The 71,442-nt window shown below is 41.0% G+C and overlaps 10 protein-coding genes across 10 annotated transcripts; 6 read left to right on the top strand and 4 right to left on the bottom strand.

The window, feature by feature from the left end:
- Positions 1-27,808: 27,808 nt before the first annotated feature.
- Positions 27,809-28,611, top strand: PAAG_08703 (rheb small monomeric GTPase RhbA; the record flags this gene model as incomplete). Its single annotated transcript, XM_015846596.1, has 3 exons — positions 27,809-27,863; positions 27,952-28,220; positions 28,369-28,611. The coding sequence occupies 3 exons, from the start codon at positions 27,809-27,811 to the stop codon at positions 28,609-28,611; spliced, it is 567 nt and encodes a 188-aa protein (XP_015701393.1).
- Positions 28,612-29,701: 1,090 nt separating this feature from the next.
- Positions 29,702-31,565, top strand: PAAG_08702 (seryl-tRNA synthetase; the record flags this gene model as incomplete). Its single annotated transcript, XM_002789337.2, has 6 exons — positions 29,702-29,849; positions 29,957-30,027; positions 30,092-30,253; positions 30,329-30,844; positions 30,911-31,303; positions 31,389-31,565. The coding sequence occupies 6 exons, from the start codon at positions 29,702-29,704 to the stop codon at positions 31,563-31,565; spliced, it is 1,467 nt and encodes a 488-aa protein (XP_002789383.1).
- A 558-nt stretch (positions 31,566-32,123) lies between these two features.
- On the top strand, positions 32,124-34,108 carry PAAG_08701 (D-3-phosphoglycerate dehydrogenase; the record flags this gene model as incomplete). The annotated part of the gene is made up of 7 exons (XM_002789336.2): positions 32,124-32,428; positions 32,537-32,844; positions 32,923-33,512; positions 33,593-33,635; positions 33,719-33,777; positions 33,857-33,938; positions 34,071-34,108. The coding sequence occupies 7 exons, from the start codon at positions 32,124-32,126 to the stop codon at positions 34,106-34,108; spliced, it is 1,425 nt and encodes a 474-aa protein (XP_002789382.1).
- A 580-nt stretch (positions 34,109-34,688) lies between these two features.
- Positions 34,689-36,714, bottom strand: PAAG_08700 (serine/threonine-protein kinase BUR1; the record flags this gene model as incomplete). The annotated part of the gene is made up of 8 exons (XM_015846595.1): positions 34,689-35,409; positions 35,478-35,672; positions 35,731-35,944; positions 36,001-36,028; positions 36,082-36,236; positions 36,296-36,392; positions 36,445-36,526; positions 36,581-36,714. 8 exons carry the CDS (start codon positions 36,712-36,714, stop codon positions 34,689-34,691), a joined length of 1,626 nt encoding a protein of 541 aa, XP_015701392.1.
- A 1,572-nt stretch (positions 36,715-38,286) lies between these two features.
- On the bottom strand, positions 38,287-43,457 carry PAAG_08698 (hypothetical protein; the record flags this gene model as incomplete). The annotated part of the gene is made up of 21 exons (XM_015846594.1): positions 38,287-38,567; positions 38,650-38,798; positions 38,858-39,008; positions 39,064-39,109; positions 39,162-39,285; positions 39,338-39,570; positions 39,627-39,761; positions 39,815-39,897; positions 39,947-40,279; positions 40,332-40,488; positions 40,546-40,855; positions 40,922-41,032; positions 41,093-41,238; positions 41,290-41,639; positions 41,689-41,820; positions 41,906-41,972; positions 42,026-42,160; positions 42,212-42,565; positions 42,625-43,158; positions 43,245-43,287; positions 43,354-43,457. The coding sequence occupies 21 exons, from the start codon at positions 43,455-43,457 to the stop codon at positions 38,287-38,289; spliced, it is 3,978 nt and encodes a 1,325-aa protein (XP_015701391.1).
- Positions 43,458-44,472: 1,015 nt separating this feature from the next.
- On the top strand, positions 44,473-46,064 carry PAAG_12620 (hypothetical protein; the record flags this gene model as incomplete). The annotated part of the gene is made up of 5 exons (XM_015848088.1): positions 44,473-44,519; positions 44,621-44,700; positions 44,802-45,521; positions 45,601-45,935; positions 46,014-46,064. 5 exons carry the CDS (start codon positions 44,473-44,475, stop codon positions 46,062-46,064), a joined length of 1,233 nt encoding a protein of 410 aa, XP_015702296.1.
- A 1,254-nt stretch (positions 46,065-47,318) lies between these two features.
- PAAG_12619 (hypothetical protein) lies at positions 47,319-52,449 on the top strand (the record flags this gene model as incomplete). Its single annotated transcript, XM_002789332.2, has 7 exons — positions 47,319-47,453; positions 47,552-47,684; positions 47,752-47,941; positions 48,000-51,858; positions 51,917-51,990; positions 52,052-52,266; positions 52,334-52,449. 7 exons carry the CDS (start codon positions 47,319-47,321, stop codon positions 52,447-52,449), a joined length of 4,722 nt encoding a protein of 1,573 aa, XP_002789378.2.
- A 977-nt stretch (positions 52,450-53,426) lies between these two features.
- Positions 53,427-54,622, top strand: PAAG_08696 (hypothetical protein; the record flags this gene model as incomplete). Its single annotated transcript, XM_015846593.1, has 6 exons — positions 53,427-53,591; positions 53,764-53,837; positions 53,992-54,136; positions 54,245-54,281; positions 54,376-54,437; positions 54,554-54,622. The coding sequence occupies 6 exons, from the start codon at positions 53,427-53,429 to the stop codon at positions 54,620-54,622; spliced, it is 552 nt and encodes a 183-aa protein (XP_015701390.1).
- Positions 54,623-54,696: 74 nt separating this feature from the next.
- On the bottom strand, positions 54,697-55,452 carry PAAG_08695 (POS9-activating factor FAP7; the record flags this gene model as incomplete). Its single annotated transcript, XM_015846592.1, has 3 exons — positions 54,697-54,898; positions 55,026-55,155; positions 55,263-55,452. 3 exons carry the CDS (start codon positions 55,450-55,452, stop codon positions 54,697-54,699), a joined length of 522 nt encoding a protein of 173 aa, XP_015701389.1.
- A 691-nt stretch (positions 55,453-56,143) lies between these two features.
- Positions 56,144-58,093, bottom strand: PAAG_08694 (hypothetical protein; the record flags this gene model as incomplete). Its single annotated transcript, XM_015846591.1, has 5 exons — positions 56,144-56,529; positions 56,596-56,747; positions 56,812-56,843; positions 56,917-57,384; positions 57,452-58,093. 5 exons carry the CDS (start codon positions 58,091-58,093, stop codon positions 56,144-56,146), a joined length of 1,680 nt encoding a protein of 559 aa, XP_015701388.1.
- Positions 58,094-71,442: the final 13,349 nt, after the last annotated feature.

The raw sequence follows: 71,442 nt of genomic DNA, 5'->3' as shown, positions 1-71,442 counted from the left end.
CAAATATATATGCATTCTGAGACTGAGGATTTGATAGTCTTTAGAACACACTATAAAATCTATAAATACAAGATTATACTCTTTGATCTAAGCAATGATTCAATGATCTTTCAGCACTTTATGAATACTATCTTCTTCAACTACTTGAATTAGTTCATAACTGGTTTCATAGATAATCTACTAATCTACAGTAAAATTTTAAAAGAACACAAGTGTGAAAATACTAATGTAGATGAACTAAGTGTTAAAAGGAAGCGTGAGAAGCTTTATAACTAAGATTGTAAAAGGGTACATATATAGATGCTGCGAGCACTATAGAGGAAAGAGGACAATGATAAATAAAATATATATATAGAAATGAATAGTAGCTAATCACTGAATCTATTAAAAAAACTTTAAAAATTCAGAGTATTTATATATATGAATGAGTAGCAATAGATTTTATCTTTAATCTTTTATAAAATAGAGAATTAGCAATACAGTGATCTGAATTTTTATGAAGTGCTGATTCTATCCTCTAGAAAATACTAATACTAGAGAACTGATTTTTAAGAAGTTCTAATTTATACTGATTCTGAATGCTGAATTTTGAAATAATACTGATTCTTTAAAAGGTACTGATTCTAAAGTACTTTGATAAATAGTACGAAGATAAATGCTTTAGTAAGTGAGTGTGGTAAGTAGTGTGAGAACTTAGAGAATCTGATATTAAAGTGTTTTAATAAATAGTATAGTAAGCAGTATGAAGATAAAGAGTTAGTATATAGAGCCTTGATATTACATAGAGTTTCTCTTTCAATTTTACTTTCTAATTTAATATCAGTTTAAGTATCAGAATATACTAGCAGATATACTGAGTTAGTCAAAGATTTAGAAAAATAGTAAAAGTACTCAGATACAACTATTTCTCAAGTTATAAAGATTGAATTCAAAGATTATCAAAGGATTTATTGAGGTCTAGACTCTAGATGTGAGTTTATATATTATTAATAAAATTAAGACAAAAAATATAAAGGCAGAATCACTAAGATTATAATGTAAAAAAGTACAACAGAGAGAACAACACTGAGAGTTAATGAATAAACTTTTATATTTTAAAGAGTGCTTAGTGATATCAATTGAAAAAGATTTTACTCTTCAGATATATCTTCTATAGAAGATTTATAAGTAATCATCAACAGTATATTTTGAGAAAGAAAAGCTATACTTACTAGTAAAGACAAAATACTACTGAAATAACTGAATCAAGAATGTCAATTAATATATAAACAATTTTTTAGTATATTGATAAATAAAAATCTTCTGTGATAAAACTTCAAAGCTATTGTAATTACTATTAATTCTTAGCAGAGTCTGACAGCACATTTCAATAAACTTTATGAATAACTCTATAATCAAAAAAGGCTATGATATGATATTGATAATTATTTATTGACTAAGCAAAAAGTCTATATATATTTTTATTACAAGAGAAATAAATATTAACGAACTAATGAAACTGTTCTTAAAGCACTACTATAAATATTATAAAATATTAAATTCAATTGTATCAGACTATGAATTACAATTCATCTCAGACTTCTAAAATAAGTTTATCAAATGATTGAGAGTTAAACTAAAAGTTTTATCAGCTCATTATATATAAATAAATAATCAGACTAAAATTGTTAATCAATATCTAATAATTAAACTTTATTTATATCTAAACTATTATCAGAACAACTGAGATAAATAATTGTCAATGATGAATTATGCATTTAAAGTTCTAATGAATGAATTAATTAAGATGACACTCTTTCCAACTGCTTATAAATATAAATCTTAAATATTTTTTAGTTGAAAGTCACTGTTAAGAATATTATTTTGAGAAAAGAAGCTGAAATAAGAAGATATCTAGTAGAATATTATTCAAATAAAGAAAATATAAAAGCTGGCAGCTGATAATATAAAAAATATACAAGAAATCATAAAACTACAGATTAATAAATACTGTTAAAAGTTAAACTTTGAAATAGAAGATAAGATTTTTCTATTACTCAAGAACTATAGAATTCAACATCTCAGCAAAAAGCTTATAAAGCAAAATAAAGACTTTTTTGAGATTATTGAGAAAGTTAACAATAGCTATAGACTAAGACTATCAAACAGCATGAAAATCTACTCAATATTCTCTTTTAATAAACTATAGAAAGTTTCAAATAATTCTCTATCAGAATAATTAAATGAGACATCAGAATCAGTTAATATATAAAAAAAATGAGTAAGAAGTTGAGAACATTTTAGCAAGCTACATCTCCTGTGAGAAGCTTCAATACTAAGTAAAATGACTAGAGTTTGATGAAGATTTAACATGGTATTTAGTATAAAATTTAAGAAAATTATTATATCTGATTTAAGAATTTTATATTGTAAATTCAATGAAAGTAAAGCTTTTGAAATAATTATATAAGTAATTGAAAACTTGAGAAAAGAATAACTATTTAGCAGATGAAGTGAATAATAATCTATCAGTATAAAAGTATATCTAGACTTCAAGAAAAGATAATATAATAATATAAAATAGATCAAAATGATCAGTTATTGCATAGATTGAGATAATTAAAAATTATAACTATCTAGACAACAGCATAGCAGTCAACCTCACAATTACCTCATATATAAATAACATATAAATGTGAAAAATAGCACTAAAGAAAAGAGCTATATAAATAAAGCCTTTCTCAAACTTATCTTTTAGAAATCATCTTAGTATTTACTCAAATAGTTTATTTAGCTAGCAATTAAACATCTGTTTATCTACATCTAAATTGAAGTTGTGACAAGATTAACTTCACTGATATATCTATGACAGCAGATGTATAGTATGAATTTGCTTCTGAGAGAAATACTAAATTAAAGAATAAGTTTATAACTATAATATATCATTAAAAACTTGAATCATTTCAATATATTATATCAAACACAAGGTCAGATTTAACATTTACTGTGAATTATATATCAAGATTCAACTCACATCTGAATAAGAACTGCTGAGCAACTCTGAAGCACATTTTTCACTATATAAAGAAGATGAAAACTCTGAAGATAGTTTACAAAAATAAGAAAAATGATAGAAATCTGTAATTAATTACTTATTATAATTCAACTTGAGCAGACGAAGACTTTCAATATAAATCAACATCTAACTATATCATTATGATTAATGAATTCACAATTTCATGATGCTCATAACATCAAACATCAACTGCAAAATTGATAACAGAAGTAGAATATATCATTGCTAGTGTTAGGCTCAGCGCCAGGGCTAGGTTTATCTTCATCACGTGACCACGCCCCCACATGTAACTAGCGGATTGGCCATGATCTGATCATGTGATCACATGAGCTGTTTATAATCAGAGCAGACCCTGATACTTCTTTTTTTCATCAATTTTAGTATTTCATTATATAGCAGTTAGCAATGCAGAGAGATTCTATTTCAGACAGCTCACATTCACTTTCTAACAGCTAGTGAGACTGTGTGTGAGTTTATTTAATAATAACATACTGTAAAATATAGATCTGATAAAAGAAAAGTTAAAGATTTGCATAATATTGTAAATAAATAATAAAGATGTTATCAATCTAACAAAGAAGAAGTTCTTGATAAAAAAATTCTATTATATAAAGATTTATTATCATATATTTCATGATTTAGTTGAGAAAGAAGAGATGAAGCTTTTATATATAAATTTTAAAGTAAATAAAGTAGATAAATTTATAAAGTTTTTATCAAAGCTGACTTATAATAAATTTGTGAAGAAAATAGAATTGATAAAGATCTGATCTTATTGATGAGAATGATTGATTTTTACATTATTTTGAAATCTTTAAAAAGATGTAAAGAGAATATAAATTAAAAAATTAATTATATATTTTTTTTATAAAGTTACTATATAAATACATAACAGAGTTTTTTCTAATAAAAAAACTAGCATTTAATTCCTGTATTTAATTTTTTAATGTGGATTTGAGAGGATTCAGCAGCTAGAAAATAGATATAGACTCACTGTGATATGAGAGAGTGTTGAAGAATTTTCCAGCTACTTAAGATCATGTACATATATACATTTATTAGTGTAGCTAGCTCGCTTAGAGTCTCATAATACAACAAGATTGATAACAGTTCTCTTAAAATAATATAATCAATAAGTGAGTGAATCATATAAATAAGTGAATCACTTCTCACTCTTTATACAATGAGAAATGCTCTGTATTAAAAATAGTAATTATACAAAAAAATAAAACCTCTACTCAGGAAGAAAGACTTTTTTTAATCATTCAAGCACTTAAAAATGATCAAACTTCAAGTATATAAGCTGCAGCAAAGCTATATAAAGTCTCTTATGCAACTTTAACTCATCACATATATGATCATATGACACATATTGACATATTTTTAAAGAATTAGAAATTTAATTTTATAGAGAAAAAATCTTTTATTCAATGAATTCTGATCATGAATAAATAAAATCAGTCTTTCTGAGTTGCAGCTATATGAAAAATGATTAATCTTTTTCTTGTCAGTTGAAAATCTAACTCCTCATTCATAGTGAGTAAATGCTGAGTATAAAACTTTATCAAGTATTATGATAAGTTGAAATCTAAGTTCTCATACAAGTATGATCATCAGTGGGCTCTATATGAAGATTTTGAGATTATTCATAACTGGTTTAGACTTATATAAAATACTATTATGAAGTATGAGATTCTGAAAGATGATATCTACAACTTTAATAAGATAAAGTTTTAGATAAATGTAATTGAAATTGTCAGAATAATAACTGAATCTGAAAGAGCTGAGAATCTTAAGCTTATATAGTCTGAAGATCAGAAATTAGTAACTATTATTACTGAAGTTAATGCAACTGACTAAGTCTTGCATACAATAATTATTCTTAAAGAAAAGATGTATCAATTTTGCTGATATAATATAAAAGAGCTATCATATTACTGAGTGATTGAAGTCAGTGAGAATGACTGAATCACTGATCAGCTAAGCTTGTACTGACTGAAAGAGATGTTCAATAAGAAAACTCTACTCTGTATAAAGAGCAAATATCAACTATTGATTTTAGACTAATACTGAAGTCATGTCTCAACTGAATTTGATCAATTTTGCACTGAGAATTAGATTATTGTTCTCTATATACTATCATATTCCTCTCATCTTCTTCAGCTATTGAATGTTAGCTACTTTTCATTCCTGAAAACTATATATGAATAGTAGATAGAAAATCAAATACAGTTTAAGATCAATCATATTGACAAGAAAAAGTTTCTGAGTCGTTATTTTGCAACTCAGATACAGGTTCTAACTAAGAGTAATATCAAGAGTAGCTTTAAAGCTGCTGAGCTAGTTCTATATATTCTGAGCAGATTTTCTCACAGCTTAATATCATAATATATATTCTTACTCTCTCAGAGATCTTTCACAGCTCTCAGGCCTTCTGAGTGATAATTACATCACATAATATACATCAATTGAAGCAGCAAGCTGAGAAAGTTAAAAAATATATCAAGTATTATATATAAAGCTTACTCAGTTTAATCAATCATACTCTAAGTTAGCTAGTCAAAGAATATCAAATGACAATACACAGTGCTGCTATTCTAGTAGGTGAAAACAGAGAGTTAAGAGCTCAAAATATTAAATAAAAGAAAAAGTAAGAAAGAAATCATATATATATAGCTCAAAAGAGTGCTTTGGGAGTTGAAGAAGACTTGAATTGCATATAAAAAGGCAATAAATGAAAGCAGAGAATGATTGAAACTGCTGAGTTATAATTATAAAAATATGCAGCATCATAGTATAATATCTGTAGAATTATTGAGCATACTGCTCATATATGCTCTAAGTGTATAGAAAATAATTTATAATGTAATTTGCTAGTTTTTTTTATAGTTGAAGCTTTGAAGATATTTTTATTATATAGAAAGTGAGAAATAGTTCACTCACTTATATAATTTACTTGCTTATTGATTAATGTAATCAATAAGTGAGTCAGTCACATAAGCAAGTTGGTCACTTTTCATCTCATCTCAGAACAATATCTTCATCATCAAAAATATCAATCACATAAAGAAATAAAGTTCTTACTCAGAAAAGAAGACTTTTTTTAGTCATTCAAGTATTTAAAAATAGTCAAATTTCAAGTGTATGAGCTGCAGTAAAGCTGTATGATATTTTATATTTCACTCTAGATAATTAGATATATGATTATATAATATATATTAATACTTTCTCAAAGAATCAGAAACTTAGTCTTATAAAAGAAGAATTTATTATTCAATAAATTCTAATTATAAATGAATGAGATTAGTCTCTCTGAGTTACAACTGTATGAGAAATGATCAATCTTCTTCTTATCAGCTGAGAATTCAATCTCTCACTTACAGTAAGTAAATGCTGAGTATAAAACTTTATTAAGCATCATGATGAGCTGAAATTCAAGTTTTTACATAAGTATAATCATCAGCAGATCTTATATAAGAATTCTAAGATTATTTATAAGTAATTTAAAGTTGTATGAAATACTATTACAAAGTATAAAATTCTGAAAAATGATATCTACAACTTTGATGAGACTGAGTTTCAGATAAGTGTAATTGAGACTATCAAAATAATAACTGAATCTGAAAAAGTTGAGAATCTCAAGTTTGTACAGTCTGAAAATTAAGAATGAGTGACTGTTATTGCTGAAGTCAATGCAACTGACTGAGTCTTGCATATAATGATTATTCTTAAAGAAAAGATGCATCAATTCTGCTGATATAAGACAGAAGAACTATCATATAACTGAGTGATTGAAGTTAGTGAGAATGACTGAATCACTGATCAGCTAAGCTTATACTGACTGAAATAGATGTTTAACAAGAAGACTCTACTTTGTATAAAGAGCAGATATTAACTGTTAATTATAAACTGACATTGAAATCATATTTCAGCTGAATTTGATCAATTTTGTACTGAGAATCAGATCATTGTCCTCTACATGCTGTTATATTTCTTTCATCTTCTTCAGTCATTGAATATTAGCTGCTTTTCACCTTTGAAAACTGTATACAGACAGCAAATGAAAAATCAAATGTGATTTAAGATCAATCATATTAACAAAAAAGAGTTTTTAAATCTCTATTCTATAGCTTAGATGCAAGTCCTGACTGAGAGCATCATCAAAAGCAGGTTTAAAGCTGCTGAGCTGGTTCTGTACAATTCTGAGCAGATTCTCTCACAGCTTAATATCATGATATATACTCTTATTTTTTCAAAGACCTCTTACAGCTCTCAAGCCTCCTGGGCTATAGTCACATCATATAATATACATCAATTGAAGCAGCAGGCTGAGAAAGTTAAAGAATATATCAAGCATCATATGCAAAGCTCACCTAGTCTAACCAATCATGCTCTAAGTCAGTTAGTCAAAAAGTGTCAAATGACAATGTACAGTGCTGCTATTCTAGCAGCTGAAAACAGAAAGTTAAGAGCTGCAAATGCCAAACAAAAGAAGAAGTGAGAAAGAGGCTGTATGTATGTAGCTCAAGAGAGTGCTTTGAGAATTGAAGAAGACTTGAATCATATACAAAGAGTCAATGAATGAGAGCAGGAAGTAATTGATACTATTGAGTCATGATCACAAAAATGTACAGCACCACAGTGTAGTGTATGTGGAATTATTGAGCATACTGCCTGTACATGCTCTAAGCATATAGGAAATAATTTATAATGTAATTTGCTAGTTTTTCTTTATAGTTGAGACTTTGAAGGCATTTTTGTTGTACAGTGGGGAGGAAAGTGGCCAACTCACTTATGTGGCTGACTTGCTTATCAATTACATTACATTAAGTGCTTTAGTCACACACACACACACATACGGCAACATCATTAACAACTCTCTGATCGTTATACAAAAACATCTTAATCAATCCTGATCACATCCCTATAAGCTCTCTCCCATCCCCTCAGGCAGCAAGCCTGATGGCGTGCCGACACAGCGCTGCCAGCGCGCCCAGCCCCCCAACACCACCAAACGCGTCCCGAGCCTTGACGTGCATCTGCTCCCCCATACGCCGTCCACCCAAGAGACCCCATCTCCTCACCCCAATCGCCCGCCGCACATGTGAACTGAATGACATGGAGTCTCCAAGCTCCCCTACACCAGCAGGCAGCTCAAAGAGCAGAAATGTCGCACCAATTCACCTCAACCTACGTGGCCCGATGGCTAGCGATCTCCTAGCCGCCCACGAGGCTGAGGCACAGAAATCCCATGCAGAAGCACTAGCGGCTGCAAATATGCTTGATCAGATTGAAGAAGACCTAGATGTCATGAAGGCAAAAGGCCTATCAAGGGCACTGGCCCTTGGAGCCGCTGTGAAGGCGTTAGTCAAGGACTGGTACAATGGAAGTCTAGAAACAGCTAAGCAGTCCACCACAATCAAGCCTGCTGGCTCCACTGGTGCAAATGATGCAAGAGCTCCTACCTACGCAAAGACAGCTGCAGACAGCACCAATGTAACAAAAACACCAGCAACCATACTGCAGAAACCCCTGCTTAGGAATAACCCCAGAGAAGGAAAAACACCATGAATCCTCGCGCGCCTGCCTTCAGATCATCTAGCTCGCAAAGCAAGCCCAATTGCTACTCTTAGAAAGCTGAAGGCTGAACTCCCAGGGCCTTTGGCAGCAGCCATCACAGCAGTTCAAGCCATCCCCACAGGCATTGCCATCATTCCTAGAAGCTTGCAAGACATGGAGGCCCTGCTAGCCCAAAAGAATGTTTTAGCAGCCACCCTCACCAATACTCAGATAGAGAAGGAAGAACATTGGATCACCTGCCTGATTCCTGGGCTGCCCATGGAGATTAGTGACTATGGTGGTGGAACTCTGCATCTCTCAGCAGAATCCATGACAGAAGAATTCACACTCCAAACCAGAATCAAGCCTGTCCAGAGTCACTGAGCAAAAATACACCCTGGAAACCCAACAGCCACTCTTATATTACACTTTTCGCAAGAGACAGCAGTAAACCTGCCATCAAAAGTGGAACTATATGGATATCAAAGACCAGTGATCAGAAAGGCACCTAAGGTCAAAATACAACAATGCAGCAAATGCTGAGGATTTCATCAAGAGAGATACTGCCTCCGCGTCCCTCGCTGCAAAAAATGCAGTTCTAAGAATCATGTGAAAGGAAATCCATCCTGTCATAAGGAGAATGAAGCATGTGGATGCCCCAATTGCTGCACTAACTGTCTTGGACCACATGCCGCGGATGATCCATCCTGCCCCGCCAGACCAGGGATAAAGAATGGGACTGTTCAAAGGCACTCAAGAAACCAGCTGAGGAATATCCGCAATGCACAGAGTAAGGCATACTTGGCCAAGGCAAGTAACAGCAAATGCGGTGGTTGAGGGCCATCAGCAGACCTGAGGTTGAATGATTCTACTGAGCGTAGATCTAACCTCACACCAACATCAAACACAGCACCAAGCACAGCATTGAGCACAGCATCAGGCACAGCATTAGGCATGGCGCCCAACCCAACATCTAATGCAACACCCAACACGTCATCTCACGCAACAACACCCTCCTTTCAGCTACTCAATGAAGAAGAACTCTAGATCTCCGCAATTCCTGCAGATTATGCAAGTCAACATAGGAAAAGGGGGCCCAGCACACGAGACGGCCCTCAATCTAGCGTTTGAAAGAAAGACTGACATCCTTCTCATACAGGAACCCTGGATTCACAGGAACTTAAGCCAACGCATCTCCAAAAAGCATCCAGCATTCAACTGCTTTGCCCCAATTGAAAAGTGGGACAGGAAGCCACGGGTCCTCACCTATGTGCGTAAACACCCACAAATCCATGCTCATGCAGTCCCAGGCCCCTGGGCAGAAAACTGGGACATTCACATGCTGCACATACAGGCCTGGGGTCTACAGCTTCAGACAGTCAACATATACAATGCACCCCCAGGCGCAGAGGATCCTGGACAAGGTGTGGGCTGTCTTCTCTCCTGGTCTGTCCCAGCACTCCCGTTGCTCCTTGCTGGCGACCTCAATATCAAGCACCCCGTGTGGCAACCAGGAGTGCCTCCAAGCATGTGGGCGGAACCATTCCTGCAATGGACCATGAATTTCAACTTTACTCTCACCATGGACCCAGACACTCCCACACGTGGGCATAACATGATAGACCTGGCCTGGGCCACCCTGGAATTAGTTATCAAAGGAGTGGACACACAGGTGGACAGATCCCTTTACACTTCCTCTGACCACCAGACTCTTCTCACCAAAATCAGCCTTCCACAGGGCGCAAGGCCTGACAGGCCAACCCATTTTTTCCGTCTTGACACCATGAATGAGAAGGTCTTTAACCAGACGCTGGAGGCCTATAAGCCAAAACTAGACAAACTATGTGATTTCCCAGAGTACTCCAATACAGATCAGCTGGATGCCCTGGCTAAAGGTATCACAGATGCACTAATAGCCTCCCTGGAAAGTTCCACCAAGAAGAGCACCGGGCAAGGCACAGGTCAGCCATGGTGGAATGAGGACTGCCAGAAAGCAGTGACAACACTACATCGTGCACAGCACCTAGGCTCTAGTTTTTTACGAGAAGCAAAAAGCAACGTAGCCAGGACCACCAGGAAAGCCAAGAGAGAATACTGGCGAGGCAAGATAGCAGAGGCCTCAGTGGGGAAAGATATCTTTAAGATGATCAAATGGGCCCATTCAACTGGCTCCTTTCATTCCCCCCCTCTTGTAGATGAAGAGACTGGGTGAACGCGAACAACCCCTAGAGAGAAAAGAGACCTTCTGCAACGGGTGCTCTTACAGAAGGCTGCAAGCAGAGAGGATATCCCAATTAGCTGGTCCAACCCACCATCTGTCAAATTACCTTTTCCTGTTGCCTCAGCACATGAGATACAAAGTTCTCTGCTGAACACGGGTAATACCACTCCAGGAACTGATGGAGTGCCAACAGAGGTGCTACGAAAGGCATGGCCACATATTAAGGTATCAGTGGAAAGGCTGTTCAGAGCCTGCCTTAGGGTTGGCTGGCACCCAACCTCCTTTCAAGATGCCACACTGGTTGTGCTGCCTAAGGTCAACAGAGATCCAACACTCCCGCGATCCTACAGGCTTATAGCCCTTCTCTCAACGTTGGGGAAGGGACTGGAACGCCTGGTAGCCCGTAGGCTGGCCTGGACAGCTATACAAGAGAAGATTGTCCACCCCCAGCATTTTGGAGCCCTCCCTGGGCGGGCTGCCTCAGACCTAGTGGCAGTGATGGTTCATGATATAGAGGAAGCCTGGGCCCATGGAAAAGTAGTCTCTCTTCTTACTCTGGACATCAAGGGTGCTTTTGATGCTGTACTCAGAGGAAGGATGCTGCGGAGATTGCAAGAACAAGGCTGGCCACCAAATTTAATTAGATGGGTGGAAAGCTTCATGACAGGACGCACAGGCAGGATCAGATTGGATGGACTCCTGGGAGAGCTCTTTGATATCCCAGCAGGGCTTCCACAAGGCTCGCCAGTCTCACCTATTCTATTCATGCTGTTTATTCAGCCTCTGTTCTTTCTAGGAACTATACAAAGAAGACGTGCACGCTTAGGCTACGCAGATGATCTAGGACTGCTTAGTGCTGGAACCACTCTTGAAGGGAATGTTGTTACTCTCCAGGAGGATTTCAAGTTGCTAAATGATTGGGCCAGCAAAGAAGGGCTGACATTTGATTTTGCCAAAACTGAGATAGCACACTTCACATGGCGCAGAACCCTTTCAAACCCCTCAATTGACCTTGAAACAACATCTGGCACTCACTCTATTACAGCAAAGGCAGTGAAAAGCTCCATAAGATATCTAGGAATCTGGCTAGATAGAAAACTGAGCTTCAAGAAACACATGGAGACCATGGCGGCTAAGGCACGACAGGTGTCTAATGGCATACAAGCACTAAGCAACACAGCAAGAGGCGCCCCAGTACAACTGCTTAGACAATCCATTCAGGCCTGTGTGCTCTCTGTGCTCTGCTATGGAGCAGAGGCCTGGTGGCCTGGAGCCACACGAATGGAGAAGGGAAAGGAAATCTCCAATTGAATGGATTGCCTAGTCAGAAAGCTAGATCTAGCCCTTAGAGATGCTTTGCGAGGGGCACTGCCAGTCTACAAGACCACACCCATTTCAGCTCTACACCGTGAGCTAGGAATCATGTCAATGAAAGAGACACTAGACAACCGGCGTGCTGTATTTGCAGTAAGAATCAAAAAGCTTGACAAGAGGCACCCACTAGTGAGACACTCTAATAAAGTAGCTACCACCAAACCCTATACCACACGTCTGTCTAGAGTGTCCAGTCATGCTGGTGGGATAGAAGCATATGACCCTCTACTCACGCCCCCTTGGATGAGATTTCCCAGGAAAGAAGATCTGCAGATTGGGTATGTGGCAGGCCGCACAAAGGAACAGGCAGCACAAGACTTTAAGAGCTGGCTACAACAACGCAATCCCCTGGATCTGGTGGTCTTTACCGATGGTTCACAGATAGAGCACCCTCAGCGTGTGACTGGTGCAGGATGGGCTATATGCTGGGGTAGCAAACACTGTCTAATCTCCACAGGAAACCTGCCAATGGATAAAGCAGAGGTCTTTGACGCAGAGGCAATGGCAGCCCTGCAGGGCCTAAAGGAAGTCACCACCTTGCCTCAGGCGAAGTTTGCCAGCAACGTCTACATTTGCCTAGACAATTTGGAGGTAGCACAAGCCCTTGGATTCGTGCCAAACACCTCTAGCCAGCAGGTCTTCGCGCAGTTTCTGAAAGCCATAAAGGCCTGGCAGAGCAGGGATAGGCTCCCATTGGCCACCCAGAGCAGGGTGGTCATTAGATGGGTCCCAGGCCACGCAGGCGTGGCTGGTAATGAAAAGGCAGATCTTGAAGCCAAAGCAGCCGCAGCGCAGGCAGCAAGTGCAAGCATGGTACCTCAACCTGACAGCATAGGCACTCTAGCTTATATAAAGCAACACACTATGGAACAAACCACACAGGCCTTTGAGAACTACTGGGCCAAAAATCAGCCCAAATGCTATATGGAGCTGGAGATCCCACTAAAGAGAGCCTCAACAGAGGTAAAACTTTCACACTTCACATTAGGAAAGCTCTATGCCGCCCGATCAGGTCATGGAGACTTTGCAGCCTACCACAGCCACCTTAAGCATGAAGATGCAGAGTGCTACTGCCGGTGTGGACATAGCAAAACTCCAGAACATTTCTACTATTGCACTCTTGCAAGAAAAGCAGCAAAGCAGCGCCGGCCTATCTACAATCTCCGCGAGACACTGGCAACCTCGCGTGGGGCCCTAGAATTCAATAACTGGCTAAGAGAAACAGCCTTCTATCAGAATATCTGTCCAATGCGCTGTCACGCACCTCCAGATCAGATCCCACAGACCATTCTCTCCTCTGTCTTGCCCCCATCTTCCTCACCACCTCCTCCTCCTTTCTCTCTTTTCTCTTCTTTCTTTCCTTTCTTGTCTTCCTTCCTATCCACCTCCTCTACCTCCCTCCCACAAATCTAAAACCTCTCAAAACCTCTGCTCTATGGCAACTGACCCATGGGCTCTGCCAGTGCAGCAATACACAACCCATTTTGCCTCATTTGTAAGATAGCTACTAGATAGGTAGTCGCCTACAGGCGTAGCTCTACCCGCCCTATAGTTTGACGCGGACTCTACTAGATCACGTGCCCTTAAGGCACGTGGACTAACCGGGCGTTAAATAAAAACACACACACACACACACACACACACACACACACACAACACGATCGTTATACAAAAACATCTTAATCAATCCTGATCACATCCCTATAAGCTCTCTCCCATCCCCTCAGGCAGCAAGCCTGATGGCGTGCCGACGCAGCGCCGCCAGCGCGCCCAGCCCCCCAACACCACCGAACGCGTCCCGAGCCTTGACGCGCATCTGCTCCCCCATACGCCGTCCACCCAAGAGACCCCATCTCCTCACCCCAATCGCCCGCCGCACATGTGAACTGAATGACATGGAGTCTCCAAGCTCCCCTACACCAGCAGGCAGCTCAAATAGCAGAAATGTCGCACCAATTCACCTCAACCTACGTGGCCCGATGGCTAGCGATCTCCTAGCCGCCCACGAGGCTGAGGCACAGAAATCCCATGCAGAAGCACTAGCGGCTGCAAATATGCTTGATCGGATTGAAGAAGACCTAGATGTCATGAAGGCAAAAGGCCTATCAAGGGCACTGGCCCTTGGAGCCGCTGTGAAGGCGTTAGTCAAGGACTGGTACAATGGAAGTCTAGAAACAGCTAAGCAGTCCACCACAATCAAGCCTGCTGGCTCCACTGGTGCAAATGATGCAAGAGCTCCTACCTACGCAAAGACAGCTGCAGACAGCACCAATGTAACAAAAACACCAGCAACCATACTGCAGAAACCCCTGCTTAGGAATAACCCCAGAGAAGGAAAAACACCACGAATCCTCGCGCGCCTGCCTTCAGATCATCTAGCTCGCAAAGCAAGCCCAATTGCTACTCTTAGAAAGCTGAAGGCGGAACTCCCAGGGCCTTTGGCAGCAGCCATCACAGCAGTTCAAGCCATCCCCACAGGCATTGCCATCATTCCTAGAAGCTTGCAAGACATGGAGGCCCTGCTAGCCCAAAAGAATGTTTTAGCAGCCACCCTCACCAATACTCAGATAGAGAAGGAAGAACATTGGATCACCTGCCTGATTCCTGGGCTGCCCATGGAGATTAGTGACTATGGTGGTGGAACTCTGCGTCTCTCAGCAGAATCCATGACAGAAGAATTCACACTCCAAACCAGAATCAAGCCTGTCCAGAGTCGCTGGGCAAAAATACACCCTGGAAACCCAACAGCCACTCTTATATTACACTTTTCACAAGAGACAGCAGTAAACCTGCCATCAAAAGTGGAACTATATGGATACCAAAGACCAGTGATCAGAAAGGCACCTAAGGTCAAAATACAACAATGCAGCAAATGCTGGGGATTTCATCAAGAGAGATACTGCCTCCGCGTCCCTCACTGCAAAAAATGCAGTTCTAAGAATCATGTGAAAGGAAATCCATCCTGTCATAAGGAGAATGAAGCATGTGGATGCCCCAATCGCTGCACTAACTGTCTTGGACCACATGCCGCGGATGATCCATCCTGCCCCGCCAGACCAGGGATAAAGAATGGGACTGTTCAAAGGCACTCAAGAAACCAGCTGAGGGATATCCGCAATGCACAGAGTAAGGCATACTTGGCCAAGGCAAGTAACAGCAAATGCGGTGGTCGAGGGCCATCAGCAGACCTGAGGTTGAATGATTCTACTGAGCGTAGATCTAACCTCACACCAACATCAAACACAGCACCAAGCACAGCATTGAGCACAGCATCAGGCACAGCATTAGGCATGGCGCCCAACCCAACATCTAATGCAACACCCAACACGTCATCTCACGCAACAACACCCTCCTTTCAGCTACTCAATGAAGAAGAACTCTAGATCTCCGCAATTCCTGCAGATTATGCAAGTCAACGTAGGAAAAGGGGGCCCAGCACACGAGACGGCCCTCAATCTAGTGTTTGAAAGAAAGACTGACATCCTTCTCATACAGGAACCCTGGATTCACAGGAACTTAAGCCAACGCATCTCCAAAAAGCATCCAGCATTCAACTGCTTTGCCCCAATTGAAAAGTGGGACAGGAAGCCACGGGTCCTCACCTATGTGCGTAAACACCCACAAATCCATGCTCATGCAGTCCCAGGCCCCTGGGCAGAAAACTGGGACATTCACATGCTGCACATACAGGCCTGGGGTCTACAGCTTCAGACAGTCAACATATACAATGCACCCCCAGGCGCAGAGGATCCTGGACAAGGTGTGGGCTGTCTTCTCTCCTGGTCTGTCCCAGCACTCCCGTTGCTCCTTGCTGGCGACCTCAATATCAAGCACCCCGTGTGGCAACCAGGAGTGCCTCCAAGCATGTGGGCGGAACCATTCCTGCAATGGACCATGAATTTCAACTTTACTCTCACCATGGACCCAGACACTCCCACACGTGGGCATAACATGATAGACCTGGCCTGGGCCACCCCGGAATTAGTTATCAAAGGAGTGGACACACAGGTGGACAGATCCCTTTACACTTCCTCTGACCACCAGACTCTTCTCACCAAAATCAGCCTTCCACAGGGCGCAAGGCCTGACAGGCCAACCCATTTTTTCCGTCTCGACACCATGAATGAGAAGGTCTTTAACCAGACGCTGGAGGCCTATAAGCCAAAACTAGACAAACTATGTGATATCCCAGAGTACCCCAATACAGATCAGCTGGATGCCCTGGCTAAAGGTATCACAGATGCACTAATAGCTTCCCTGGAAAGTTCCACCAAGAAGAGCACCGGGCAAGGCACAGGTCAGCCATGGTGGAATGAGGACTGCCAGAAAGCAGTGACAACACTACATCGTGCACAGCGCCTAGGCTCTAGTTTTTTACGAGAAGCAAAAAGCAACGTAGCCAGGACCACCAGGAAAGCCAAGAGAGAATACTGGCGAGGCAAGATAGCAGAGGCCTCAGTGGGGAAAGATATCTTTAAGATGATCAAATGGGCCCATTCAACTGGCTCCTTTCATTCCCCCCCTCTTGTAGATGAAGAGACTGGGCGAACGCGAACAACCCCTAGAGAGAAAAGAGACCTTCTGCAACGGGTGCTCTTACAGAAGGCTGCAAGCAGAGAGGATATCCCAATTAGCTGGTCCAACCCACCATCTGTCAAATTACCTTTTCCTGTTGCCTCAGCACATGAGATACAAAGTTCTCTGCTGAACACGGGTAATACCACTCCAGGAACTGATGGAGTGCCAACAGAGGTGCTACGAAAGGCATGGCCACATATTAAGGTATCAGTGGAAAGGCTGTTCAGAGCCTGCCTTAGGGTTGGCTGGCACCCAACCTCCTTTCGAGATGCCACACTGGTTGTGCTGCCTAAGGTCAACAGAGATCCAACACTCCCGCGATCCTACAGGCTTATAGCCCTTCTCTCAACGTTGGGGAAGGGACTGGAACGCCTGGTAGCCCGTAGGCTGGCCTGGACAGCTATACAAGAGAAGATTGTCCACCCCCAGCATTTTGGAGCCCTCCCTGGGCGGGCTGCCTCAGACCTAGTGGCAGCGATGGTTCATGATATAGAGGAAGCCTGGGCCCATGGAAAAGTAGTCTCTCTTCTTACTCTGGACATCAAGGGTGCTTTTGATGCTGTACTCAGAGGAAGGATGCTGCGGAGATTGCAAGAACAAGGCTGGCCACCAAATTTAATTAGATGGGTGGAAAGCTTCATGACAGGACGCACAGGCAGGATCAGATTGGATGGACTCCTGGGAGAGCTCTTTGATATCCCAGCAGGGCTTCCACAAGGCTCGCCAGTCTCACCTATTCTACTCATGCTGTTTATTCAGCCTCTGTTCTTTCTAGGAACTATACAAAGAAGACGTGCACGCTTAGGCTACGCAGATGATCTAGGACTGCTTAGTGCTGGAACCACTCTTGAAGGGAATGTTGTTACTCTCCAGGAGGATTTCAAGTTGCTAAATGATTGGGCCAGCAAAGAAGGGCTGACATTTGATTTTGCCAAAACTGAGATAGCACACTTCACACAGCGCAGAACCCTTTCAAACCCCTCAATCAACCTTGAAACAACATCTGGCACTCACTCTATTACAGCAAAGGCAGTGAAAAGCTCCATAAGATATCTAGGAATCTGGCTAGATAGAAAACTGAGCTTCAAGAAACACGTGGAGACCATGGCGGCTAAGGCACGACAGGTGTCTAATGGCATACGAGCACTAAGCAACACAGCAAGAGGCGCCCCAGTACAACTGCTTAGACAATCCATTCAGGCCTGTGTGCTCTCTGTGCTCTGCTATGGAGCAGAGGCCTGGTGGCCTGGAGCCACATGAATGGAGAAGGGAAAGGAAATCTCCAATCAAATGGATTGCCTAGTCAGAAAGCTAGATCTAGCCCTTAGAGATGCTTTGCGAGGGGCACTGCCAGTCTACAAGACCACACCCATTTCAGCTCTACACCGTGAGCTAGGAATCATGCCAATGAAAGAGACACTAGACAACCGGCGTGCTGTATTTGCAGTAAGAATCAAAAAGCTTGACAAGAGGCACCCGCTAGTGAGACGCTCTAATAAAGTAGCTACCACCAAACCCTATACCACACGTCTGTCTAGAGCGTCCAGTCATGCTGGTGGGATAGAAGCATATGACCCTCTACTCACGCCCCCTTGGATGAGATTTCCCAGGAAAGAAGATCTGCAGATTGGGTATGTGGCAGGCCGCACAAAGGAACAGGCAGCACAAGACTTTAAGAGCTGGCTACAACAACGCAATCCCCTGGATCTGGTGGTCTTTACCGATGGTTCACAGATAGAGCACCCTCAGCGTGCGACTGGTGCAGGATGGGCTATATGCTGGGGTAGCGAACACCGTCTAATCTCCACAGGAAACCTGCCAATGGATAAAGCAGAGGTCTTTGACGCAGAGGCAATGGCAGCCCTGCAGGGCCTAAAGGAAGCCACCACCTCACCTCAGGCGAAGTTTGCCAGCAACGTCTACATTTGCCTAGACAATTTGGAGGTAGCACGAGCCCTTGGATCCGTGCCAAACACCTCTAGCCAGCAGGTCTTCGCGCAGTTTCTGAAAGCCATAAAGGCCTGGCAGAGCAGGGATAGGCTCCCATTGGCCACCCAGAGCAGGGTGGTCATTAGATGGGTCCCAGGCCACGCAGGCGTGGCTGGTAATGAAAAGGCAGATCTTGAAGCCAAAGCAGCCGCAGCGCAGGCAGCAAGTGCAAGCATGGTACCTCAACCTGACAGCATAGGCACTCTAGCTTATATAAAGCGACACACTATGGAACAAACCACACGGGCCTTTGAGAACTACTGGGCCAAAAATCAGCCCAAACGCTATATGGAGCTGGAGATCCCACTAAAGAGAGCCTCAACAGAGGTAAAACTTTCACGCTTCACATTAGGAAAGCTCTATGCCGCCCGATCAGGTCATGGAGACTTTGCAGCCTACCACAGCCACCTTAAGCATGAAGATGCAGAGTGCTACTGCCGGTGTGGACATAGCAAAACTCCAGAACATTTCTACTATTGCACTCTTGCAAGAAAAGCAGCAAAGCGGCGCCGGCCTATCTACAATCTCCACGAGACACTGGCAACCTCGCGTGGGGCCCTAGAATTCAATAACTGGCTAAGAGAAACAGCCTTCTATCAGAATATCTGTCCAATGCGCCATCGCGCACCTCCAGATCAGATCCCACAGACCATTCTCTCCTCTGTCTTGCCCCCATCTTCCTCACCACCTCCTCCTCCTTCCTCTCTTTCCTCTCCTTTCTTTCCTTCCTTGCCTTCCTTCCTATCCGCCTCCCCTACCTCCCTCCCACAAACCTAAAACCTCTCAAAACCTCTGCTCTATGGCAACCGACCCATGGGCTCTGCCGGTGCAGCAATACGCAACCCATTTTTGCCTCATTTGTAAGATAGCTACTAGATAGGTAGTCGCCTACGGGCGTAGCTCTACCCGCCCTATAGTTCGACGCGGACTCTACTAGATCACGTGCCCTTAAGGCACGTGGACTAACCGGGCGTTAAATAAAAACACACACACACACACACACACACACACAGTGCTTTAGTAAGCAGTGTGGTAAGCAGTGTGAGATAAGCAGTGTGAGAGCAAGAAGCTAGTATAGAGAGTCTTGACATCACATTAGTAGTATATGCAATAAGATTGATATTAGTTCTTTTAAACATTTAGATATTAATTTATTACAACTTTTATTATTTTTATAACAATTTTTTTTATTAATAAAATTATATATTTTTATTATGTATTTTTTTCTTTTTTTAATAATTTAATTTATTTTTATATATAGTTATTAATTATTAATTATATTATATTTTATCAAATTTAAAATTTATATCTGAACTACTTAAAATTTAAAAAATATATTTAATTTAAAATATCTAAAAATCAATAAATAGTAAAATTAAGAACAATATTAAAATAATTGTAAGAAAACTCTTATAATTTGAATTAACTACAAATCAACATTAATATAAATATTAAAGAGCAGATCAAAAAATATAAACTAAGTGAAAAATAATTAATATTTTAAGTTCTTGTAATGAGACGGCGCTGAGACAGGGAGTCAACAGTGTCGTCGCGTAGGATTGGTTGATGGGAAGCCGGATGGGTAGGCTTAACTAGCTAAGGGAGCAGATGAGCTTATGTCTTAGGACTGAAGGAGAATCTAAATGATCAAGAATACTGATAAGTAGATAGAGGATTGTATGCGTCTTCAATAATCTGATATATTAAGAACGAATCGCTCGACCCGACTACTAAAGAATCAGTTGAGCCTTAACAACATGTCTTATCGCGTATCGCGAAGAGATTCCTGAACCCCAATCTGCCGCTGGGGCACCTTATACCCAGCTGGTAGAGACTAAACCTCCTATACCCAGCAGGCGTCATATACCCATCCGGCTTCCCATCAACCAATCCTACGCGACGACACTGTTGACTCTCTGTCTCAGCGCCGTCTCGTTACAGTTCTGAGAAAAAGAACATCTGATCTATAACTGCTCACACAAGTAAGCTATTAAGATAAATGAGTTGAAAGTCAATCAGACAAAACAATAATCAAAAAAAGATCTGATTTTGAGAGAAGTCTTCATCTTAGACAAGAGAGTTGTCAGGCCTATCCGCCTTCTTACGTAATCCGCACTGTATATAACTTCCGCGTAGCTAGTGATCACCTCATAATCAATCAAGCAATCTATCCTTGACAGGTTATGAGACCCATTTTGCGCAAATAACTGCCAATTCAGGGAATTCTTGCCAAATATAGTGTATATTAATCACTGCTTGCTTCATTCAATATAATATTGTCTTATTTTATGTCAATTGATTGATTTGATACACTCTTATATTATTATTTTTTCTGTGTTCAATCTGTTCACTTAGTGAGTAAAAGAAAAATCTGCAACTTGCTAATTTTTCAGCAACTGATCACACAAGAACATGTCAATCTGCTCAATCAAGCTTATAGGCAAGAATCTCACTGAATAAGATTACTCCATTAGAAAGAAGATTAATATGACATAGTGAAATGTATGATGACTCACTCACAGTTATGATCAAGTCAATCCAGTCAATCTGATCAATCTGAAAATGACCAGAAGGCCCTGAGCTCACTGACCCCCTCAGGGGCATTCAGAAGTTTCAATATTGGACTTTCTGAAACACTCAATCAGCAAGCCAGGCTGATTACAGCTCCTATCATGATGAGGTCAGTCCACCTACATCATGTTGAATATGTCAACCTGACTTCTTCAGAAGATAAGGTGAAGATGTCTGCAGTGATTTCTAATTCATCATCAACAACTGACTCTGAAGAATTGCAACTGAGGAGATTGAATCTTGAACATCAAAAGATTGATTTAGAACTTCAAAAAGAGAGGCATAAAGAATTGCAGTTTCAACTTCAATTGAAGAGACTTCATGCTCAGAATGACAGGGCTGCAATGCCTGCAAATCTGCCAGTGAGTTGAATGTCAGCATGAAATTCAAACTTGAGGTCCTGAATGCAATATAATCTCTATGACTCAGATAGCTGTGTTAGCAAGGTGATCAGCCAGTTCAAACAGGATACTAAATATGTTATCAAGTCAAACACTCTGGTCAGATTTTTGAATTACTTCTCCTGGTATGTGAATATGAAGACCAAGCTAATTGATGCTCAATGCTGAGTTATATTGGAGGACAAGCAAGTCAAAAGCTCTGATGAGAATTTCAAATGAGCTTCTTTTTGAGAGATCAAAAATCACTGACTTTACACATTCATTTTGAATGCATTGGCAGCCAGCATTAGGCTCTGTTTTAATAAGTATGATGAGGGCAGGATCACTTATTCTCTTTGACATATAGTTGAGGAGAAGTTCTTCATCTCAAGAACACAGCTCTGCAAGGAAGCAGTCCTGGCATTTACATCAATGAATGATGTTCAAGTCACTGACATACACATATTTTTCAATAAGTTCAATGATATTACTATGAAATTGAAAATACTTGATATCTTACTGTCAAATAACATGGTATTCCACATGTTCTATTCTGCACTTCTCAATATATGATGAAACTATATGCAAAAGAAAATTGAGGAGGTACAAGAGTTCAAATCAAAGTCTGTCATGTTGAATGTTCATTCAATCATGAAGGAAATATGCTCTTGATTGAATCTCTCCAAATAGATCAAGAAGTCTGCTCAGGCAGCTAATTCTTCAGTCAATGTGACTCAGGCTGAAAACACAGCTGCAGGTTTCAATAATAGCAGCAACATTCAAAATAATTCAGCCTGTGAGAGCTGACCCAGGGAACATAAAGACTATTGAATGAATGAATATTCAAAGTCTGACCTTCTAATCTGCCTGAAATGCAAGCATCATCATGGCAGACTCTGCTGAGCAGCTAATCTGAATAGCACTTCTGAAGAATGAAGGACCACCAACACAGTGAGAATAGAGAAATATAACAATAAGAAGAGTAGTGGGAGCAAGAAGACCTCATCAACTGCAAATGACAGCTCTGAGATGTTTCAAATGACAAATCTAGTGCAGGTCATTGAGGTGTCTGCATACTCTGCTGAATCAATCATCAACTCACTCACCATATGAGATAGTGAGGCTGAATGTCATATTGTATGTGATTGATCATGATTTTTCCAAATAACAGAGATTAGCAGCCCTACAATTCAAGTGGCTAATAAAACTACATTGAAGATTCAAGGAATCAGAGTCACCTCCATCCTAGTCAGAGAAAGATTAATCAAATTTGACCACATCTATTTGATGTCAGGCTTATCTGCCAATCTCATATCTGCTGGCCTATTGAAGTGCCAGGGCTATATTCACCATGATCTGCAGGTGAACATCAGAAATTACTTTGAGATAATAGCATCTACAGAAAACAACATCTTCTACACAATTTTGAATTCTAATAATATATACATTCTATCTAACACCTTTTCTATGTTCAGAGGTATTATGAATGATCTGAAGCTTGGACCACTGGCATACTTGACAGTCCTGAAGCCCAGGGCAATTTCAACAGATTATGATCTGAATGCTGTATCACTGAGTCTTTTCAATCACAATGACATGGAGCAGCTGATTAACCTGAAGGATTCAGATACTGATACCTTCATTTTGTCCTCATCAACCTGCTTACCTGCCATTATGCTGAAGCAGCTATCAATTGATGAGTGGCACTGACAATTGAGTCATATTGATGAGGAGAATCTAAATAAAATATCACAGGAGCCTCATTTCAGAATTGCTATCATCAGCTCAAAGAAGCTCTCATTCTGCACCACATGCATTAAAGTCAAGCATAAATATGCAAGTTATAAAAATGCTCCCCTGCACCATATCACCTGCAAAGGTCTTAAGATCTGGGTGGACCTATTCAGGGGTGGAGAAATGCTTGATAATGAAGAAGATATACCATTCTATGCAGATAAGAAGCTTGTGATGATGATCACTGATGATGCCACACAAATGTGATGAATCTTCCTATTGGAGCACTGCAATAAGGCTCTAAAATATATATGAATCTTCAATCAATTTATGAAGAATCTGCTCAATTATAGTGTTGTGATTATTCACTCTGACTGTGATGAGTTGAATTCAAATGCAGTAGCTGTCTATATGATGAGTGAGAGTATTAAATGAGAATCAACCCTGTCTCATACTCTGCAGCAAGATGGTGTGTCTGAACATTCTATTGGTCTGATTATTGAAAAAGTCTGAATATTATTAATAGATTCATCTGCCTCTTCTCAGATGTGAGATGAGGCAGTAATTACAGTGACTGAAATGCTTAATCTTATGTCAACATCAGTCAAGCTCTATAATGATGTAGAGGATCTGGATCCAAAGTCAATTACCTCATATGAAGCTTGACTCAGGGCCCTGTCCTTCACATATAAAATTCACTGATGAGGGTGCAAGGCTTATTTAAAAATAGTGCTCAAGCTGAATATGAAGATGGCCTCACAATCACAGAAGCTTATATTTACAGACTATGATGGTTTTACTAATTATAGATTAGTTGATTCTTCTAATAGTCATCTTTACATATCAAAAGACATAATATTTCAAGAAGATCTTCATTTGATGAATTCTTTGACTCTGTCTGAGCAAGATGTCAAGAATCTGTTTTCCACTGCTCACATGACTGTGATTGCAATCCTCTCCACTCAACATGATTTATCAACAGATGATTTCATGGTGAATGAGAAGTCTCTACTTGTCCCCTCAGTATTTCTACACTTTACAAATAATTGATGGATAGACTATGAAATTACTGTGTGAATTTCAACATTTTTGATGCAGAACACTACTGCTCTCTCAGAGTCCACTTTAGAGATGAAGAATTCTTCAATGCTCACTGAGAATATTACTTCAGTGAAGAAGACCTCAGTGAGAGATTTCACTGACAATTTGACTGACATCTCTACAGATTCTGAGATCACTGACTTGTCAGTTCTGAAGAATCTCACTCAGACTCAAGCATCTGCAGATTGGAAATATTACTTTCATGACTGTGTTAAGAAGATTAACTGTCTCAAGCAGATTGATGCATAGCAGCTAGTTGAAAGAATCTCAGATATGATGATTCTACATGATCAATGAGTGTTTGACAAAAAGATTAATAATGCAGATAGAATTGATTAATATAAGATCTGCTGAGTAGTCTGCAGCAATTATCAAGAAAAGAATGTCAACTATTCAAAGACATTCACATCAGTTGTATCAGCTTTCATCTCTCAAGCACTTATGACAATCTCAGTATTCTGAGAATAACATGTTCTGCAGATCAACATGATTACAGCATTCTTAAATGCCTGGCTTCTCATCAATGAATGTATATATATGCATCAACTCACTGGGTTCTGTGAGGGATGTGGCAATCTGGTATGCAAATTGATGCAGAGACTATATGATCTGAAGCAAGCAGCACTATTATGATATGAGAAGCTGTGAAAAATACTATTGAAAACAGGCTTTCACATCAGTTCTCATGACATCAGTTTTTTCATAAATGACATCTGCAAGGTCTATATAATCATCTACATGGATGATGTTCACCTATATGGTCTGAATATATTGGATATTGAGTGGACAAAAGCCCAGATCACCACTAATTATGAGATCAAGAATGTGAGTGATTTGAACTGATATTTGAGTATGAAAATTGATCAGAATGCTGAATCATTATCACTGTCTCAGCTACTGTTCATAAAGAACCTGCTTGAGAAATTCTCAATGAATGACTGCCACCCAACATCTTCCTTTATGGAGGAGAATGTTGATTTCATGAGTGATAATGAAGAATCAATTACTTATACAGTGGAATTTACATTATATTTCTATCAATCAGAGGTTGACTCTCTGCAATATCTTGCTGTTAACACACACTCTGATATAAGCTTTGCTGCTGACTTCCTAGAGAGATTCAGCTCCTACTCTATCTCAAAGAATTGAGCAGCATTCAAGCAAATTCTTAGATATCTACAAGACACACCCAACATAGATGTGTCCTACTGAAAAGATATGAATATAGAACCTGTGGTATTCACTGATGCTGATTGAGTGAATCATGATCTGAGTTCTCACTCCATCATCAGATATATCATTTATATGGCAGAGGGTCCTGTTGCTTGGCAAAGCAGCAAGCAGACAAACATTTTGAAATCATCTACTGAGACTGAATATATCACATTCTTAAAGACTGTCTATGAGCTTGTCTGCCTCTGGGAATTGCTGGAGGATGCCAGCTTCATGCTATCTCAGCTCAATAATCTTGATAATAATGATGATCTAATCAAATCATCAGTCAATAAGCTGGTATATATGATTTGAGCAGATAATAAATCAGTGATTGAACTGATCAAAAGTGAGGCTATTCCACACTGTTCTAAGTATATAGAGATTCACTTCCATACTCTTCAGAATCTTGTCTGCAAGAATAAGATCTCAATTGATTACATCTCATCTGCTGAAAATGCAGCAGACAGACTGATCAAGCTGCTTGAAGTGACTAGATACACCCTATGACAGCAGATATTAGAAGACATGATAAGCAGATGGAAATGATTATATGAAGAAAATGACTGATTTTTCAACAATATGGGTTTTCCAGTCAAATTATGCACTGATACCTAGCTACAGGCTATTTTTTGTATGTAATCTCACATACAGTTACATTGATGAGTGGGGGTGTCAGGCCTATCCACCTTCTTATGTAATCCACACTGTATATAACTTCCGCGTAGCTAGCGATCGCCTCATAATCAATCAAGCAATCTATCCTTGACAAGAGTTATATTGAAATCATTGAATTTGAGCAAGTTAGTAAGAGAAAAGCTTTTTGTTGTATATATCAAGATAGCATTCAATGAATATGCTCTTTCTTTACAATTTTTAGTTGACTCTGAAGTAAATGAATATAGTTTTATTTCAGATTTACAAGATAGTCAAATTCCAGTTAGTTTATCTAGATAAGTATCATAGTTATCAACTACAAACATCTCAAATGAAGGAGAATAATAATAATAATAATAATAATAATAATAATATTTTTTTTGATTTATATGCAGCAATGTCCAATTGTATGTCAGAATTTGAGATAAAAGCATTTTTAACCAAAAAAATGTGAAGAAATGATACCCTGAAGATTGTTGAGTTGAAATATTTGATGGTATTCGAAGAGAATCCGCCGTTCGGTGGTGGATTATGTTAAAGCTACTGCTTTGAAGATTAAAAAATCAAGCTAAGTCAGAAATCTAAGTTGAAAAAGGCTGTATAATAGAATGGCAAGCCTGCTAGAATTCATGGAATTATTTCCTCCTTTGAGAAGGGAGTCAAAATTCCCAGGTGGGGGGGGGGCCACAAGATCGGATGTCATCTCGATGTCTTCCTCTGGCAGGGAACAACGGGAGAGTTCTGTGGCAACTCCGGAGGCAAGGAGAGGTACTTACTGTGCATACTCTGTGCATATTGTAAGGTATGTACTTATTATTACATTTACGTACATGCACGTACTATGCTCCTAGAACCCAGGTACCAAGCAATAGGTACCTCCTGTGTACACCCATAGTGTTGATACATCCTAGGTACCTGCACTTCTCGTATAGTTAATCATTCTCCGCAATTAAAAGTAAAAAGCTCACACTTTGGAAAGCTTCGTCACACTCTTGCTCTCTATATATCTCTCACGCACTCACATACACACACACATACACTTACACACTCTCTTTCCTCTATCATTTTACACTCCAGGTTTCAATCCATGGTTAAATATTATTCCTTTGCCGTTAGTGTCTGCACTGTACGTTCTTGTAACCAGTTCAACGCCCAATCTTTGTGCAGCTGAAGGTCATCATATCCTGTTTCTGCGCGGTTAACTCAACAACCAATTCATCCTCCATTGGGTCAACCATTTCAGGATTTCTGATTCTTCACCCCTCCCTCTTCTATCCTATCCCACCAATCTTTCCCCAGTCGCTCTCCTTTTGGTTGTAAACGCTGCTATAAATACCCGAACCAAAAACAAATCCATTCTGGCAGATCGCGACGAACATGCCACCACCCCCGAAGCAACGGAAGATTGCCATTGTCGGCAGCAGATCAGTGGGTATGTACACAGATAAATTGCCAGCTTGGTTCAAAAACACATTTGTTTTCTTGCATGTGTTAACTTTTGTGGCCCGGTGTGTTAACAGGAAAATCCTCCCTTACTGTCCGGTTCGTCGATGGCGTGTTCGTCGAGAGCTATTACCCCACGATCGAGAATACATTCAGCAGCACCATCAAATACAAGGGCCAGGATTTCGCTACGGAGATCGTGGACACTGCTGGCCAAGACGAATACAGCATCCTGAATTCGAAGCATTTTATTGGCATTCATGGCTATATCATTGTTTACTCAGTCGCGTCGCGCCCTTCCTTCGACATGGTTAAAGTAATTCGGGACAAAATCCTTAACCATCTGGTAATTGTTGCAAAATCTCTCTCTCTCTCTCTTTTTCTTTTTTTTTTTTTTTTTTTTTTTTTTTTTTTTTTTTTGAAATATATATACTCTCTATATATGGTTCTGGCTGTTCAATTCAAATGCTAACTCATCAACGATTATGCCACAGGGAGCGGACTGGGTACCTCTAGTGATTGTCGGAAACAAAAGCGATCTCAGACCAGACGTGCGACAGGTTACCGAAGAAGAAGGAAAGAAACTAGGAGAGGAATTTAACTGTGCCTGGACCGAGGCAAGCGCCCGGCTAGATGAAAACGTCTCCAAAGCTTTTGATCTGATGATTGCTGAAGTCGAGAAGTCGCAGAACCCGACCGAACCTGACCGGGGGAACAGTAAATGCACCATTATGTAACAACATTAGAGACCAGTCATGAGATAATGCCTTTTTAAAGTTGCTTTTCTTGTTAATATTTTTTTTTTGACCCTTTTCATTTTCTTTTTCAGTTTCCTTTACAGTTTCATTTGTTTGTATAGCCAACACAGGTTACAATGGCTAGGATGACGGGTTTGTCCAAGTGAGAGAGGCTCTCAGGATTCCAGGGTCCCTGGAATGTGTGACATTCTGGAACGTATTCCCATGACTTCCATCGTTTCTTTTTCTTATTCTTCTTTGCTTTTTTGGGGATTTTAGTGTTTTTTGGAGTCGGCCTCCACCGTATTACTCGCTCAAGATTACATGTTTCAGGGATCGGAATTTTTGCTGTTATTCTTATGGTTATAATTCGAGAAATCGACGAACCGAAGCTTTCATGTCGGTGTATTTTATGCCTGGTCTTCCCTATAATATTCGTCTTTTCTTTTTTCTATTTCATTTTTTTAATTTATTTTTATTTATTTATTGCGAGTACGGCAGCATGGACGACTGTTCCTATTGAGGCGCACCAAATGAATTATTTTCGAATTTAAAACAAATTGCATTTCCAGCTTCTAGTCAATCAGTGCATTTGTAATGGGCATTCACAGACACATTTGTTAGAAAGCAAAGCCTTAACCATTCTCCACACGTTATAGCTTCTGCTCTCTCTCTCTCTCTCTCTCTATCCTTCTTTTTTATCTCCCCCCTTCTAGCATAGATATCTGGGCACATTGCAGAGAAATGTGCAACTGTTGGTAGATCAACTCCAACTCTGTGCACGGGCCAGGCGCCTAATTTTATATAAAACTATACACGCCCCACTTTCTTTGCCCCTCTATTTTTTTTTTTTTTTGGCGACAAACATGCTACCAAAATTCCCTTTATTATAGCCAACATACCATTGATCCATATCAAATCCCTACAGCCCCTGGCAATCCTGCCCCCGCGTCCGCTACCACCAGTTCGTAAGATCTCTTTCCTCAGGGAACCATCCAGTGGACTCCAGACCCAGTCGTGGAAAACTTCCTTGAACGTTACTCGGTTACAATAGCGACTAAGAACATCCGGTTTCCAAAACTTAGTCGCCATGCTTGACATCGCGGACTTTGTCCATGGACCTACCCCTGAGAAGATCGCAGAGAGCCAGGAGCGGTTAAGGGAGAATCAGCGACGTCGTGGTGCCTCGGTGGAGGCTGTAGACGAGGTTGTTGCCCTGTTCAAAATTGCTCGTGAAAGTAAGGCTGAATTAACTCTCTACCACTTTAATCTACTTTACGCCTTTATTATTTATTATATATTTCTGCATTGAACTTGCAGCTTACGTTTTGCTTCCTTATAATAGCGCGCTATGAGGTTACTCAGATAGGCGAAAAGATCAATAAGGTCCAAAAGGAGATTGGGAAAAAGAAGAAGGTTGGCTCTCTTCTTCCACCCAGAGATACCGTACCGGTACTAACAATTATCGTGTTTTGTCCAGAACAAAGAAGATGCATCTGATCTGATTGCGGAAAAGGTGGAGCTCGAGAAACAGAAGAAGGACGCTGATGCATTGGCTACGGAGAAAGAATTGTTAAGAGACCAAAAGCTCAGGACTATCGGAAATTATGTCCACGAAGATGTTCCTACCAGCCAGAACGAGGTTGATAGTCCTATGTTTTTTTTTCTCTTGCTGTCTGAAACTAATACACTAACAAGCAATGGATTTTTCGATTAGGACGACAACGCAATTCTCTCGTCATGGGCGCCAGAAGGGTTCAAAGAAGAGAAGCCGGCCTTCTGCCTTTCACACGACGACATCCTTCATCGCCTGGATGGCCTTGACCAAAAACGCGGCACCAAGATTTTTGGGCATCGAGGGTATTGTCTCATCAACTATGGCCTTCTCTTGAATCTTGCGCTGGTAAATTACGGGCTGGAGTTTCTGTTCAAGAAGAAGTACACCCTCAACCAGCCGCCTTACTTTATGCTGAAGCAGTTTATGGCAAAGACAGCTCAGCTTGAGCAGTTCGATGAGGAGCTATACAAGGTCACGGAGAATGAAGACAAGGCATCGGAGAGATATCTGATTGCAACTTCTGAACAGCCTCTGTCTGCTTTACATAGCGGAGAGTGGCTTCATGATACCGATCTTCCAATCAAATATGCTGGTTATAGCACTTGCTACAGAAAGGAGGCCGGCTCTCACGGCAAAGAGGTAATGGGGATTTTCCGTGTGCATCAATTTGAAAAGGTGAGTTTCGACAACTTTTGCATGAAGACTTCCTGGGATGTTAGGCTGACACTACCGTGTATATAGATAGAACAATTTGTGATAACCAAACCTGAGGATTCTTGGGATGCCTTCAAAGATATGATGAAGAATTCAGAGGAATTTTACCAATCTCTCGGTCTACCATATCGAGTTGTTGATATTGTTTCTGGTGCGCTGAATAATGCCGCGTCAAGGAAGAATGACTTGGAAGCATGGTTTCCCTCCCAGGGCACATACAAGGAGTTAGTCTCGTGCTCGAACTGCACTGACTACCAATCCCGAGCATTGGAGATACGATATCGAGCAAAGAAGGATTCCGCCGATGAGAAGGACTGCAGCGACGAGAATAAGAAGACTTACGTTCACGCATTAAACGCTACCCTGTGTGCCACAGAGCGCACGTTGTGCTGTCTCTTGGAAAACTATCAAACGGAAACGGTGAGTTTGCAGAGGGCTGCTCCATTACTACCTATCTCAAAAACATAGCCACTAACTTAGATCCCATTTTTCTCCTTTTGTATAGGGTATCATTGTTCCCGAAGTCCTGCGGAAGTATATCCCGGGTCAGCCCACAGAAATTCTGTATACTAAGGATCTGGTTGAGAAATCCAGCGCGGATAAGTCCAAGTCGAAAAACAAACAGAATCCTGAGCCGAAGAATGGTTGTGTCATCCAGGAGATGCAGAACTTGAAGGTATAAGGGAAAGGGCGGGGACTATGTGTACTGGGCAGATATTGCATCGTACTCTCTGTTCGTAGGACGGAGCAACTGACTTCAGTTTCAGCATTTTATATAGAATCTCATTTCATGTTTCCGCTACGTCTAAACGAGATAGATAGATACCACTGAAGTACTGGAAAGCAATGGCTTGGAATGAATGAACATAAAAAAGTGTTGTGTCAAATAAAAATGACTTAAAATATACAATCTTTAACCTCAGCAGATGAGCCTTTGTTCATCTCCATCTATAATAAGCAAATACCATTAGACATTGGCAATTTATTTACTTGGAACTAGTCATCACATTAGAAATAAAATATCTCCAAGTTCCAAGCGGCGAGTCAGACTGGCAACTCTTATTTATCTTGGTGGGCGCATAGTTATTTTTTAACTATTTACCATCCTCGCCTCTGAACCTTAATATGAATAACTAACGTTAAAACTAACGAACACTTTTATTCTGAATCGCTTCTCATTTCTTCCAGGTTGAAAGGTGAACTAATTGTAAGAATATCTCCCATTCCAATTCTATTGACTATGGCGTCCGCCGCAAGAGATATCAGAAACAACCAGGAAAGGTTCGCTCGATATGTTTCTCGCAGTTTGAGCTTTTCTACCTCCCCCACCGCAATTTTCCACTCCCCGCCATCGAGTCACGGCATGGCGCAAGCGGCAAATGCAGCAGCCCTTAAACCACTAAAGCCGTTCGCATCAGGTGACATTAAAATATTACTGCTGGAAAACGTAAATCAGACGGGAAGAGATATTCTGTCAAAACAGGGCTATCAGGTTGAGTTTCTAAAGTCTTCGTTACCAGAGGATGAACTGATTGAGAAGATTCGGTTTGTTTACTGTCACTCCCTTCTTCTTCTACCTCCAGAGATAAAAGAGAAAAGAAAGAAAGAAAGAAAGGAAAACAAACAAGGGCTAATCCAAACCTCTTCTAAAAGGGAGGTACATGTCATTGGCATACGATCAAAGACCAAGCTGACTGCACGGGTGCTCAAAGAGGCTCGCAATCTCATTGTCATCGGCTGCTTCTGTATCGGAACCAACCAAGTTGATCTCCAATATGCTGCTACCCATGGCATAGCTGTTTTCAATTCACCCTTCAGCAACTCACGCAGTGTTGCGGAGTTGGTCATCAGTGAGATCATTGCGCTGGCTCGTCAACTATGCGATAGGTCAAGCGAAATGCACAATGGGATGTGGAATAAAGTGAGCAGTAAATGCTGGGAGGTGCGGGGGAAGACACTTGGTGAGTTGACAGGAGAATGACGTGCCCTGTCGTAGGTAAAAGGCAACAGCTTATATATATACATTATTCCATGTTTAGGAATCGTGGGCTACGGCCACATTGGATCCCAGTTGTCCGTACTAGCAGACGCAATGGGTATGAATGTGATCTACTACGACGTTATCAATCTGATGGCGATGGGAACGGCGCGTCAAGTTCCCACCTTGGATGACCTTCTCAAAGAGGCCGACTTTGTCAGCTTACACGTCCCAGAACTCCCTGAGACCAAGAATATGATCGGTCCGGAACAGCTGAGCCAGATGAAGCGAGGAAGCTATCTTATTAACGCCAGCCGCGGAACCGTCGTTGACATCCCTGCCTTGATCCATAAAATGCGAACTGGAGTAATTGCTGGAGCTGCTCTTGATGTCTATCCCAACGAACCAGCGGGTAACGGCGACTATTTCAACAATGATCTCAATCAATGGAGCATGGACTTGAGGAGCTTGAGGAACTTGATTCTGACGCCACATATAGGCGGGAGCACTGAGGAAGCACAGAGCGCGATTGGCATTGAGGTTGCTGAGGCGCTCGTGCGCTATGTAAATGAAGGTGTGACTGTAGGGGCTGTCAATATGCCTGAGGTGAATCTGCGGTCGTTGACGATTGAAGAGCCCAATCACGGACGAGTGAGTCAATGCTCCTCCTATTTTTCCATTTTTACTTTTGAAATCTGTTATCAGATAACTAACTTATATGTGCGAATTAGGTCATCTTCATCCATCAGAATATTCCTGGCGTGCTCCGGAAGGGTAAATCAAAGCTTCCCTCTTCCCTCGTAGCCCCATCTGAAGACCTCTCCTTCCGGCTCTCTCTTTGCTAACAATCACTGTAGTGAACGAAATCCTTGGCGATCACAATGTTGATAAACAGATGACAGATAGTCGCGGCGATGTAAGCAAACATATTCCTCTACAACTAGACGTTGTGGCAATTGATGCATTTGGAACTCGGGGCTAACAGAACGGGATAGGTTGCATATCTGATGGCAGATATCAGCGACGTTAGTACCAGTGATATTAAGGATCTGTACGAAAAGCTCGAGAGTTTGCCATGTATGACTCAAAAAATCCCCCTCTCTCCTTGGTGTTGATATTATGAAGGACGAGACTAGACTGACAATTATTATAAATGCGTAGCTCGAATCATGACACGAATCTTATATTAACTAAAAAATTTCGATTTAGCACGTACACATACTTGTATACTTAACAAAGTTTACTAGGGGATGTGAATTACCCGGACGGCAAACGTGCCACATACATCTGGATATATCTAAATATTATAATTTTTTAAACTTCTGTACGTCTCTCAACAGCCAATGTTCATGTTTTTCGCGTTGGAAACGGGGATTTAGAAAACTTGGGGCCAGCGCAAATGTTCATATACATGTAGCAGAGCATGAAAAGCAACTTGGATGAGTCGTTCCTTAAATGTCTTTATCTACCTCTTTTATCTTTCAGTAATGCCATTGAATTGTTCACTTGGTAATTAGTACACATAATGAATGGGAGAACGATATGTTATTTTGCAAATTTATTGATATACCCTTTCTCCTCATTTTACAAGCCCAAACTCCAATGAAAACATAAGTGATGTAAATCGGTACCAATGGAAACGCAGAGCTCTCTTAAAAACGACGTCCATGCCATTGCAGTGTGTTTCCACCGAGACTCGAGAACAGGAACTCGAGAACTTAAAGGGACAATGGAGAGAACAAGAGTGCTGACGAATCGTCATTGTTGTGCCGCCCATTGATGACCATAGAGATCATTGCCGGTGGTCACAGTAAGGATTGGTCTCCCTTACCGGGTCCTATCGCGAAATTCCTGACTACGACTTCGCCTCCTCGAACGATCCCGAACATAATCTCGCATTTCCACAGTATCTCTTCGTCCATCATCGCGGCCCCTGCCGCGGTCAGAATGCCCATTGTAATCTGGAACATACGAGTCCAAGCCACCTTCCCTGCGAGGTAGATGGCCGTCTCGTCTGGATTCGGGACGACTGTCTCCGCGCCACCCTTGCCCGCCGGCCCATGGTTGATGTGAAGCCACAGGTGGTTTGGGAGGTAGCGTTGAATCCCTTTGCCAAGCTTGGAGGTGTCCACGAGGTTCATCTGACACCTGTCTTTTGTGGCCCTGTGCGACGTCATTGACGCGACTGTCAAAGGGTCGCCGACTAGCCCCAGAAACCCCATTTGCAGGAGGGCCACGGGCTGCGCCGGGTATTCGACTAGATTTTTGATCGGAGGCCTGTCTAGGTCCTGATCCCGAGGACCATTCACCATTGGGTCCCATCCCAACTGACCCTCCAGCGGGTGCAGGAGGTAATGCAGCTTTTTGCCCACGAAATTTCCGCCTGTCTAACTCGTGAGAGTCTTCAAACACGGGTATTTCGCCAGGACGGGCTGGTAATGGAGGATTGCGAAAGAAGGGATGCTGAAGAGCGTCGATTGCATTGATCCTTTTTCGCCAATCTAGTTTAAGAAGCTCGTTTAGAAGAGAGATAACTCCCGGTCCTTGTCTGTGGGACATATTAGAATCACTAGCATCCGAATTTTATTGAGGGAAATATAAATTTTCGAAACGAACTCTTTGAAAACAGTGGCAAGAGTGCCGTGTTTGTTGCCGAAGGATTTCACACCATCACAACCAGGTAATGAACTCCAACCCGGCATATTTTCTTCCGTTGGGGAACCGACAAGACTAAAGATGAGATGAGCCTGATTTATGTCACTGCTACCTGCAAGGATTGGCTTCCCCTTAAACATTTCACCAAAAACACAGCTGGGTGAGAAATTAGCATCCGTGAAGAACTGTCTCCGTTAAATAAAAGGACCCTTACCCAACACCCCACATATCAATTGCCGTAGTATACTTCCGAAGCTGAAGTAGAAGTTCCGGTGGTCTATACCATCGAGTTACAACTAACGTTGTGTAATCTCTCATAGCTTCTCCGCCTCCTTTGCCTGGCTGTGGAGGAGGTTCATCGTATGGCCTAGCAAGGCCGAAGTCTGCAATTTGGAGGATCCCTTTATTGTTGATAAGGAGATTCGCCGCTATTTGCACTGTTAGCTTGTGGCGTATCGACCAGCGGGGAAATCCTTAATCTAACCTTTCATATCACGATGCAGGATTTTATTCTAAACAATCAGTTACTTAAGGAATACAAGGCATGATCACAGAGTAAATGTACTTCATGTAAATACCGTAAACCTTCAAGGAGCTGTAGCATATAGCACTTGATCTGGGGCTCGGTGAAGTGGACGCTGGGGTTTTCTAACAGGCCGGAAAGGTCGTGTTCCATATATGGAGTGACCATGTACATGCTAGGCTTTTTCCTTCCCTCCCCTTTTCAAATTGTGAGCATGGCTCTGGCGAAAGAACAGGAGACGAAAACGAAAACCAACCTCGAGGGCGTTCGACAGCCATTTCCTGAAGCCGAAGAATATTAGGATGAGACAGCATCTTCAGAAGTTTGATTTCTCGCAACGCTGTTATGGGAAACTAGCGAAGGTGCGTTAGAAGAAGACCCCAGTCTCCAGTGCAATTAACTTACCCCATCCTTCTCATTATGCATTAATATCTTTTTCAGGGCAACTATGGCGCCGGATTTTTTGGAGCGTGCTTTGTACACCTCTCTGAATGCGCATATTAGATTCCCTTCGTCAAAAGATCCGTCATATCTGACATACCCGAATGTGCCTTCTCCCAGTTTCCCCAGAAAATCAAACTCCCGAATACTCAAACAACCGTGAAAACGAGGATTCCCGCAGTTGTCGCGTTCCAGAGGAACTCTAGATTGAGGTGAGGAGTTGGGAATGACCATATTGTCATAACAAAGTCCTATGAAGGACTTGGAGTTTGTATTTTATTTAACTCTCCCGGTAGGAGCAACTCTCATTTGAGCTCTCCTAGACAGCGGCAACAGAACAACAGGGGCCCCTCTATGGCTTCAGATCGTCTATGGGGTGGTCAGGTGTAGTATGAGCGGACATTGGATCTCGACGATTGGGGGGCATCCAGGATGCAGATGGGTTTCAACAACGAAAGGCAGGTATTTCAGGGTTCCGCAAAGCGCAGCTCGAAGCTTCCGAAGTTGTTATAAAAGTTCTCTGGTATCGATATAGGGGAGCGGGTATTGGGCTCGATTCAACTCCGGAGTGTATATAGGGTTGGGTTGTCTGATATCAAAAGTATTTATCCTTTAATTTCTGCCAGCTCAGAAGGTCCATAAACAATGTTCTGGTGATATACAGTATAAAAGAAGTCTCTGATTGCCACACCGAGATTGTTGAACAGCAACAGTAGCGTTGAGAAGTGAATCAAACTGCGGCGCAAAACGCGACGAATGTGACAGAGGAAGTGAGAGCAAAATACGCTAGACCCGAAGTGGAAGAAAGTTGAATAGTTAACTATCATGTGATCTCAATCAATTACATTAATCACATCGTCTTTGGACTCGTTCAATCCGCGGCAGTAGAGAATAGAAGGATAATCAGCCAATTGCTTGTTCCAACCGTGTCCCTCATAGTCCTTTGAAGGTATGCTTCCTTGGAATTGATGCTGCTTTCACATCTCACTGACTCGTATATCCGGGAAGAAAGCTATTGGATTCCTCCAGCCATGCCTTCCAATCACCCCATTAAGCTCCCACCAGTTCGGCCGCTCTACCGGTTTGCCGCAACTTCTCTTGGGGCTAGCATGTGGTTCTTCGTACGTTGAATGTACCAAATCCAAATGCGGATCCCCAAATACATGGTTGTCATTTTCTGACCTGTCTCATCTGGGATGTTATAGTTGATGTATCGCGCTAAGAAAGACGGTCCTGCGCTGCTTGGTTGGAAGCATCCTTGGGAGCATTGAATAGACGTTTCGATTACGATATACCGTGGAGCAACAGGAAGGGGGAATTGACAACAACCTGGAGCCCTAGTCGGATGGAGTCCCGCGGTGTTTAGCTCTTTAGAACCAAACGCAAGAAATGTGTTTTTCAGGGGAGATACTGCAGTGCGATATATCGAGCTATACACTTCAAACGGAAAGAAAGGAGTTGAGAATTCCATTTTACCGGATGCTATAGGTAGCATGTATTTGGAGTTATAAGTATCTGTATCATATTGCTCTATTCCCCATGACATGGCCTCATTTGTATTCAGTATAACACGCTTGCACGGCAATTAAAATACATTACTTTAAGGCCTTGCCTCAGGAAAGGTATTCGGTCATATAAATTGGAATCGGTGTAAGCGCCTATCCATGGTGGTCCTTTTCACTAAGGAAAGTTCGTATACATAACGCTCTATATTCTAGAAATGTACGATGTCTCCCTCAAGAAAACAGTACCAAGAATACGCCAAAAGAGTGCATAGATATATAGCAAGACCATATCCCGATACCACTATGTTTCCTCAAGCAAAACTTTATACCGTCGCCGTTGCTTCGCCTGATCTGGACGAAACCAGCAGTGAATATATCCAACAAGACGGGCCAGCCTAGGGAAAAGTTGCCGTTCCCCGACCCATGCGATAGCAAATCCAACAAGCGCAATGGCCAGGATCCAAACTTTGAACCAAGTAGACATCTCCGTGAGCTGCATGAAATTGAACAGCCATTTGGCTGGTTCGAAAAGCATATACGCAGAGAAAAGAAACGTTACGATGATGGTAACAACAAAAGGAACTGCACAATTGATCAGCTTCTGGTAAATTTCATTCGTTATAGTCAAACCGAAACACAATCAAGGACAGGAATATTGACGAACCATTCGAAGTCATCGGCTGCCTAAAGGGGAGCCCCACGCTGAGTATAGGCCCGGAAAATATATACTCGAAGCATGATAAAACGAAAAGCGCTGTGTTTTGGGAGTTTGCCACGTTGGTGCCGTTAGAGTTTCGTGTCGGGGGTATATACCTGAAGCAAGAGAAACGTCGTTAGGTTCTGGATTCGGAAGTCTAGATGAAAATTCTTACCAGTCCTGTAGCTGTACCGTTTCAAACGCAACGGCCTGTACTACAATGCAAATACCAATCTGACCAAGAAGCGGAACTAGCACTTTACGGCAAACTAGATTCGATGTCGGTGCTTTGCGGCCAAGGGTTGGGCTCGGTCCGGTCCAACCCACTAAACAGAGGTTAATGAGGCTTCTACAATAGGGCCCGTGGCAGGTAGATCTCACTGAATATTGCAATCGGTAATATCAAGAGAAGATCAATGAATAAGAACTATTACCGGTTAGCAATGGCAAGCCAAATATGGCGTCTGGTTTTAAGTCACCTGGAAGTCTCCCAAATTCGATGCAGATGCATACAGGAAGCTCACAGAGGTAAATTGTATAGCGGAATATAAGCTCATAAATTTGAAGCAGCAGAAGCTCGTGACCAACGCCGCTCTTCCTTCTCTACGCTGCATCAGTACAGAATTTGACATCGGCGGCGCAATGAACAACTTACTTAATAACTTTCGGAACGCAGGATATATCAAACACTCGACTAGTGAAGGGGGCTGCCACTGATGCCTCTGCCTCAGAAAGAGAAATACCGACATCCGCAGCCTTCAGAGCTCCACAGTCATTTGCCCCATCACCGCAAAACCCGCAACAGTAATCTAGAGACTGGAGTTTTTCGACTAGCTCATGCTTCTCATCAGGTGACATGCGGGCGAAGACTTGGCCATGAACAAGCATCTGGTTGAAATGCGTCAGACTAGGGTTCTTTCTTCGTTCGCAGTGAGGGAACGTACTTTATTTAGGACTTCCACAGATCCATAATCAACAATCCATCGAAATACATCACCACTAACTGCTATGGAGTATTTGGGTCGTTCGTAATATCGGTAAGGTATTGATAGGTCGTTTCCATCGAGAGTCGAAAGTGGCTATTGAGTTGGTTAAGACGATGAGTTGCCACTAGATACACAAATCGACATACCGTCAGAGTGTTTTCGTCTAGGTGATAGGAAGCATCTTCCGTGCTCTCCCAGCTCAGGCGGGCACCCGGATCAAAAGAATTGCCTGTAAAATAGTAAGCATCAAACCGGAACGTATCATAGAGTTTACTTACCTGCGACAAAACGGGGTATAAAGCATGGGCCGGAGGCATCTATAATACCACATTCGCGGGCAACACTGACACCCGTCAAAATATTATCTCCGGTACACATGATACTACGGATATGTGCTTGATTTAGATCGGCAATGACATTTTTGGTGGTAGGTTTCAGTTTGTTCTCGAAGATAATGAACCCCGTAAATTCGAGATATGACTCGGCCTCCGGTCGAGTCAACTTTTGGACTTTCATCCAACTCAGTTTCTTGATATATTTCGTTGCACAGGCAATCACGCGGAAACCTCGGTGGGTGTAAAAGCTAAGCAGATCTTCGAAATCGGGAGGCACTACAGACAATATTAACATGGAAACGGGGTTTAATTGCATTAATATACTAACAGCTTTCGGGGAGGCATATATCCTTCATGCATTCTGGTGCCCCTTTCACGAAAATATAGGCACCGGTATCCCCAAACCGTCGAGCTATAACACTTGATCGGCGAAGTTGAGAGACAAATTCGAATAACCGAAGAACGCCAAGTTCGAAAGGTTTACCCTATCAGATAGATCGTTAGTCCAACCTATGATTAAAATATTCCAGATATACACTTACATCTGGTTCATTCTCATTATCGTCGAGAGAAAACCCAGCTGGCGGTCTGGCGATGGATGGAGAAATATAATCACGTTCCGAGTCGAAATCTGTAGCATTATGGTTCCCCTCTTCAAACGACCACCCAGTAAACTGGAACATTTTCACATCTAAGGGGTCTCCAATCAGCTCTCCATTTACTATGCGTAAAGAGTGACACGTCGCCATCGTATAGAGGATCTCTTTGTGCGCACGGAAGTCCGCCGTAGGATCCCTTTCATACGACCGGCGAGGAATGATAACTGATTGTTTCGGAAGTAGGTCACTGAATCTAGTAGGCCAAGTAAAGTCAGTTGGCCTCACCAGATGAATTACGTGTGCTGGGAAATTTATCTACCTTAAGTCTGGTTGGCGTATTACCCGGACCCCTAAGACATCAAGGCCGTCCTCTGTTAGAGTCCCGGTCTTATCAAAACAAACAACGTTGAGCTTCCCACCAGCATTAACCCTAGAGACGTTTTTAGCATGTATTAATTATTCGAACTACTGACATAATTTAATAGCATACCTTTGAGGGCTAATGCAAAATATTTGCTGCTTTTTGAGTCTAGAAAGAGCAAAATTTGTTCCGATTGATAAAGTAGCAGGCAGCGCAGGTGGAACAACAATGGTGATAAGGTCCAGAGCACGAATAATAATGGTATGCCACGGAAGCTAGCCTAATAGTTAGACCAAAACTTTCTAATCAAGGATGTGATCACATACCCCCAATCGAACAAAATTTATAAATGATGCGACAAATCCAAAAGTAGCAATAATTCCCATAACTAATATATATCGGAAAGAATCTCGGTAAAATTTAAAGCCAGATGGCTTCGGGAAAAGCATTGAGCGAACAAGGGCACCCTTAGTTGTATTAAACCCAGTTCGTATAACCATTGCCAGCGCGACAGCTTCGTCGCCTTGAGGGTCCTGTGGGCGTCTAGCTCTTATTATCCTCGTTCCGCAGAAAAGAGAATGTTTTGCCACACTAGGTTGAACAGATGGCGCACTTATGTCCAGTGCAGCAAGAGCTTCATTTGTAGCAGGAGTTTTTGCAACGGGGACGGATTCGCCTAGTTTGGTTAGGAGGATACTTTTCAGAAGAGTTCAGGGATTACCAACCTGTCAACATGCTCTCATTAACGATGCAGTCTCCCGATAGAAGGAGGCAATCGCATGGAACCTGAGTAAGGGACGGGTCGGAGACCTCATACACATCCCCTGGAACCAACTCACGAGACCGAATTGATCTCCCTATTCAGAATGGTCAGTCATATTGAGGTTGAAGATTAGGCATATAAACAGAGATATATTGAGTCGTAGGAAAAGAAAGTCTTACAAAACCCGCTCCTTAATACCCGGATATCACATTCGAAGTGAGCGATTTCGCTTAGACGACGCATTGTCTGATATGTAAAGTTAGATCAAACCCTTGAATTGTATATAGAGAGAAATATACCGATCTAGTCTCTATAGTGGTTGCAGTAATACTGAAGACCGAGATAAGAAAAATGCAGATGGCATAATAATAATATTCATCCAAAAACCAGAGAATCAAGCTGGCAATTTGAAAAATGTAAAATGGATGGAAGGCCTACAAAGAAAAATTAGCAGGTGAAGGGATCGTCATATCAGATGAACGCACCTCGTCAACTGTGATTTGCGGAATGCTTTTCTGTTTGATTTCTATAATGTTTGATCCAAATACTTGTTCTCTAAAATCCCGCTCCTCCGCCGCCAATCCAGCTCGCAAAGCTTTAATGTTTGTCCAAGTTGGATCCTTCCAGCCGGTGCACTGTAGGAATTGGTCCTCAGTAATATGGTAGTAAAATCGAATATAGCGATAATCCAAGAATCGTAGATATGGAAGCACCGGGTCATATTCATCACCAAACGCAGGAGAGTCGACTTCCTTGCTTGGGGCACCGAAGACTGTTGATAAAGGACGGCTATATGGTTGACTTGTGACCTCATGGATCATGAATTGTCCCCATTGATCCTGCCTCGTTTCAGTACCGGAAAACTAATATAATTATCATAATCCAAAATTGACCTTACCTCAACTGCAGTCCATTGACATTGACATAATGGCACTGGTGTGCCGATTAGTCTCACGCGCCATCGAGGAAGCCACCGAAAGAGCAGATACCCTAGCCCACATGATAGTATACAAATAGCCATGTACGTAATATAGCCGGAAACACTGGTGTTGAATCCTGCAATGACCGCAGTCAGGTCTTCAGTAGCGATATATATTTTCTGGCAAGTTGTTTGACCAAGCTGTGACCGCCTCATAGAAGCCTTGGACGAGTTAGATCGGTGAAGCAATGGCGCATCGAAAGAATCTCGCGGGTGAGAATCCATTGAACGACGAGTTGGACTTTGTAGGGCCTCTACATCACCCTCATACTCCTCCTCATAGCCGTTAGGTTCATCATCTTCGTCTTCAACGGCATCGGTAACCGCCCACTCTGGCGCTTCTGGGCTTTCATGGAAGTAAGTGAAGCTGTGTTGCGAGTCACGTCGAGATTGGCGGGGGACAAAGGAGGCAACGCTGGAGGGAATGCTTTCCGAAACAGGCCCAGCATAGATCTGTCCATACGTTAAAATAGGTTCTCTCCGTGTCTCTCACAGTAGTCTTTTCAGATCCGGGACAGCTTGCAGGTGAGACTACTCACCTCGTCATGGGCCATTTCAACATCCGAAATTATACTCGCGCTCCTAATAAAACAAACAACCAGTCAAATGCAACCATACTTTAACGCTGGCAATATATAAGGGAGTTACCTGCTTCTCATGGAGCGCCGTCGATATATGGTTGGAGATACAGTAGGTGGCTCATGGTCCCCTCCCGTATCTCCTCCGTTCAACGACATTCTCGGTCTCGCCATGGTAAAGCGCGAGACGCATTAACTATTTAGCCAAAGAGTAGCGCAACGTCATTATGGTAGGCACATTTTCGGGGATGTGCCGTAGATATAGTGTGATGATATTACAAATTAAGAACGTAGGTTTCGGGAGCAGTAAATTTGTAATTGTATAGTAGTAGAATAGAATGCCAGTTCGGCAGTGTGTATGTTGGCTGAATGTTAGCCGAACTTCAAGCTCAATGTCAAGCTCCTGTGGCTTTTTTGCTTTTTGCGAGGGAGCTTATCATCATGTGATTCCCGATAACGACCCCTTGAGGCCCGTTTTGGATTGACAGAGAATGGAGGTTGTTCTTTTCTGTCCGGATTGAATGAACTACTCTGGAGTACCGAGTTCCGAGTAACAGCAACAGTTTTACGATGCAGTATTATTATTGTATTCAAGTGTTCCACAATCACCTGGTTACTTTGTGCAAGCAGTGAGGGAAGAGGGAAGTGATGCATGAAGTATTGGTATGCACACGAAGCCTGTATTGCGATAAATACACCGCACCCAATATGATGTAAACTATTATAAATAGATTACAGCCCCATGTATACTCCGTGTTGTTATATCCAATATAGTTATATTAAATGGAATTATATTGCGTGTATTCGTTTCAAACAAAAAGGAAAAGACAAAGAGAAATGCCCGTTTCTCTCTCCTCTTCTGCTGACTGAGCAAATAACGCCTCTGCGCCAAGACCCCTCAACCAAAACCCGCGCTAAGCCTCCTTGGTGAGTCAACTACTTCCGTTAACATTTTCAAGAAAAAAATCAGTGCCAATATCAACCACGAACCATCAACCCGCCAACTTCATCACTTCTTCTCTCCCATCTCCCATCTCCCATCTCCTCTCTTCTCCCTCCGCATCTCATTGTCACTCACTCTGTTTCTCACTCACTCACTCACACTCCCCTTATCTCTCCCTCTCTGTGTTCACCTTCAGATTTCACGTCCCACTTCTCTTTTTATCTGTCACCTATCCTGCAAGGAAAGATGGCGGAGCCTATCAGAAACAAGAAAGTGGACTTTCCCACAGCTCCGTAAGTCGTGTATCCTGCTCTTGGTTTTTTGGCACCTCTTTTTTTAAATGTGCATTTCAAGGAAATTTTTTTTCTGATTTGCTATCCTTGTTCGTCAACAGCACTCCCCAAAATACCCCGGCCAACAATGCACCCATCTCTTCCCACGCTCAACAGCCAGGTGTCGCCAGCATTAAAGAAGGTGCGTTTTTTGGTTTCTCTTTTTCTTTTTCTTTTCTTCTTTGTTTTCCTTCCTGAATGTAGTGTTTGCTGGGACAGCCAACTGACATGAAATATGTTTAGAGGACCTCGACCGTGCAGCAGCTGCATCGATATTTGCGCAAAACCCAAAACTGGTGTCAATGATTCAGGGAAAGTTGGGCTCTTTAGTCGGTCGATCGTCCGGTTATGTCGAGTCCCTCCCTGCTTCAATTCGCCGTCGCGTGGCAGGCCTGAAAGGCATCCAGAAGGAACATTCGAAACTTGAGGCAGAATTCCAACAAAAGGTTCTTGAGCTAGAAAAGGAATACTTCTCCAAGTTTGAGCCTCTATACAGCAAGCGTGCAACAATTGTTAACGGGAAAATTGAACCCACTGAAGACGAAGTAAAGGCTGGTAAACGAGCTGATGAAGACGACGATGAGGAAACCAAGGCTGAAGAGGAACCCAAAACGGATGATGGTGAAACCTTGGTTGCTGCTGGTATTCCCGAGTTTTGGTTATCCGCTATGAAGAACCATATCTCTCTCTCTGAGATGATCACTGACAGAGATGAGGAGGCTCTCAAGTATTTGACGGACATCCGCATGGAGTATCTTGAGCGCCCAGGATTTCGCCTGGTTTTCGAGTTCGCCGAAAACGAGTTCTTCACAAACACAACCATCAGCAAGACCTATTACTACCAGGAAGAAAGTGGGTACGGTGGTGATTTCATCTATGATCACGCTGATGGAGATGAGATTGAATGGAAGGAAGGCAAAGACCTCACTGTTAGATATGAGAGCAAAAAGCAGCGAAATAAGAGTAAGGAACCTCTATCATCATAAGAAATCTATGATATTATTGTTGCGTCCTAATGATCTTTTTTTGTTTGTCAATATAGGCACCAAGCAGACCCGTATAGTGAAGGTTAAGGTTCCCACCGATTCATTCTTCAACTTCTTTTCCCCGCCAAACCCACCGACCCAGGAAAACGATGATGTAGCGTCCGACATAGAGGAACGGTTGGAGCTGGACTATCAACTCGGTGAAGATATCAAAGAAAAGCTTATTCCCCGAGCAGTTGACTGGTTCACCGGGGAGGCACTTCAGTTTGAGGAGTTCGATGAGGATCTGGATATGGATGACTTCGATGATGATGATGATGAGGACGACGATGATGACGATGACGATGATCGGAAGTCGGATGGGGCTTTGGATGTTGAGACTGATGAAGAGGTAAGACGATCCAAGAGTTTGTTCTCATTTAATATCCCACCCGTCAAGCGTTCTAGCTAAGCTAACCTCGATTAACAGGATGATGGATCGAAGCCCAAGAAAGAGGCTGCCGAATGCAAGCAGAGCTAGACAAGGTTTTGTTTGTCTCCAAGGGTGGATCCTAAATGCTTCTGATGTCTTTATCCCTTTCACTTCTTTTATCCCCGCTTCTATTTTCCATTTAATCGACACGCGTTCTAAGTCCTTTTATGCTACTTCGATACGGTCATGTGAATTTTCTCTGTTTGAGTTGTTCCTCTACACGTTAAGATCCAAATTAATATTCCACATCTACAAAACGGATGTCCACTTTCCCATGCATTTGCCCTTTTTGATTATATTTTTTCCTATGTCGCTGTTGTTCTTCGGTATATCGGAGGAGAGGTTGGGCGGGAGAGGGATATGAAGCTTGCGTTCATTGACTGCAGTCCATACCACCTTGTATTACTCACTGACCATAACACCCCTTCTTTACTATCGTGCTCTGTTTAGAGGGTCATGGACATTATTTATGTCCAAATCAAAAGCTACAGTTTAAAGAATTTTCTGTTCCTGTTTTCTTACTATGTTAATGTTTCTAGAATATTCTGAAGAAGAAATAACCACGGAACCGAGGGTTTGCAAAGTAAACAGATATAGCTGTAATTACCTCTCTTCTCTGTTTGATGTTATACTCCTCCGTACGAAGTAGAAAAAGCAGCATCTTTTTGAAACACCTAACTTGACAATTAATGGATGAAACAACCCAGGCAGGGCTCGCAGGGCTGAGGGGTGCGATCACGTGGCGCTCATTACCATAGGTCGTCCCTACGGCCCTACCTCCACGGGAGTGGATTCTCTCAGCCGTTAAAATGAACCACATTTATTCATTTCTAGCCTGGAGTTTGACCTAGCTTAGGTACCACTCACAGAACGGTCACTGTTCAGGGGCTCAAGTTCACTACCTAGACGGCCTAGCATATTAGCCAGGTAATGCTGACCTGGTATGCCACCTCACTGGCAAAATATTCTTGCCTTCTGGCTGGTAGTTTTTTGATTCTCCGGCTTTTTCTCCCACAACAAACACCCTTTTTGGCCCTGCCTCAACGGAACGGTATGCAACTTTATTGCTGTGCACTGTACAGTGTCTGCTAGTCCTCCCTTCTCCCTTCGCACGGGCGAATCCTTTTCGTTTCCTTCTTTTACTTGCTTGATGTTTTGGTCTGTCGATGCAGGAACCTCAGATTGTCCAATCCTAATTATCCGTAACCGTGGACGTCTCGACTCTCAGCAAGTTCAGCTGTCCCGGTACAAATATACTTTTGACGTGTTTTAACAATTACTTTTCGTGTTGAAGTTGCAAGTATGGTGCACATTTTTGACGTCGGAACCCGGGCGTGGCAACCTGACCCGACAGAGGGATGGGTGGGCTCTGAGGTCGTGGAGAAGTTAGTGGATGGAGACAAAGTGACTCTCGTCTTTTCCTTAGATAATGGAGAGGTTAGCATTCCCCTCCTTGTTTCCAATGGGCTTCTGAATGTATTTTTCCCCTGTGGTATAGGGATACAGCTGACAGCTATAACCTCCCCAAAAAACAGACCAAAACGGTCGAGACTACGGAGGCAGAATTACAACTGGACAACAATGGATCGCTTCCACCCCTTATGAATCCGTCAATGCTGGAGGCAAGCGAAGACCTCACTAACCTGTCCCATTTAAACGAACCGGCTGGTACGTCCCTGCCACGATATATCCTTGTTGGGAAGATTGCTCTTCCTCTAATAGACTATTCCTATAGTTCTGCAAGCTATCAAGCTCCGGTACTACCAGAAAGAAATCTACACATATAGTGGCATCGTGCTTATTGCAACAAATCCGTTCGCTCGTGTTGATTCTCTCTATGTTCCGCAGATGGTTCAGATATACGCAGGTAAACAAAGGGCTACACAAGCTCCCCATCTTTTTGCTATTGCTGAAGAAGCATTTTCGTAAGTAGACTATCCGTCGGTCCTTAACGTTCTCATTTTCTAACGTCGAACATCATAGGGATATGTTGAGAGACTCCCAAAACCAAACAATTGTTGTCTCTGGAGAATCTGGAGCAGGAAAAACTGTGAGTGCGAAATATATCATGAGATATTTTGCCACGAGAGGAACCCCCAATCAATCGGGATCGTACAATGCTGGAAGGGCGGATTCAATTAGCGAGACGGAAGAACAGATTTTGGCAACAAATCCGGTTATGGAAGCCTTTGGAAATGCGAAGACCACTCGTAACGATAATTCTTCACGATTTGGAAAATATATTGAGATTATGTTTGACGAGAAGACAAATATTATCGGCGCGAAAATAAGAACATATCTCCTCGAGCGCTCAAGACTTGTTTTTCAGCCTCTGAAAGAGAGAAATTATCATATTTTCTATCAGCTTGTTGCCGGAGCCTCTGAGCCGGAACGACAGGAGTTGGGCCTCTTGCCTATCGAGGAATTCGAATATCTGAACCAAGGAGGAGCTCCTGTGATCGATGGAGTTGATGATAAAACCGAACTCGATGCCACGAGGAAATCGCTAGCGACGATTGGTGTTACGGAGGAGACCCAGGCTGATATATTCCGGGTTCTGGCCGCGCTTCTGCACCTGGGAAATGTCAAGATTGTTGCTACTCGTACTGAATCTTCCCTTTCTTCCACTGAACCGTCCCTTGTGCGGGCGTGTGAGATGTTGGGAATTCAGGCAAGCGAGTTCGCCAAATGGATTGTGAAAAAACAACTCATCACGCGCGGCGAGAAAATAACATCGAATCTTACACAGCAGCAGGCTATAGTCGTTCGGGACTCAGTTTCGAAATTCATCTACTCAAGCTTATTCGACTGGCTAGTCGAAACCATAAACCGCGGGTTGGCAACAGAAGATGTCTTAAATAGAGTTAAATCCTTTATCGGAGTTCTGGATATTTACGGCTTCGAACATTTCGCCAAAAACTCTTTCGAGCAATTTTGTATCAATTATGCGAACGAGAAGCTACAGCAAGAATTTAATCAGCATGTGTTCAAACTTGAACAGGAAGAGTATGTCAGGGAACAAATTGATTGGAAATTTATTGATTTCTCAGATAATCAACCATGCATCGATCTAATTGAGGGAAAACTTGGAGTTTTGTCACTCCTGGATGAAGAATCTCGATTACCAATGGGCTCTGATGAACAATTCGTCACAAAACTGCATCATCACTTTGGTGCAAATAAACAAAAGTTTTACAAGAAGCCTCGATTTGGAAAATCTGCTTTCACCGTGTGCCATTATGCCGTTGACGTTACGTATGAATCTGATGGTTTTATTGAGAAGAACAGGGACACTGTTCCTGATGAGCACATGGAAATTCTCCGTAAGTCTTCCAACGGCTTTGTGAAGGCTGTGCTCGAAGCTGCCTCTGCCGTTCGCGAAAAGGACTCGGCGGCCGTGTCCTCTCGCCAAGTTGCAGCACCAGGTCGGAAGATCGGTGTTGCAGTCAACCGCAAACCCACTCTTGGTGGCATTTTCAAGTCCTCGTTGATAGAGCTTATGAACACCATAAACTCGACTGATGTTCATTACATTCGGTGTATTAAACCGAATGAAGGCAAGGAAGCGTGGAAATTTGAAGGACCCATGGTTCTTAGCCAGCTGAGAGCCTGTGGTGTCTTGGAGACTGTTAGGATAAGCTGCGCCGGCTATCCTACACGATGGACATACGAAGAGTTTGCTCTGCGGTACTATATGCTCTGCCATTCATCACAGTGGACATCGGAGATACGCGATATGGCCCACGCCATTTTACGAAAAGCCCTTGGTGACGTCAGCCATCAGAAGCAGGATAAGTATCAGCTTGGGTTGACGAAAATCTTTTTCCGAGCTGGAATGCTTGCATTTCTTGAGAATCTCCGCACATCACGATTGAACGAGTGTGCGACCATGATCCAGAAAAACCTCAAGTGCAAGTACTATCGTCGCAAATACCTCGGGGCTCGGGAGTCTATCCTTACCACACAAAGCGTCATCAGGGGGTTTTTGGCCCGGCAACATGCAGAGGAAATTCGTCGCATCAAAGCTTCTACAACTATTCAAAGAGTGTGGCGTGGCCAACAGGAGCGGAAGAAATATGTCAGTATACGGAAAAATGTTATTCTTTTCGAGTCTATCGCCAAAGGTTACCTTTGTCGACGTAATATTATGGATACCATCCTTGGCAATGCAGCCAAAACTATCCAACGTGCATTCCGGTCCTGGCGTTCGATTCGTGCATGGAGGCAATACCGCAAGAAAATTATCATTATTCAGAATCTTTACAGAGGTAGAAAGGCGCGGAGTCAATACAAGAAGCTACGTGAGGAAGCAAGGGATCTTAAACAGATTTCCTATAAATTGGAAAACAAAGTTGTGGAACTCACTCAATCCCTGGGAACACTCAAGCGCGAGAACAAAGTTCTTACAACACAGCTCGAGAACTATGAGAGTCAAGTCAAGTCCTGGAGGAGCCGACACAACGCACTGGAAGCTCGAACCCGCGAATTGCAAGCCGAGGCGAACCAAGCGGGTATTTCAGCTGCACAGTTGACTGCATTGGAAGAGGAAATGGCTAAATTGCAACAAAATCATTCGGAGGCATTGGCAACCGTGAAGCGACTCCAGGAAGAAGAAAAGGCGGCGCGTGAATCTCTCAAATCGGCGATTTCCGAGCTCGAGAAATTGAGACAAGCCAATGAGGACCACGAACTCGATAAGGACTCCCTCCGCCAGCAAATATCTGAACTCCAGGATGAATTAGAGCTTGCTAAGAGATCCGTCCCTGTCAATGGAGTTAATGGCGACCTTCAAAACGGAACTGGCTCTCAGCCTCTTGTTAGTGGGCTGATCAACCTGGTTTCGTCTAAGAAACCTAAACCGAAGAGACGCAGTGCTGGGGCTGAAAGGATCGACACCGATCGCTTAAGTGGTGCCTATAATCCACGACCGGTATCGATGGCCGTGCCAAGTGGAAGCCGTGCGCGCTCCAATCTGTCCGGCTCCAAATTTTCTCCAGGAGTTGATTCTATCGAAATGGAATTGGAGAGGCTGTTGTCTGAAGAAGATGCACTCAACGACGAAGTTACGATTGGTCTAATCCGGAACTTGAAAATTCCTCTTCCAGGTTCTACGCCACCACCAACAGAGAAAGAGGTCCTTTTCCCATCATACCTAATTAACCTTGTGACATCCGAGATGTGGAATAACGGCTTTGTGAAGGAATCCGAAAGGTTCCTTGCTAACGTGATGCAATCCATTCAACAAGATGTTATGCAACATGAAGGTGAAGATGCAATTAACCCTGGTGCGTTCTGGCTTTCCAACGTGCACGAGATGCTATCGTTCGTCTTCCTGGCCGAGGATTGGTACGAGGCGCAGAAAACGGACAACTACGAGTACGATCGTCTTTTGGAAATCGTGAAACATGATCTAGAAAGCTTGGAATTTAACATCTATCACACTTGGATGAAAGTCTTGAAACAAAAGCTTTTCAAGATGGTTGTCCCAGCTATCATCGAGTCTCAATCACTTCCAGGGTTTGTGACTAACGAAACTAACCGCTTCCTTGGAAAACTCCTCCCATCTAACCCCCCGGCTTACAGCATGGACAATCTCTTGAGCCTTCTCAACAGCGTCTATAAGGCGATGAAAGGGTATTATCTCGAGGACACTATCATTCTGCAAACCGTCAATGAGCTTCTTCGTCTTGTCGGTGTCACTGCATTCAACGATCTGCTGATGAGAAGAAATTTCCTGTCATGGAAGCGTGGCCTGCAAATCAATTACAATATCACTAGGATTGAGGAATGGTGTAAGAGCCATGATATGCCGGAAGGTACTCTGCAACTTGAGCACCTCATGGTAAGTTAACATTGTCGCATCTCTAGCAAATGCTGCTCATTTACTGATATCTCTTTAGCAAGCTACGAAACTACTTCAACTTAAGAAAGCTACTCTCAACGATATCGAGATTATCCAGGATATCTGCTGGATGTGAGCAATCATCCTCCACCAAAGTTCATCAGACCTCAACTTCTAATTTAATTCCATTTAGGCTCTCCCCAAACCAAATACAGAAACTCCTCAACCAGTATCTGGTTGCTGATTACGAACAGCCCATTAATGGCGAAATCATGAAAGCGGTTGCCTCTCGCGTTACAGAAAAGAGCGATGTCCTGCTCCTAACAGCAGTTGACATGGATGATAGCGGTCCTTACGAAATTGCTGAGCCACGTCAAATCACAGCTCTAGAAACCTACACGCCATCATGTGAGTGACAAATATAACTCCAGAAGACATGTACCAGTAATATAGACCTTGACTAACCGTATGGTAGGGTTGCAAACACCTCGTTTGAAACGACTCGCGGAGATCGTGTCCACGCAAGCCATGGCACAGCAAGAGAAGTTTGAGATGGGGGAACAGTCTGAGGCTATCGATGTGTCTGCATAAAGCTCTCACTTTACCATGCTGTGCCCGCCATTAGCTTTTTCTTTTAAAACTAAAGGAGTTTCTCTACTATTGCCACTTTTCTATTCATCTTCCCCTCTCAGTTGGCCCCCTATGTCTCCTATAGACTCTTGTGGGGAGCGTCCGTAAAACTGCCTAGATTGGTTGGCTTTGCTGCCCCCTGTTAACACCCACCTCCTTGCCAAACTGGAACCGCCTGTATCGCCGTTTTTTTATATCTTCTTTTTCGTTTAAGAACTTGTCTATATCCCAATTTCTTTAATTTTGTGAGCTTGTCTCCTTTTTTCCCTTTTTGTCTCTTATTTGATGTATTGATGTTGGCCTTCCCTGTTACCTACCAACCTACAGCAGCTTCTTTATAAGATTTGTTTTTTGCACTGGTTCCCTTCATATTAATTTCTATCGGCTTCTTTTTCTGCTAAAATTCTTTGATGCATTGTAAGACTAGCTTTTCAGGTGGTTTCTTTCGGCGGGGGGAATCTCGGGAGCGCAACAAAAATATAATCGACGAGACTCCGGTCCGCTATTTTCTCATTCTCATCAAATAGTTATCCTCCATATTTTGTCTGGTGGGGGTTTTCTGTCACTGTCAAAAGTTCGATGGATATGTATGTATCATTAGTTGAAATGGAATTTAGTCCTGGTAAGAGTGTTTCAAATCCCCGTCTAAGACTCCGTAATCCTCATTTACATTGAAAGGATGACTGTCATCCGTATACATCGGAATCTTGGCGCTATTTTCTGATATGAGAGAGTGGTAGGTTTGAAAAATAAATCCACAATCCATGTTATTTCCTCCTCTATATTTAAGAATCCTTATCAATAATACACCATACCCTTTGTTCTTTTCCCTCCAGTCTCTTTATCTTTGACTGGAGAATTGAAAAGCAATTTAAAAGCAGGAGAGCAGCTCTGAGCCTGGAGTACCCGGCTATCGACTTGCCTGTTGACAGCCCACCATGAAAACCCTAAACTTCATCACAAGCAATAAAAATAAGTTAGCTGAAGTTCAGGAGATTTTGGGGGATGACATCGAGGTGCAGAATCGGACTATCGATGTACCTGAGATTCAGGGATCGATCGAAGACATTGCAAAGGAGAAATGTCGACGGGCGGCCAAAATCGTAGGTTCAAGAATATCTCAGCTTTCCCTTTTTCTGATCCCGGTAAATATATATCTAGAATCAAATTAAAATGTATAGAAGAATGTAGCTCTACTACATATTGGCTTTAAGTAGATATTATGTTTTGGATTGGGATTGTGGAAGATGATCTGGCTAATTTGTGAATGAACAGATACGAGGGCCAGTATTGACTGAGGACACAGCTCTGGAGTTTAATGCATTAAATGGGTTACCAGGACCATATATGTAAGTTTTACTATTTGTTTCCGGCATCCTCAGAATCATTAGTGTCCACGGGGTCATATCCATTGTTACTCGATATATATTACTCTATCTGCTACGAATGGTTGAGCCGAAAGTATGAACGGCCGAAAAGATTGAAATTAACATCCAAGTCTAGCAAATGGTTTCTAGAAGCTCTGGGCCACGACGGGCTTAACAAACTGCTGGATCCATACCAGGACAAATCTATCGTGGCTGTGTGCACATTTGCCTTCTCTAGCGGGCCGGGAAAGGAACCTATGCTCTTTCAAGGGAGGATAGAGGTAATGCATTAGTTACCTTGTTGCCCACTCACGCCACTTCGAACACGGCCGGCGTCAGTGTTCAGGATGGCAATCTTATTTCTAACGCTTGGCTTTCCCTCATAATAGGGTCGACTTGTTCCCGCAAGAGGTCCGAGGAATTTTGGTATAATTCCCTATAATTCCCCTCCCTTCTTGTCCAGGACGTAAAAACGGAACAGGATGATGTCAGATCTGACGTTTTGGTGTGGGCGGCATAGGCTGGGATCCCGTGTTTGAGTATCAGGGAAAGACGTTTGCGGAGATGGACAAGCACGAAAAAGTATGTAAAGCTCTCCCACCGCACACTCGTCAACCACGGCACTGTAGACTCCCTTCCAGAGGGTAGTCGAGAAGTTTACAAGACCATTGCCGCTGAGATGCTGTCAATCCCCATAGAATTTGATTTCCCACCGATCCAAAGCGCTTGCGAAACTGAAGCAATGGCTCGTAGCAACAGAACCTTGACAATTATCCCACGGCTGCTATGGAAAAAAGTTCTAGGGATGCGTGGGAACGGTAAATGGCGTGTAGTGGACGGCTCAATCTGAAGTTTCAGCTTGTGACTTCTTCCAGGCTTCTATCCAAGCCTCGATGCGGGCGCAATTGCTTTCGATATCCACATCTTCCTGGCTTGTCAATTCCACAACGATTTCCTCGTCGTATGACTCCCTCGCTTCATCAAGGAGGACTTCGAAAATTTCCGCATCGATGTTTTCCTGCAATTTACGTTCTGGATAGCCTCTATAGAAATAAATGACAGGCGATTTGATCAGCATTTTAATCCGTTATGAACGATTTCATGACCTTCCCGGTGCCCACATCCCCACGGGGTAAAAAAGCTCACAGGGCAAGGGGTTGTTTCAATTACCTGGCAGCTAGCCGATCATACAATGTAGATGTAGAAGGGCACCGAATCACCACAACAAGATCAATCCAGGACTTGGGAAATATGTCACAGGCATGCCAGTCAATTAGGCACCCTCCCTTGAGCACATCATCTTCAATCGTATCAAGTAGCTATACACACAGCACTCATCAGCAAAGGCCAAACTCGCCATAACCCAGTATCATGGAGTAAAAAAGCAGAAAAGGAGAAAACAGTTACTACGTGCCTTATCCTCATCCACAATATAGCACTTCAACTCATCATCATATCCCTCATGGCACTCGCGATCTTTCACGACTTGATTGATGGAGAAGTGTCGCAAGCCGGTGCTCTGGGCTAGTTGCTCGCAATGTACTGTTTTGCCTACGCCTGGTGTGCCAGTGATGATAAGATTGGGGAGGGCTCTCATCTCTTCTTGCTGCGGTTGCGCAGGAGGCTATAATTTCTAACCGAAAGTATATGTAGTTAGTCAAGGAGGAAGAGTAAGAAGCAGAGTGGGGAAGAAGAAGGGAACATTTGAACAAGTTGAATAATATATATCTGCGTAATTTATGTTGGGCATGACCGCCCGGTAGCCGCACTACCTCACGTGATGTGCGCGTATATCAGTTAGCTGGCTAGTCCTCCCACCAATGGAAAACCAACCATCCCACAATTTATTGATACGGTGAGAACGTGATCACGTGTTTTATCTTACCAAGGATATATTACGGTGTTGACACGGCGTCGCTTGAAGGAGAGCATGAACCAAGCCTCAGATTAGACAATATAAAATAAAACATTGGAGACAGAAGATTTCATATCCTCTGGATTATCAATTATGGAGACTACTGTCATATTATATGTCTAAAAGCAGTATGAGCACCGGCTAGGGGATCTCCGTCTTCAAATTCCGAGAAAAACCCATCACCTCAAAGCACAACGCCAAACTTATCGTTCCTCGACGGTGCGAACAACAGAAATTGCAATGGAGACAAAAAGAGGAACCCCCTCATGATAAGATAGCAGTCGACAGGCGATGAGCATCTGGTGCTGGGATGACATTTCAGAAAGAACGATAACAAAATCGTGAGTCATGAGAAAAATATTTGAGTTGCGATTTAAATGAGATTCATAGGTGCAGCCAGCGAGTCGAACACATATTCATGGCCCAGTCTAACATCTGGATGAAGCAGCACTGACTGGGCGATTTTCCCTTCGCGTTGACGGGGACAATCTATCTTAGTTAGAAATTCCGCACAGAGCTTGGAACAGAATGGTTTCGCAGCTGAATCAACATACTTGAGGATTTCAAACTCCTTGTACTTCTGCAAGTATCCGAAGCCCCGACGGTACGCCTTTAAAAGATGACCTGGATCCTGGGATTTGACTCGAGTACCAATTAATCGTTCGATCGCGGGTGATGTTTTGAACATCGGATCAAAGACTAGGAGGTTCATGCTTCCATTTTTGTGGGTTTCGAATCCGACGATTGTCAGAGAGTGACCTGATTTCAGATGAATATGGATAGTCAAGTCTAATCACAAATAGGTGGTGATGCTTTTCTACATACCTTCGTGCTGGAAATAGATAGGAGGCAGTTCAGTCTGAATTACCTTTTCGGTGCTTCCGGAGGTTCCCTGGCGGAAATATTCCATTGTATCACCAAGTAGTGCATCGTGGGCAGAAGTGTCTTTAGAAGGACTGAAAGCGCCAGCCGTGCATCTGGCCAGGGGGATTAGATTGGTTTCTCTATATAGTATGACATCAGGGGATTCAGGATACATACACGATACCTAAGCTGAGGAAAAGGGCTTGGGCCTATTTATGCTTTAGTACAGTTCATACATAAAGAAATCCGCTACTCAATTACTTTGGATATAGGCGTATTTACCTCAGAAGTGCCAATATATTTTCTCGTCCCTTTAATGCCTCCAGTTTCTATTCTCGCTGAACTGTTGAATCCTAGATCCCAGGCCTGCTCAATCAAATCTTGTAGCCGCAGTATCGTGGGAAGTTTACCAGGAAATTGTTCGTGGCCATCTGCTCGGCTATCCTGGATATAAGAAATAAGCATTTGGATATTTCTATATCCACAGAAACCCCCTTCTGTCGGCATCTTGAATACATGCCGGACGGCGGGGTTGCAGAGAAAGGCCCGTTCAACGGTTTCATCTAATTGGCAGAGCTGGGAAACTACGGGGATAAGATACGAAGTCTCGTTTGCCACAGATTCGACTTTTCGCAGTGTGCCATTTGGTTGAATTCTATTGGAAATGGTAACTTTTGCACCTTCTTCCAGCATTCTGCGAAGCCATGATGGCATTTGCTTTTCATGAGCGTACGGTCCTAATTCCAATCCCTAAAGGAGAGACAGTCAGCAAGATAACATTTTTCATTCGTTGCGCGACAGCAGAGAGAAATGTTACCCCAAATCGATGCGGGAAGCTTCCACTACTGCGACGATGCTTTCGTCTTGATTTGTGCGTCCTCCTATGCGAAGATCCCGAATCTGCCTTTGAATCTCTGCGAGAATTTTTGCGTGAGTGCTTCGGCTGGAAAACGTCATCTCTGTTGCGAAGAGCCTCGGGCAGTTTTGTGGAGAAGTAACTCTCGATATCATCGTATACATGATTTGCCGTAACATTGTTGTCCTCCGCTTCCTCCCCTTCCTCCACTACCTCCGGGGGAGGCTCGGCTTTGGGAACAACAATGGCTTCTTCAAACGCCATGCCCTCTGCAAGATGGAGGTCTAAGTGGCTTGAGAGCTCAGCAGTGGAGATAATCTCCCCACAACCTTGCGGGCAGTCAACGTAGCCATCGAGGAAACAATCCTCATCATTGATGGGGGGAGATCCGGTAGCTAGCATAGGGGAATCACCGGGTTTCTCCGCGATATAGTTCAGATTTGATGAGACAGTGGAGGATGGTTCCTCAGTCGCAATGAAAGGAGAAAGTTCGTTTTCCGGATGGCAAAGCTCCACATGTTGAGTTAAGAAATAGGAATTTGAGTCTGAGAAAGCACAGAATGGACACGGTAAGACATCGAATTCCATGCCACCGTTGTCCATCCCTTTCTAAGGGAAAGGACAAATTAGATATCGGATTTCTTTCAGATGTTGAGTTATAGGTCGGTAAAAATATAAAAGAAAATAAGTATTTTGATTATAGTAAGTAACCCAGGTGGGGCACAAGCAAACACCTGATGACTGTAGATGTGATTGTAGTTGAATCAGTTGAATCAAGATAGACACAAGCTATTTTCTGGTGAAAGTGTCTTTTCATAAGTTGTCAATGCACACAATGTGGATTAAATATCATGCAACTAGTTTTAATCCCGGACCAAAGCCAACCCTCATCGCTGTGCTTCCGTAGTTAACCTCAGGATCTAACAACCAACTATGGATATAAATCATCTAGCGACTGTCCTATTGATCTTCTGATTATACAAAGATTTTCATTTCCTCTACAACCCATATATTTTCAACGGAAAGACTACTCTCTAAATCATCAGTTCATTGCGGGAGATTGAAGATAACTACAGTAACTTGTAACGTGACTTACCACTAAATGAGCCATATCACTGCCATTCTTAGCAAAATTGCCTCAACTTGCTAGAATCTAATTAATTCCACAACAACAAAATAAATATTAATTAGATTATTAAATAGTAATGAGAGTATTCTCTAGTTTCATACAAAATAGGTGGTTTAATAAAATAGATATGTGCTTGACTGAAGAATGTAGTTATGGTGGGAGATTTGATATAAAGTAAAAAGATTGATCAAAGAAGTGTCAATTTTCTAAATTAGTAGTAGAAGCAGCAGTAAGCTGCTCCAGGGGATTGAGATTGATCTCATTTCCTAGACTGAAAGATCAGATGAAGTTTAAAGAATTAGAATTCATTATAGGTGTTTGCTTCTGTCATCATTTTGAAGTAACTGTAGTTGAACTGATTGATTTTCACTTTGCAGTATGAGTATAAGTTTGTTCTTGCTTCTCAGCTTCAAGCTGAGTCTTTTTAGCCTCTCTAGCAAGTTGCTAAGCTTCATGCTGCTCTGTCTTTCTAGTCTTCTCTTTCTTACAGACTTTGTGAGTTGTTGTTTAAACTGCTTATCATTTAATTCATTTTCACTGAGTTTTTTCAGCTTTATATGCTTTTCAGAGATCATGTTGAAGTTGCTTTTGAACTTGTTGAGCAGCTTTCTTTTCTTTTTTATGATTTGCTTTCTGAATTCTTTTATGAGCTTATTGTAGAGGGTTAAGCTCTAAGAACTAAAGACTAGTCCTTCTATATAACAAGGACAAATTGCTTGAGAAAGGGAAGAAAAGAATAAGATGAGAATACAAACTTAAGCAAGCTCACATAGCATGATCATATGCGCACATGCAAACAATGACTAGGCTGAGTTAGCCAGTCAGAGTGAATCTAGAGGTTCAACCCTTTATAATACTCTTCTTCTCCCTCTTTGTTGCAAGTCTTTACAACTATTTAAAGTCCTATTTACATCTAATTTTGCCTGCTGAGAAGTCTCTCAAGTGTTCAAGGTCTTCACTTCTTGTAGAAGACTCACATCATTCCATGTAGGCTCAGCCCAATCTACTTATTTAATGAGATATTGCTTTTTCCTCTGGTAGATTTGTTTGCTCTGAATTTCCTCAATCTCAAACTCAGGTCCTTCTGAGATCTCTATAGTGAGTGACTGTCAGTCAGTTTGCCTCTGACTAGACAGAGAATCTGTTACCACAGCATGTAGAAGCTTTACATTAAAGACATTGTGAATGCCAGGTGAAATATTCAGTTAATAAGTATGAAATTCTATCTTTTCTAGCACAGTATATTGATTGTATTTCACATTCAACTTCTTGCACAGGTGATTAGTTCTCATATTCTCTAAGCTCAATCAGATCTTATCTCCAGGTTGAAAGCTTGAAGCTGAGTCTCTTTATCTATTCATGTATTTCTTTTGAGATTGCTGAGCATTTGTCATTTTTACTTGAGCTCACTTCAACACTTCACAGACCTTCTTCATGTAATCATCTGCAAACTCAATGAGATTATGTGATGTTTCAACAGGAGGTGCATCAGCTATATCAATAGAGGAGATGTGGAAAAGATGTGTTAAAAAGAATGAACTCACATCTGTTGAGACAGCATCTCTATTATTGATGATCAGCTCTGCTAGAGAGAGTCATTCATGCCAGTCATTCTGTTGAAAGCTAATGTACTTGTATAGATAGATTTTCAGAGTCTGATTCATTCACTCTGTAGCTTCATCAGTCTCTGAGTGATAGACTGTGAAGAGTTATCTCTTAATGTTTAATTTCTCACACATCTGAGTTCAAAACATGCTTGTGAAAGCTGATCCTCAATCTGACACTACTGTCTTACAGATGCCATGTTGAGAAATGATATTGTGAAGAAATACTCTAGTTACTGTCTCTGTATCAGTTTTCTTAACTACTTTTAATATAATTTTCTTGGTCAGTCTGTCTATTATAATCATGATGTTTGTGTATTCTTTAGAGCTCAGTAAGTCTATGATAAAGTTCATAGAAAGCTCCTGTCATATGTGTTCAGAAATGAGAAGAGGCTTAAGCAGTCTTTGATGTTAATCTCTTCATGCAGTGTTTGATCTGCAAAGATGACAGTTTCTGATCATTCTTCTTACATTGACAGCATAGTCTGATCAGTAGAACTCATGTCTTAGAACTTCTGCTATTTGCTCTCACCTGGGATGGCTGGTAAGAGATGAGTCATGAGTCTCATGCACTAACCTGGTTCAAAGAGGTTTGAAGTCTGGCACTCACTTACAATCTTGAAAGAGAAGCTTCTCATTCTCATTTAAAGAGTACTCAGAGACAGAGGTCTTAATGTCAAGTTCAGAAGGAAATCTGAATCTTTCCTCATGAAGAGTTTACTCCAGACACTGTAGGATCTTGTCATTTTTGTAAGTCTCATTTCACTGAGCTTGAAGAGATATCTCAGGTTCCACACTGGCAGCAGTCACTATTGATTCTATTCCAGGTGTTAGTACATTAAACTTAAGTAGTTGAGCTTGCCTCTGCTTGATTCTCTTATCATCAGTGCTCTGTGACATGTCATGCTCTCTTCACAATAGAGTGTCTGGTTCAGTGTTCAACTTTCATGACTGATAATCAATTCTGAAGTTGAATTGATAGAGAATATCCATTCAACATAGCTGTTTTTCATTTAGTCTGTGTGTAGTCATGAAGTATTCTAGATTCTTATGATCTGTGAGGATCTTGAATTCCTTTATACTTCATAGCTCAGTGTCTCATTTCTTTAAACACTCAATTATCACTAATAACTTCTCATCATGAATCTCATAGTTGCATTCTGCAGGTGAATGCTTGTGAGAGAAGAAGGCACATGAGTGTAGAATACTCTGCTCATCATATTGTAGCAGCACTTCTTCTGAGACATAATCTGAGAAGTTCATTTTCAATATAGTCTCACAGTCAGAGTTGAATTGAAGCAGAATTGAAGTGAAGATAAACATTGATTTTAGATACTTAAAAGCTTCTTCAGCCTTGCTCATCCACAAAAAAGGAACATTCTTGTGTGTAAGAATTGTCAGTGAGGTCATGATCTTTGAGAAATCCTTGATAAATTGTCTATAGAAATTGATAAAGTCTAAAAATCCTCATATATCTTTAAGAGTAGTAGGTGTTGCTCATTTCAAAACAGCTTTAATCTTCTCTAAATCTATTTGTATACCCTTACCTGCTTCAATGATGAATTCAAGATATTTTGTGCTGTTCATCTCAAACTCACTCTTTCTGATATCTGCCTGCAGGCCTGCTTCTCATAGATACATAAGCATCTTTTGTACATGCTTGTGATGCTTCTGTAAGCTTCTTGAGAAAAATATCAAGATGTCATCTAAATAGACTGAGCAGAAGTCATCCAGATATCTATATAATGCCCAGTTGATATATTTTTGAAATGTGCTTAGAGCATTAGCCAAATCAAAAGGTGTAATCAGTCACTCAAATAGTCTGTATCTGATTCTAAAGACTGTCATCCACTCATCACCTTCTGTGATTCAAATCTTGTGAAAAGCTGCAATAATGTCCAGCTTAATAAATCATTTAGCCTGTCTAATTCACTGTAGAGTCTCACTGATTAATAATAGAGAATATCAATTCTTTCAGATGATTTTGTTAAGAGCTCAATAGTTCACACAAAATCTTAGCCCACTCTCAGACTTCTTTGTGAATAGTATGAGAGCAGCCACAGGGGAGTTGCTCATCCTAATAAAATTCTTATCTATATAATCTGTAAGAGTCTTTCACAAAGTCAGTAGTTCCTCTCAAGATATATTATATAGTAAGCTTTAATGGGGTTGTTCTGTGCTATCATTAGTCTTTTTAATCAGTTCAATCCCATGATCTCTACCTGGGCCATGAAGTGGAAGTAGAGTGTTGGCAGCTTCCTTATCAAATATATCTAAAAACTTATGATAATGTTCAAACAGCTTTTCTCTAGAATCAATCTTTGATTTCACTTCTAGAGTCTTTTGAATATCAGCTAAACTAACAATGAAGATCTCAATATTTCACTTCTCTCAAATGCTTGCAAGCCTAGAGAAGCTTATGACAGAGATAGAAATTACATCAGCTTTTACATTTGAACTAGACTCTATCTCTATGCCACTCTCTTCAAATCTCATAATTCTTTGATGAGGGATCATGGTCACCTTTTGCTGGGCCAGTCAGAGGTCACTTAAATACATATCATGATCATGTAACTCATTCACCACATAGAGAAAGATCTGTTCAGTTATGTAATCATATATATCAATTTGAATGCCAGTCACTATGCTTGTGGAGAGTCTCATAGAGTGTTCAAAGTCAGTCATTTTAACAGTAGGAATTTCAATACACAGAAGCTTATGCTTGTTAACATAGAATTGAGAAATAAGATCATAGATATTACATTTACTGTCTATTATTACTCTAGTTGAAAAGGCATTATCTACTAAAGCATTGACAGTGAAGGGTTTGAATATCATCTTAGATTTAAATCTTCTCTATTACTTCTTCATAAGCTTTTTATTTCACTTCTTTCAGTATCTTTTGATTGGAGCTACTCTTTTCCTGAATCCTCACTCATATTCACATCATCATTGTTCAGTACCAGCTTGGGAATCATCTTAGCTATCATGAAGGTGGCAGAGTGTCTGAGAGATTTGAACAGATAGCTCTTAATCATATAACCTCTGACTCTGCATCTCAGGCACAGGCCTTGCTCTTTTCATTGATTAATCTCTGTCTAATTTATCAATTTGATGTGGCAGATGCTTGGGGTTACAGCATCAGAAGAGAGATTCATCAGATCATCAGCAGAAGCTTGAGACCAGTTTCATCAATCAAGAACAGCATGACAAAGTAGAGAATGTGAATTAGATGTTGTATAATTCAAAGAAGATCTGCTCTGACAACATTTAGATCACTGCCTTAAAGTCTTAAGCTTAGAGAGTTAGTGATCAATTAATCTAAGCTCCTTGCAGTAATTCTTGTAGTGAGATAGTTTTCTTATACTCATCATACCTTTCCTCAGCTCCATGCTTAGGGTGGATTTCAAATACCTCTTTTTAATGTGATTATTCCATCTGTGACCACCAGCTTCTAGTAGTAGCTGATTAAATTCAAGCAGAAAGTCAAAGAGAGCTCTTCTATTCTGTTATAGATTGTTGAGCTTTTGCATAATCTATTTCTGTCATGCAGAATCATTAAAGAGCATGCATATCTGCTTCAGTAAGCTCTCTACTGTGAAGTTGATCTTGTTTTTATTACTATCAATCTAGAGGTAAACTCAAGCTGCTGTCATTTTTTTCAGTCTTGAGTATACATATCAAGCACATTCCTCATTATTACCTAAAGCTTTCCCATCAATCTTAAGATTTAATTGAAGCTTTAGCTCTCACTGAGGGTAGTGCTTCAGATTAGAATCATCATACTTCTCACAGTCTGATAGCTTGATCTTTGATCTTCTGACTGTAATGAGTAGTTGTGAGTTTGATTGAGAGAGAATTAATGTTGAAGTGTTCAAAGCTTGTCATAAATTAGCTATTTCAGCTTGCTGAGCTGCTATTAAATCTCTATTCTCACACTGGACCTGTTCCTGCTGTTGAAGAAAGATCATTTATTGTTATTCAAAGCTGCTGGAGGTGTCTCTGCTCATTACTTCATATTGATTCATTTATATATTTGTTGTACAAGTCTGCTACTTTATCTCATTCAGCTAGATGTTTTCAATGTTGCTTGTTTGTTTGTTAGCATGATTGCTAACTCAGTCTATTCATATACCAGTGCTATCACTGAACTTTGTGATATAGGATTTAAGACTTTCAATAGTCTATCATATGTCAGCACATTTGCTGAGCTTCATGATACAGAATTAAGGCTCTCAGTGGCCTATCAATGAAAGGAGTGAAGCAATTCATAATGTAGAGGATTAAGCTCTAAGAACTAAAGGCTAGTCCTTCTATATAACAAGGATGAATTGCTTGAGAAAGGGAAGAAAAGAATGAAATGAGAACATGAGCTTAAGCAAGCTCACATAGCATGATCACGTGCGCACGTGCAAACGATGGCTAGGCTGAGTCAGCCAGCCAGAGCGAATCTAGGGGTTCAGCCCCTTATACTTATTAAACTTTGAATAATAAGAAAAATTAAGTCTAACTAGACTATTGCTGTGAATTCAATAAATTTAATAGCTTCTCACACTATCATCACTTCTTTTCATTGCATAAAGCTTTAATTAGAGCTTTATTCTCATATGTAAGTATTTTATTTTCAAAGATAAGCTTTTTACTAGCATATATAATCTTTTTCATATATTTAAAAAGTAGACTCTGCTGAATTCAAATTCTCATAATATCATATTGAAAAGCATAAATAGTTGTAGATGTAGTAATCTCAGTTGAAGCTGAATTGACTGAAAATATAGATTATATTTTAAATTGATAAAGAACACACTTAGAAGTAAAAGAATAGATATCAATAGCAGCAAATGCAGATTGAATATTCTTAATTATTAAAGACTAATTTTACATAAATTTAAAGACTGATAAAAAACTTCTTTTTATTATTTGAATAAATTCAAATTCACTGCAAAGAAGATTATTAACATCATGAGAGTATACATCTGCTAGAGGACTAAAAATGTCAACATTCAAAGATTGCAGTTAATAAGTTGAATGTAAAAACAGTACTATAAAAAGAATTCAATTTTGATTTGTAAAATCAATAAATCTCATATTGACATGAGAAGAGTACTTATTTAGAATAAAAAAATATCTTCTGCAGTCTACTTTAGTTTTTGTCAAGCCTATCCGCCTTCTTACGTAATCCACACCATATATAACTTCCGTGTAGCTAGTGATCACTTCATAATCAATCAAGCAATCTATCCTTGACAGGTTATGAGACCCATTTTGCGCAAATAACTGCCAATTCAGGGAATTCTTACCAAATATAGCATATATTAATCACTGCTCACTTTATTCAATATAATATTGTCTTATTTTATGTCAATTGATTGATTTGACACACTTTTATATTATTATTATTTTTTCTGTATTCAATCTGTTCACTTAATGAGTGAAAGAAAAATCTGCAACTTGCTAATTTTTCAGTGACTAATCACACAAGAACACATCAATCTGCTCAATCAAGCTTATAGGCAAGAATCTCACCAAATAAGATTACTCTATTATAAAGAAGATTAATATGACATGGTGAAATGTATAATGACTCACTCACAGTTGTGATTGAGTCAATTCAGTCAATCTGATCAATCTGAAAATGATCAGGGGGCTCTGAGCTCATCAACTCCTCCAGAGGCATTCAGAAGTTTCAATATTGAATTCTTCAGAACACTCAATCAGCAAGCTGGGCTGATTACAGCCTCTATCACAGTGAGACTGGTCCGCCTACATTGTGTCAAATATGCTGACCTGACTCCTTCAGAAGATAGGGTGGAGATGTCTGCAGCAACTTCTAACCCACCATCAACAACTGACTCTGAAGAATTGCAACTGAGGAGATTGAATCTTGAACATCAAAAGATTGATTTAGAACTTCAAAAAGAGAGGTGCAAAGAATTGCAGCTTCAACTTCAATTGAAGAGGCTTCATGCTCAGAATGACAGAGCTGCAATGCTCACAAATCCATCAGCAGGTCAAATGTCAGCATGAGATTCAAACTTGAGATTCTGAATGCAATATAACCTCTACAACTCAGATAGCTGTGTCAGCAAGGCAATTAGCCAATTCAAACAGAATACTAAATATGCCATCAAGCTGAACACTCTGGTCAGATCTTTGAATTACCTCTTCTGGCATGTGAATATGAAGGCCAAGCTAATTGACACTCAATGCTGGGTTATATTGGAGGACAAGCAAGTCAAAAGCCCTGATGAGAATTCCAAATGAAGTCCTTTTTGAGAGGTCAAAAATCACTGGCTTTACACATTCATTTCAAACACATTGGCAGCCAGCATTAGGCCCTGTTTTAATAAGTATGATGAGGGCAGAATCACTTATTCTCTTTGACACATGATTGAGAAGAAGTTCTTCATTCTGAGAATGCAGCTCTGCAGGGAAGCAGTCCTAGTGTTTACATCAATAAGTGGTGTCTAAGTCATCAATGTATATATGTTTTTCAATAAGTTCAATGATGTTACTATGAAATTGGAAATACTTGATATCTTACTGTCAAATGATGTGGTATTCCACATGTTCTATTCTGCACTTCTCAATATATGGCAAAACTACATGCAAAAGAAAATTGAGGAGATACAAGAGTTCAAATCAAAGTCTGTCATGTTGAATGTTCATTCAACCATGAAGGAAATACACTCTTGATTTAATCCTCTCAAAGAGGTCAAGAAGCCTGCTCAGGCAGTTAATTCTTCAGTCAATGTGGCTCAGGCTGAAAACACAGCTATAGGTTTCAATAATAGCAGCAATATTCAAAATAATTCAGCCTGTGGGAGCTGACCCAGGGGACACAGAGGCTATCAAATGAGCAGATGTTCAATATCTGACCTTTCAATCTGCCTGGAATGCAAGCATCATCATGATGAGCTCTGCTGGGCAGCCAATCTGAATAACATCCCTGAAGAATGAAGGACCACCAACACAATAAGAATAGAGAAATATAACAATAAGAAGAGTAGTGAAGACAAGAAGACCCTGTCAACTGCAAATGACAGCTCTGAGACATTTCAAATGATGAATCTAGTGCAGGTCATTGAGGTGTCTGTGTACTCTGCTGAATCAATCACCAACCCACTCATCATATGAGATAGTGAGGCTGGATGTCATATTGTATGTGATCAATTGTGATTTTCTCAAATAACAGAGGTTAGCAGCTCTACAATTCAAGTGGTCAATAAGACTACTTTGAAGATTCAAGAAATCAGAGTCACCTTCATCCCAGTCAGGGAAAGATTAATTGAATTTGATCATGTCTATTTGATGTTAGACTTATTCATCAACCTCATATCTGCTGATCTATTGAAGTGTCAGAGCTATATTCACTGTAATCTGCAGGTGAACACTGGAAATTACTTTGAGATAATAGCATCTACAGAAAACAACATCTTCTACACAATTTTGAATTCTAATAATATATACATTCTATCTAACACCTTTTCTATGTTCAAGGGTATTATGAATGATCTGAAGCTTGAATCACTGGCATACTTGATAGTCTTGAAGCCCAGAGTAATTTCAACAGATTATGATCTGAACATTGCATCACTGAGTCTTTTCAACTACAATGATGTGGAGCAGCTAATTAACCTGAAGGATTCAGATACTGATACCTTCATTTTGTCCTCACTAACCTGTTTACCTGCCATTATGCTGAAGCAGCTACTGATTGACAAGTGACACCAGCAGTTGAGCCATATTGATGAGAAGAATCTAATTAAAATGTTGTGAGAGTCCTGTTTTGGAATTGCCATCATCAGCTCAAAGAAGCTCTCATTCTGCATCACATATGTTAAAGTCAAGCATAAATGTGCAAGTTATAAAAACACTCCTCTACACTATGCCACTCACAAAGGTCTTAAGATTTGGGTGAACCTATTCAAAGGTGGAGAAACACTTGGTAATGAAGAAGATACACCATTTTATATGAGTAAGAAGCTTGTGATGGTGATCACTGACAATGTCACATGAATGCAGTGAATCTTCCTATTGAAGCATCACAATGAGACTCTAAAATATATATAAATCTTCAATCAATTTATGAAGAATCTACTCAATCATGATATCACAATTATTCACTCTGACTATGATGAGTTGAATTCAAACACAGCAGCTGCCTATATGATGAGTGAGAGTATTAAATGAGAATCAATCCCACCTCATACTCTGCAGCAAAATAGTGTGTCTGAACATTCTATTGACCTGATTATTGAAAAAGCTCAAATATTATTAATAGATTCCTTCGCCCCCCCCCCAGATATGAGGTGAGGCAGTAATTGTGGCAACTGAAATGCTTAACCTTATGTCAATATCAGTCAAGCTCTATAATGATATAGAGGATTTGAATCTGAAGTCAATTACCTCATATGAAGCTTGGCTTAGGGCCCTGCCCTCTGCATATGGAATTCACTAATGAGGGTGCAAGATTTATTTAAAAATAGTGCTCAAGCTGAATATGAAGATGGCCTCACAATCACAGAAGCTTATATTTACAGGCTATGATGGTTTTACTAATTATAGATTGGTTGATCCTTCTAACAGTTGCCTTTACACATCAAAAGACATGATATTTCAAGAAGATCTCCATTTGATGAATTCTCTAGCTCTGTTTAAGCAAGATGTCAAGAATCTATCTTCTGCTGTCTGCATAGCCACAGTTGCAATCCTCTTCACCTAACATGATTTATCAACAGATGATTTCATGATGGATGAGAAGTCTCTATCTGCCTCTCCAGTATTTCTACACTCTACAAATAATTGATGAATAGACTATGAGATTACTATGTGAATTCCAACATTTTTGATGTGAAACACTACTGTGCTCTCAGAGTCCACTTTAGAGATGAAGAATTCTTCAATGCTCACTGAGAATATTACTTCAGTGAAGAAGGCCTCAGTGAGGAATTTCACTGACAATTCAACTGACATCCCTGCAGACTCTAAGATCACTGGCTTGTCAGTTCTGAAGAACCTCACCTGGGCTCAGATGTCTGCAGATTGACATGGTTACAGCATTCTTAAATGCCCAGCTTCTCATCAATGAATATATATATATGCATCAACCTGCTGGGTTCCGCGAGGGATGCAGTAATCTGGTATGTGAATTGATACATAGACTATATGGCCTGAAGCAAGCAGTACTATTATGATATGAGGAGCTGTGAAAAATGCTATTGGAAACAAGTTTCCATGTCAGTTCTTATGATGTCAGTTTTTTCATAAATGATGTCTGCAAGATCTATATAATCATCTATGTGAATGATGTTCACCTATACAGTTTGAATATATTAGATATTGAGTGAACAAAAGCCCAGATCACCACTAATTATGAGATCAAGAATGTGAGCAATTTAAATCAGTATTTGAGTATGAAGATTGATCAGGATGCTGAATCATTATCACTATCCCAGCCACTGTTCATAAAGAATCTGCTTGAGAAATTCTCAATGAATGACTGCCACCCAACATCTTCCCCTATGAAGGAGAATATTGATTTCATGAGTGATAATGAAGAATCAATTGCTTATACAGTAGAATTTACATTATGTTTCTATCAATCAGGGGTTGACTCTCTGCAATATCTTGCTGTCAATACACACTCTGATATAAGCTTTGCTGCTGGCTTTCTAAGGAGATTCAGCTCCCACTCTACCTTGAAAAATTGAGCAGCATTCAAGTAAATTCTTAGATATCTACAAGGCACACCTGATATTGGTGTGTCCTATCAAAAAGATGTAGATATAGAACCTGTGGCATTCACTGATGCTGATTGAGTGGGCTGTGATCTGAGTTCCTGCTCCATCATCAGATATGTCATTTATATGACAGGGGGTTCTATTGCTTGATGAAGCAGCAAGCAGACAGGCATTTCAAAATCATCTACTGAGGCTGAATATATTGCATTCTCAGAGGCTGTTTATGAGCTTGTCTATCTCTGGGAATTGCTGGAGGATGCCAGCTTCATGCTGTCTCAGCTCAATAATCTTGATAATAATGATGGCCTGATCAAATCACTGACTAATAAGCTGATGTATATGATTTGAGCAGATAATAAATCAGCAATTGAACTGGTTAAAAGTGAGACTATTCTATGCCAATCTAAGCATATAGAGGTCTACTTCCATACTCTTCAGAATCTTATCCACAAGAATGAGATCTTGATTGATTATGTCCTGTCCACTGAGAATGCAGCAGATGGGCTGATCAAGCTGCTTGAGGTGACTAGATACACTCTATGACAGCAGATATTAGAAGACATGATAAGCAGGCAGAAATGATTATATGAAGAAAATGACTGATTTTTCAACAATATGGGTTTTTCAGTCAAATTATGCACTGATACCTAGCTACAGGCTATTTTTTATATGTAATCTCACATACAGTTACATCAGTGAGTGGGGGTGTCAGGCCTATCCATTTTCTTATATAATTCACACTATATATAACTTCTGCGTAGCTAGCGATCGCTTTATAATCAATCAAGCAATCTATCCTTGACAGTTTTAATATACTTATCAAAGATTCACTTTAGTCAGTTAAGCTTATAGTCATTATTACTTTAATTTTTATTAGAAATTATAAAATAAGCTGTATTATTCTCATTCAGATTCTCTAGTCATATATTTAATATATTATAAGACTTTTCTTGATAAATAAGAGAAAATAAATAAGCTGTTTCATCTGCATATAATACTGTAAGTAGAGAAATAAATTCATAAATGTCATTTTGAACTACAGTAATTCACCTTGCCTTCAGAGCTTCAACTGAAATGATTCACTTAGTAGTCTAGCTGATGTTAATTAATAAACTCTTTTTATCAAAATTATAAATATTTGATGATTAAATATTGTATTTTTTAATCTTCTCATTTAACTATATAGTTATATAGTAAAATAGTTTGCAAGAGTCTATAGAGAATTTAATGCAAGAAAACAAGCAAAAGATCAAAATACTACCTGAAAATAATACTTACAATAAGTAAAATTATCTACTATATTATATTTTTGATCAATATCACAGATATAAATTCTTTGAATTTAAGTCTTATAGTACTCAGTAAAGTACTTCACTTAGTGAATTTCAATAAATTTTTTGATAATTTTTACAATAAGATTTTGAATAATTTGAGGTATAGAAGTAAAGCTATGAGCTACAAGCTTCTTTATATAAA

This window comes from Paracoccidioides lutzii, assembly GCF_000150705.2.
Source record: "Paracoccidioides lutzii Pb01 unplaced genomic scaffold supercont2.43, whole genome shotgun sequence".
Taxonomy (NCBI): domain Eukaryota; kingdom Fungi; phylum Ascomycota; class Eurotiomycetes; order Onygenales; family Ajellomycetaceae; genus Paracoccidioides; species Paracoccidioides lutzii.
This window is presented reverse-complemented; position numbering and strand designations above follow the sequence as displayed.